General features: G+C 49.1%; 1 protein-coding gene across 1 annotated transcript; it reads left to right on the top strand.

The window, feature by feature from the left end:
- The first annotated feature begins 14,825 nt into the window (after positions 1-14,825).
- On the top strand, positions 14,826-49,422 carry LOC123770537 (uncharacterized). The gene is made up of 3 exons (XM_069336593.1): positions 14,826-16,218; positions 17,655-18,059; positions 44,995-49,422. Exons 1-3 carry the CDS (start codon positions 14,991-14,993, stop codon positions 45,168-45,170), a joined length of 1,809 nt encoding a protein of 602 aa, XP_069192694.1. The 5' UTR covers positions 14,826-14,990; the 3' UTR covers positions 45,171-49,422.
- The last annotated feature ends 22,667 nt before the right edge of the window (positions 49,423-72,089 follow it).

Genomic DNA, 72,089 nt, shown 5'->3' with positions numbered 1-72,089 from the left:
GGTAGGCGGCATCTTGGTGGTGTTCGTGGTGATCGTGGTGGTGATGGTGGTGCGTCGGCCCCGGAGGGAGAACCAGGCGAGGCTCAACCAGGACGACTCCAGCCTCCACATACTCAAGAAGGATGACAGTCACAGCGGGCGTCTTGATGTTGATGAGAAGGATCCTGATGTCATTCCGGAGACGAGAGGTGAGTAGTACCGGGATGCTGCATGGTGACGTGATGTGAGGAGATGATCGATGGGTTGAACTGGTCTATTTCCACTGATGTACATGTCAGAGGGATTCAGTTATTTTAGATCCTTGTGTAGCCTTGGGGGAATTGAATTCGGCTATTTTTGGAAGTCTTGATGTATCCGGCTTGAGAGGAAACGCAATGGTGCTCTGTGGTAGAGCTTATTGTGTGTGTGTGTACTCACCTATATGTACTCACCTATATGTGCTTGCAGGATCGAGCATTGACTCTTGGATCCCGCCTTTCGAGCATCGGTTGTTTACAGCAATGACTCCTGTCCCATTTCCCTATCATACCTGGTTTTAAAATTATGAATAGTATTTGCTTCCACAACCTGTTCCTGAAGTGCATTCCATTTCCCCACTACTCTCACGCTAAAAGAAAACTTCCTTACATCTCTGTGACTCATCTGAGTTTCAAGCTTCCATCCATGTCCTCTCGTTCTGTTACTATTCCGTGTGAACATTTCGTCTATGTCCACTCTGTCAATTCCTCTGAGTATCTTATACGTTCCTATCATGTCCCCCCTCTCCCTTCTTCTTTCTAGTGTCGTAAGGCACAGTTCCCTCAGGCCTCAAGGCGGCCCTTTATATGCCTCTTGGAGGACTTTTATGCACCTCTAGACGGACCCCTCTATGTACCTCTAGGCGGCCATTTTATGTGCCTCTAGACGGCCAGCTTATTTGCCTCTAGACGGCCCTTTTTTGGGCCTCCTTGCGGCCATTTTATGTGCTTTCAGGCGGTAATTTTATGGGCCTCTAGGCGGCCATTTTATGTCCCTCTAGGCTGTCGTTTTATGGGCTTCAAAGCGGCCATTTTGTGTCCTACATGGCGGCCCATTTATGGGCCTACAGGCGGTCAATTTATGTGCCTCTAGGGGGCCCCTTTTTTGGGCTTCTAGGCGGCCATTTTATGTGCTTCCAGGCGGCCCTTTATGTACCTCTAGGCGGCCCCTTATGTACCTCCAGGCGGCCCATTATGTACCTCTAGGTGGCCCTTTGTGTGCCTCTAGGGGGCCCCTTTACGTGCCTATAGGCGGCCCTTTATGTGCCTCCTGGCGGGCCTTTATGTACCTCTAGGCGGCCCCTTTATGTACCTCCAGGCGTCCCTTTATGAACCTCTAGGCGACTCCTTTATGCACCTCTAAGCGGCCCCTTTATGCCCTCTAGGCGGCCATTTTATTTTTCCTCTAGGCGCTCCAATTATGGGCTTCGAAAGGGCCATTTTATGTTCTACAAGGCAGCTCTTTTATGGGCCAAAATGCGGCCATTTTATGTGCCTATAGCTGGTAATTTTTTGGCCTCTAGGCAGCCATTTTATGTGCCTTTAGGCGGCCCTTTATGTGCCTCTAAGCAGCCCTTTATGTGTCTCTTGGCGGCCACTTTATGTACCTCTAGGCGGCCCTTTATGCACCTCTAGGCGGCCCCTTTATGCACCTCTTGGCGGCTTTTTTATGTGCCTCTAGACGGCCCTTTTTTGGGCCTCTTTGCGGACATTTTATGTACCTCTAGGCGGCCCTTTATGTGCCTCTAGGCGGCCCCTTTATGCACCCGTAGGTGGCCCTTTATGTACCTCTAGGTGACCTCATTATGTACCTCTAGGCGGCCTTTTTATGTACCTCTAGGCGACCTATTTATGTGCCTCTAGGCGGCCCATTTATGTACCTCTAGGCGGCCCCTTTAAGTACCTCTAGGCGGCCCTTTTATGCACCTCTTGGCGGCCCTTTATGTGCCTCTAGGCGGCCCTTTATGTGCCTCTAGGCGGCCCTTTATGTGCCTCTAGGCGCCCCTTTATGTGCCTCTAGGCGGCTCTTTATGTGCCTCTAGGCGGCCCTTTATGTGCCTCTAGGCGGCTCTTTATATACCTTTAGGCGGCCCCTTTATTTACCTCTTGTCGGCCCCATTATATGCCTCTAGGCGGCCCCTTTATGTTCCTCTAGACGGCCCCTTTTTGTGGCTCTAGGCGGCCCCTTTATGCAACTCTAGACGGCCCCTTTTTGTGGCTCTAGGCGGCCCCTTTATGTGCCTCTAGGCCGGCTTTTATGTACCTCTAGGCGGCGTTTTATGTGCCTCTAGGCGGCTCCTTTATGTGCCTCTAGGCGGCTCCTTTATGTGCCTCTAGGCGGCTCCTTTATGTGCGTCTAGGCGGCTCCTTTATGTGCCTCTAGGCGGCTCCTTTATGTGCCTCTAGGCGACTCTTTATGTGCCTCTAGGCGGCCCTTTATGTGCCTCTAGGCGGCCCCTTTATGTACCTCTAGGCGGCCCTTTATGTGCCTCTAGTCGGCCCTTTATGTGCCTCTAGGCGACTCTTTATGTGCCTCTAAGCGGCCCTTTATGTGCCTCTAAGCTGCCCCATTATGTACCTCTAGGTGGCCCTTCTTTGGTCCTCTAGGCGGCCATTCTTGGTCCTCTAGCCGGCCATTCTTTGGTCCTCTAGGCGTTCCTTTATGTGCCTCTAGGCGGCCCTTTATGTGCCTCTAGGCGGCCCTTTATGTGCCTCTAGGCGGCCCTTTATGTGCCTCTAGTCGGCTCCTTTATGTGCCTTTAGGCGGCTCCTTTGTGCACCTCTAGGCGGCCCTTTTTTGGGCATCGAGGCGGCCATTTTATGTGCCTCTTGGCGGTCATTTTAGGCACCTCTAGGCGGCCCCTTTATGTACCTCTAGGCGGTCATTTTAGGCACCTCTAGGCGGCCCCTTTATGTACCCCTAAGCGGCCCTTTATGCACCTCGAGGCGACCATTTTATGTGCTCTCAGGCGGCCCTTTTATGGGCCTAAAGGCTACCATTTTATATTTTGGGTCTCTAGGCAGCCATTTTATGTGCCTTAAGGCGCCCCTTTAAGGGCATCTAGGGGGCCCCTTTATGTGCCTCTAGAAGGCCCCTTTATTTGTCTCTAGGTGTCCCTATATGTGCCTCTAGGCGTCACTTTATGTGCCTTTAGGCGGCCCCTTATGTGACTCTATGGGGCCCCTTAATGTTTTTTTTTTTTTTTTTTTTTTTTTTTTTTGAGATATATACAAGAGTTGTTACAATCTTGTACAGCCACTAGTACGCGTAGCGTTTCGGGCAAGTCCTTAATCCTATGGTCCCTGGAATACGATCCCCTGCCGCGAAGAATCGTTTTTTCATCCAAGTACACATTTTACTGTTGCGTTAAACAGAGGCTACAGTTAAGGAATTGCGCCCAGTAAATCCTCCCCGGCCAGGATACGAACCCATGACATAGCGCTCGCGGAACGCCAGGCGAGTGTCTTACCACTACACCACGGAGACTGTAAATGTGCCTCTAGGCGTCCCTTTTATGTGCCTTTAGGCGGCCCCTTTATATGCCTCTAGGCGGCCCCTTTATGGGATTCTAGGGGGCTATTCTAGGAGCCGCTAGGCGGCCATTTTATTTGCGTCTAGGTGGCCATTTTATGTGCTCTAAGGCGGCCGCTTAATAGGCCTCATGGCGGCCATTTAGGGGCTTCTAGACGTCCATTTATGTGAATGTAGGCGGCCGTTCCATGGACCTTAAGGTGGCAATTTTTTGTGGCTCTAGGCGGCCCTTTTTTGGGCCTCTAGGCGGCCTTTTTATGTACCTCCAGGCGACCCATTATGTACCTCTGGGCGACCTTTTTATGTGCCTCTAGGCGGCCCCTTTATGTGCCTCTAGGCGGCCCCTTTATGCACCTCTAGGCGGACCCTTTATGCACCTCTAAGCGGCCCCTTTATGCACCTCTAGGCGGCCCCTTTATGTGCCTCTAGGCGGCCCTTTATGTGCCTCTAAGCGGCCCCTTTATGTGCCTCTAGGCGGCCCTTTATGTGCCTCTAGGCGACCTTTTATGTGCCTCTAGGCGGCCCCATATGTGCCTCTATGCGGCCCTTTATGTGCCTCTAGGCGGCCCCGTTATGTGCCTCTAGGCGGCCCTTTATGTGCCTCTAGGCGGTCCTTTATGCACCTCTAGGCGGCCTCTTTATGCACCTCTAGGCGGCCCCTTTATGCACCTCTAGGCGGCCCTTTATGTGCCTCTAGGCGGCCCCTTTATGTGCCTCTAGTCGGCCCCTTTATGTGCCTCTAGGCGGCCCCTTTATGTGCCTCTAGTCGGCAACTTTATGTGCCTCTAGGCGGCCCCTTTATGCACCTCTAGGCGGCAACTTTATGTGCCTCTAGGCGGCCCCTTTATGTGCCTCTAGGCGCCCTCTTTATGTGCCTCTAGGCGGCCCCTTTATGTGCCTCTACTCGGCCCCTTTATGTGCCTCTAGTCGGCCCTTTATGTGCCTCTAGTCGGCCCTTTATGCACCTCTAGGCGGCCCCTTTATGCACCACTAGGCGGCCACTTTATGTGCCTCTTGGCTGCCCCTTTATGTACCTCTAGGCGGCCCTTTATGTACCTCTAGGCGGCCCCTTTATGCACCTCTAGGCGGCCCTTTTTTGGGCTTCTAGGTGGCCCCTTTATGCAGCTCTAGGCGGCCCCTTTATGTGCCTTTAGGCGGCCCCTTTATGCACCTCTTGGCGGCCCCTTTATGCACCTCTTGGCGGCCACTTTATGTGCCTCTTGGCTGCCCCTTTATGTACCTCTAGGCGGCCCTTTATGTGCCTCTAGGCGGCCCTTTATGTACCTCTAGGCGGCCCCTTTATGCACCTCTAGGCGGCCCTTTTTTGGCTTCTAGGTGGCCCCTTTATGCAGCTCTAGGCGGCCCCTTTATGTGCCTCTAGGCGGCCCCTTTATGCACCTCTAGGCGGCCTCTTTATGCACCTCTAGGCGGCGCTTTATGTACCTCTAGGCGGCCCTTTATGCACCTCTAGGCGGCCCTTTTTTGGGCTTCTAGGTGGCCCCCTTTATGCACCTCTAGGCGGCCCCTTTATGTGCCTCTAGGCGGCCACTTTATGTGCCTCTAGGGGGCCCCTTTATGTACCTCTAGGCGGCCCCTTTATGCACCTCTAGGCGGCCTCTTTATGCACCTCTAGGCGGCCGCTTTATGCACCTCTAGGCGGCCCCTTTATGTACCTCTAGGCGGCCCCTTTATGTACCTCTAGGCGGCCCCTTTATGTGCCTCTAGGCGGCCCCTTTATGCACCTCTAGGCGGCCCTTTTATGTGCCTCTAGGCGGCCCCTTTATGCACCTCTAGGCGGCCCTTTTATGTACCTCTAGGCGGCCCCTTTATGTACCTCTAGGCGGCTCCTTTATGCATTTCTAGGTGGCAATTTTATTTGCCTATAGGCGGCCCTTTTTTGGTCTTCTTGGCGGCCATTTTATGTGCCTCGTGGCGGCCATTTTTTTGTGCCTCGAGGCGGCCATTTTATGGGCCTCCAGGTGGCCATTTTATGTGCCTCAAGGCGGACTTTTTTTGGCCTCATGGCGGCCATTTTATGTGCCTCTAGGAGGCCCTTTTGTGCCTGTAGGCGACCCGTTTATGGGCTTTTATGGGGCCAATTTTAAGAGCCTCTAGGCGGCCATTTTATTTGCCTCTAGGCGGCCGTTTTATTTGCCTCTAGGCGGCCATTTATTTGCCTCTAGGCGACCTATTATGTTCCTCTAGGCGGCCCTTTGTGTGCCTCTAGGCGGCCCTTTATGTGCCTCCTGGCGGCCATTTTATGTGCCTCTAGGCGGCCATTTTATGTGCCTCTAGGCGGCCATTTTATGTGCCTCTAGTCAGCCATTTTATATGATGAGCCTCTACGCGGCCCGCCATCACTGCTCCTATAAGAGACTCTCAGGGGACGGAAGTTTACTTGTAGTAAACTCCATGTAAGTTGTTAACATTATACTGTGAATATTGTCCACAAGAGAGCGGAGGGGGAGAGGGCGATCTACACAGAAGCTCAGCTGGGAACCCTTGCAAGAAAATAAGTAAGTAATTATCAAAAGAAGGCACCAAACCGGGAAGGCTATGTAGCACCATCAAATACGCAAAATAATCAGAGGGCGCTAAATATCACCAAGGATGCCAATACGAGAACAAACACGCATAAGGCGAACGATATCAAAAGTATCCGAGTCACCAAGAATTCTATCGAGGGACAGGTGACCGCGAGGGGCGGTCGGAAAGCAAGACACACGCTCGTCCTGGAAGTCAGGACATTCAAGAAGGACATGCACGACCGTAAGAGGGACAATGCAACTAGGACAATAAGGAGCAGGGCGGCGCTCCATTCAAGTGACCATGGGTTAAGCGAGTATGGCCAATACGCAACCTCGCCAGAGCTGTTTCCCACCGCCGGTTACGGTGGAAGGAGGACGGCCACGAGGAAAACACACATTTAAGAGTACGTAGCTTGTTACCAGTAACAGACAACCAAGAAGCCTGCCAACGGTAAGGACTGAGGAATGGATAACCGGGTAAAAGTCGGAATACGGAATGCCTTTACGAGAGATGGGACAAGAGCGGACAGCTTCCTTAGCGGCAGCATCCGCACGCTCATTTAAAGACACGCCAATATGGCTGGGAACCCAACAAAACTCAACCGACTTAAATTTACTGTGAACGAGAAACAGCCAATGCTGGATCTCGACAACTACCGGATGAACTGGATTAAAGCACCCGAGAGCCATGAGGGCACTACGAGAGTCAACAACAACCACAAAGGAAGACTGACAACGAGAAAGCAGGAGACGAAGAGCATAGAGAATAGCATAAAGTTCCGCTGTAAAGATGCTAGTCTCCGGAGGCAAGCGACACATATAAGTGCGATCAGGAAAAACAACAGAGTAGCCAACACCGTCCGCTGACTTAGACCCATCGGTGAAGACAGAACGGAGCGGGAGTGAGAAGAAAAGTGCTCGAGGAAAAGGCGTTTTAGAACTGTAGGAGGGGTAAAAGCTTTAGTGATACGAGTCAAGGATGTACAAAACCGCGGAAGAGGGACCCTCCACGGGGGCAAAGAAGGAACAACACGAGGAGAAACATCAGAAATACGAACGGAAAGAGAATCCTGTAGGCGAGATAACCAGACAGAAAGAGGGAGGTGGTGAAGAGGAACAGGAACCGCAGGAGGGGTAAAAGTTAAAGCACGACAGAGGCGAGAGGAAGGATGTTGCAAGGACCGCGCAAGATAGCGAAGACAGTAGCGATCACGGCGGTCCTGGAGAGACAGGAAGCCAGTGTCAACATACAAGCTAAGGACGGGAGTCGAACGAAAGGCACCAGAACTGAGGCGCAACCCAGTATGGTGCAAAGCATCAAGACGGCGAAGAGTAGAAGGAGAAGCAGACGAGTAAGCAGGGCAACCATAATCGAGCTTAGACAGGACGAGAGAGGAATGTAAAGCAAGGAGAGTGCGCCTATCTGCCCCCCAAGAAGTATGGGACAAGACCCGAAGGAGGGTAAGGGACTTAGAGCTCTCAACACGGAGGTAAGAGATATGGGGAGACCAAGACAAACGAGTGTCAAGGAATAACCCCAAAAGCTTCGCGGAATCTTTGTATTCAAGGGGATGACCATAAAGTGACAAAGAGGGACGAAGAACAACCCGTTTCCGCGTAAAAGTCATGGCACAAGTCTTAGAAGTAGAGAACTTGAAGCCATGACCTGTGGCCCAAGACGACACGGCATCAATCGCAAGTTGAAGCCGGCGTTGAAGGAGAGGCGAATCATCACCCTGACAACAAAGGGTAAGATCATCGACATAGAGAGCGGAGAAGACACCAGAAGGAAGAGAGGAAAGAAGACCATTGAGGGCAACCAGAAAAAGAGTAGTGCTCAGAAACACTACCCTGGGGCACACCTTCGTATTGCTGAAAAGAGGGAGAGAGAGCGGTACCAAGGCGCACCCGAAAGGAACGACGAGAGAGGAAGCTGCGGAGAAAGAGAGGGAGATGACCACGAAGGCCAAAAGAATGAAGTTGAGATAGGATATGATAACGCCAAGTGGTGTCGTAAGCCTTTTACAGGTCAAAAAGGACGGCAACAACGGAGGTCTTCGCAGCAAAAGCAGTACGAATATAGACCTCCAAGTTCACCAGGACATCTGTCGTGCTGCGGCACTTGCGGAAACCAAATTGAGAAGGGAGAGGAGGTGATGGTGTTCAGGAACCACATCAGACGAACGTTAACCATACGTTCAAAGAGTTTGCAGACACAACTCGTGAGAGCAATAGGGCGAAAGTCCTTAGGGGAAGTACCCAGAGACCCCGGTTTGCGAACAGGGAGGACAACGGCATCGAGCCAGTCCTCAGGGACTGACGACGACTCCCAGATCCGATTATACAGACTCAGTAAATACTGAGACGTGCTCGGAGGGAGATGGCGAAGCATCTCATAATGAATACCATCGGAGCCCGCCGCCGTAGAACCGCAGAGGGCCAGGGCAGAACGAAGTTCAGAGAGAGAGAAGGATCATTATAGGGAAGCTGAAGATGAGTGCAGAAATCTAAAGGACGAGACTCAAGGACAGGTTTACGAAGAAGGAAAGATTGGGGAAGATGAAGACCAGAGCTAACAGAAGAAAAGTGGGAACCCAGTTCGGAAGCGACCTGCAACGGGTCCGCCACAAGAGTATCATGGAGGTGAAGGACCGGTGAAACATCGGGAACGAACTTACCCGCTATCTTGCGGATACGCTTCCAGATCTGGGCCAGAGGGGTTTCGGACGTAATTGACGAGACATAAGATGCCCAACATTCACGTTTAGCCGTACGGATGGCCCTACGGGCCACCGCACTCGCTTTCCGAAAGAAAAGAAAAGAATCGGTCGTCTGCCTACGGCGGTGCTTCTTCCAGGCTGCACGCTTACAGCGGACAGCCCGAGCACAGTCCGCATTCCACCAGGGAACGCACTTCCGTGGACCCCGAGAGGAAGAGCGAGGAATAGAGCGGAGGGCAGCGTCGAAGACAGTGTCATGAAAAAGGAGGAGAGCGCGAGAGAGGGGCAGAAGGGAGAGGTCAGAGAGAGTAGCACTGAGGGAAAATAGGGTCCAGTCCGCCTTAGCAAACTGCCACCTAGGGAAAGAGAGGGAAGGGCGAAAAGAGAAAAAGGAAACAAGGATGGGGAAATGATCACTTCCATGGAGGTCATCAAGAACCTGCCATGTGAAATCTAAGTAAAGAGAAGAAGAGCAGAGAGAAAGATCAAGACAAGAAAGGGTGCGAGTTCGAGAGTCCAAATGAGTGGGCTCACCAGAATTCAGAAGAGACAGGGAAGAAGAGAGGAGAAACGGCTCAAGGAGGCGACCCCGGGTATTCGTCAGAACGTCACCCCAAAGAGAATGACGACAATTGAAGTCACCCAGCAGGAGCACAGGCTCCGGCAAGGAGTCTAGGAGGTGTTTCAAATCAGGAAGAGAGAGCGGGACACTCGGGGGAGATAAATGGAACAAACTGTGTACCATTTCCCCACAAAGATACGAGCAGCAGAACAATGGAGAGGCGAAGGAAAAAGTAAAGGAACAAAGGGAACATCAGCCCGAATCAAGAGAGCAGAAGAATTAGAAGCCCCAGCAATGGCTGGGGGGGGGGAGAGAAAGGAATAGCCACGAAAACGACCAGGACGAGCACCAAGCATCGGCTCCTGGAGACAGACACAAAGGGGCGAAAACCGCGAAACCAGAAGTTGGAGTTCGAGGAAATTGGCGTAATAACCTCGAACGTTCCATTGAAGAATGGACAACGACGAGAAGAGAAAGGACAAAAACAGAGAACAAGGAAGAAACAAAGGCGAAAGACCAACAGAGCACGTTAAAGAATATCAGGGTCGGGATCAGGGTCAGCAAAGTCAGGGTTAGGGGGCATGGGTAAACTGAGCAAAGACGGAGGGAAGGAAACGGGAGAACAGATCAGAGGTGGGCGGGCAGGGTCCGGAGGAGGAGGAGGAGGAGGAGGAGGAGGAGACAACGGAGAGGAGCAGTCAAGGACAGCAGCAGGAAGAGGGGGAGTAGAAAGAGAGGAGCGCACCCCAGCAAGAGCAGCAACCGAAAGGGAAGCAGGGGCCAAAGAAACCTCCATAGCAGGAACAGGGGGCGCAAGCACTGAAACGGGAGGGAAGGAGCAACAGAGCCAGAAGGAGGAGCTGAGGAAGAAAGTGAAGCCTTCTTACCCGCCGGGGAAGAGGAAGGAGAGGAGCCAGGCTTACGCTTCTGACTTAAAGAGACCGGTGTCCCAGCAACTACGTACCGGGCAACGGATTCCAGTGTCTCAACAGGAGAAGCCGAACGAGAGCACACACGACGGCCGTTAGGAGAGCGATGGACATCCGCCCGCACCGACAGGCGGCGGGGAGAGCCGATAGATGGAGGAAGAGGATGGGAAGGAGGATCGGAGGGGGACGAGGAAGAAGACACAGAAGACACGACAGACCGGGTAGAAGGAAGGGGAACCCCAGACAGAGGACCAGGAGGAGGATCCTTCGGGAGAGAACCCAAAGGGACAGAGGAGGGGGCAGTGGGCGCATCAGGGTCCAAGGCCTGGAAACGGTTGTGAGTCTGAGGAAGGCGGGAAGGACGAGGAGAGGAAGAGCGCAACACGCGAGCATAAGAGATATTAGCATAAGGCGGGAGCCGGCGAACCTGGCGCCTCGCCTCAGGAAAAGATAAACGCTCCCGGTGCTTCAAGTTGAGGACGGCTGCCTCAAGCTTGTAATGGACACACGCACGGGAGAAGGTAGGATGGGCCTCACCGCAGTTGAGGCAACGAGCCTGGGGAGAAGCGCACTCCGACTTAGAGTGACCTTCGCCACCACACAAAGGACAGAGAGAGACAGTCCCGGAGCAGCGGAGGGCACCATGCCCAAACCTCCAGCACTTGTTGCAGAGCCGAGGAGAAGGAATGTACTCCTGGACAGAGCACCTGGCACCAGCAAGAATGACAGAGGGTGGAAGGGTCCTACCATCAAAGGTAATCTTCACAACCCGGAGGGGTTGACGGCGACTACCACGAGGGGGACGAGTAAACGTGTCCACCTGGAGAATAGAATGGCCCTGGGCAGCGAGGATATGTCGAATATCGTCGTGGCAGTCGCGCAGGTCCCGAACACCGGTCGCAACATGGGGCGGGAGCAAAATAGTGCCAACACTGGCATTCAACTGAACGTTCTTCGAGACCCGAACGGGGGTCTCGCCAAGGCAGGATAAGGCAGCCAAGCGGGAAGCAGCATCCTGAGAAGGAGCAGCAACGACACGTGTACCGAGACGAGTGGGGTTGAAAGTAATGGAGGCATCCACGGAATCAATGAGATGTCGATGGAGGGAGAAATCGTCAGGAGGCGCAGAATCAAGAGGGAGGAGATCAAAATATTTGGCCCACGAAGCGGGACCAAACAAGGCTTGATAGGTAGCAGAACTGGAAGGAATCGAGCGAGGGCGGCCGTGACGAAGACGGCGGTGAGAACCCCCAGAGAGAGAGGGGTTAAAAGGCGCAGTAGTTACAACTAGAGAAGGAGCCACGCCAGGGGACGAGGTAGTCACCACTGGGGGCTTGGGGCTCGACCCAACCACAGAGGAGGGAGGGGAGCTAGAGGAAGGAGTCAGAGAGGCCAAAGGAGGAGCAAGGTCGGGGCCCAATGCAGCGGAGGCTACAGAGCCCGGTCTTCCAATACGGACCGACTCGGGGGCTTGGTCGCCCACCCCACGAGCCTGAGAAGGTAAACCAGAAGAAGCCGAAGCAGGGGTAATCATCTTGACGAAAGAAAGAATTCACTCACGAATGTGCCCCCACACCCACCATGGAGCCACAATTAGAGGCAGGACACCCAACAAGAAGCTATTGCCGATCTTGTCGGGGCCTCCTAGGGGTGCGTCGCGAGTATACGCCCCACAAACGCCACCTTAAGAAACCGACAGTCCGTCGAGATCGGGTTCAGTGACGAAGTGGGGATTGACAATAAAAGGTTCCCCTCGCTCTCGACGTCGGGTACTGCAGTTCTACGGGTGCATGAGTATGCCTCCTCAAGCACCCGGGCGTCAAAATAGAAGAAGTCCAAGGGAAGAACCAGAACGAGCAAAAGGTCGGTAGGAAACGGCAGGCAGATAGGAGAAGAGGGGGGAGAAAAACGAAACAGAAGGAAAAGAAAAAGATGCCCAGCAGAATTGGAGAGGACGGCAGCAGGAGCACAAGGCTTGCAAGAAAATAAATAAATAATTCAAAGCCTAATTAATATGATATAGCAAAGTTCGTGGTAGAGGGGAGTAGCTTTGGTACTCTTTAAAGTTGTACTCCCTACATATATGCCATTCCCTGTTGGGCACATACCCAGCAGGAATTACTGTTAGAAATTAGGTGAGGCTAGCTCCCTGAGTAGGGTCTTCTAGCTCGCATAGACAGAGAAGCAGACATTATTTCTTATTGATACAGATTTATCATTTCTTGTTCTATTTTGTGTTGATATAGTTAACAACTTATTATTACTACCTTCGATATAACTTTTCATCCTTTTGACAACATCAATAATATCAACTATACTTTCCGAAGATTGTGTAAACATAGCTTCCTTAATCTCTCTTAATAAGGGAGATTTCTAATTCCTGAGATCAACTTTGTCATTCTTCTCTTTATGGGTTCAAGTTAAATTATGTCCAGTATATTGTATGTTGACCAAACTGAACTACATAATCTAAATAGGTCCTTACAAGAGCAAGATAAAGGCAGAGAATAACATTACTAAATGCTACACCGTATATTTCTGTGTGAGAAAATGAGCACCATTACTCTACCTAAACCAGAAGCCAACACCACAATGATCACAGGAGTTAGGTCAAAATATTGACAAGTTTTAAGTTATAAAATATAACAAAATGCAGGAGGCAGACTTTGGAATTTTATTTGTTTTAGTGATCTCAAAAATGTATTTCTGACCCAATGTTTAACACTAACATCTTGTTTTAATAACGTTAAATTGTTCTTCCAGATGACAGAATTCTGAAGAGTATAAAGACAGAAGAAATTAACTAGTTAAAGAACAAATTGAAAATAACAAATAAAGCCGGAACCAAATATTGCATTAACATGTGAACACATTTTGTAAAATTTGGTTTATTTGGAAATCACTTATATTTTTGGTCAATTAAGTGACTGTATTGTGGTTAATGCAGTCGGATCATCACCGATTACATCCGAGTTTGATTCCCTGGCAGTGTGAGATGCTCAGCCTCCTGATACCTCTGTTCACCTAGCAGTAAACATTAACCTGGAAATTAGTCAACTGTTGAGGGATGCATCCTGAGGAAGGTCTGTCGTTGGCTTAGGAAGGCCTACACAAGCCTAACAAGCTGCCCGTCTCCGACAGTGAGAAACAATGTTATGTTTTTAAACATAATATAATAACAAAACCAGCGTGGGACATTTACTGCTTGTGTGAAACTTGACAACAGTTGTGTGAGGTGAGAATCATACGGCCCAATATGGCGGCCTCGAGTCCTGTTATCCAACCGGAAGATGTGAACAGACTGCGGTATGGACTGGCTGTGACTAAGGCAGGACGAGACGCGCTAGCAAGTGTGTTTATGTGGTCGTACCGGGGCACCTTCCCAGTAGTGACTTACCTCACTCAGGACTTGGGGTACACCAATGCTCAGTACAGGCGTGTCTTCGATGCTCAACAGAGGAAGAAAGTCGAAGCTTCCTCTTACGCGGCAACTTTTGACATCACCCTGTTGTATAAACTCCTGCAACGTGTGTGTGGTGTGGCTGGGATGAAGGACACCACTCCAGGGCCTCGGGACCATCACTTGAACACCTCATTTACAGCCTGAAGGAACACCGAAACACGTTGGCCCATGATAATGTGGGAATGTCAGAGCAAGATCTTACGTCAACACTGACGGAGCTCAGTGACTTATTGGCTAAGATGCTGGCTGAGGCCGGCGTCCGGTGTGGGACAAACAGCCAGGATGTGTACCACGTGACCAGAGATGTCACCAAGTATATTGGTGGTCTGCTAGCGAAGGTCAGAGAGCCGCTGGATCCCTCAGATGTGGCGTACTTGCCTCAGCTCCGCCAGGAGATTAAGATGTTCAGAAGCCACATCACAGAAGAGGTTAAGCAGATGAGCAAGCAGGAGCTAACTGACGGGTATAAACTGCTGTACCAGATTGTTCCCGCACCCTGGCTCCTCCTCAACATTAACTACAACCCAAGTCTTGCTTTTACACGACTACGACTCCTTGAAGATCCCGTCATAGGGGCAAGACCCTCCCATGCGGCCAAGGGTCAGGATAGCACAAGATCCTCCCACGCTGCCAAGGGTCAGGATATAGATTATGAACACATCTTGAGTATGAGACGAGAGGACGGAAGAGTCCCTCAGTGTGTCCTCCTGACGGGGGAAGGTGGTATGGGCAAGACAACTTTACTCAAGCTCATCCTCGAGAAGTGGGTAGAGGAACCTGCTGCCATACGTCACCTGGGCACTGTGGACCTCGTTTTCTATGTACAGTGCAGGGACTCACATCTTAATACCTTCGATGATCTCCTCCGCCAGTTGCTGCCTCAAACACTTAGTGATTCTGACGCTGACTTCCAGCTGTTTAAGGAGATAATATTGAGCTTAAATATATTAGTCCTGATTGACGGCTACGACGAGGTCAACGACCATTCAGAAAGGCTGGTGAAGGAGCTGTTGCACCTGCCTGGCAAGGATGTGAGGTTGGTGATAACCACACGGCCGGGGTGGGGACCATCAACTGTCACAGCTCGTCCCACACACCAGACCTCGCTGCAACATCCTCGTCTTGGGCATCACTCCAGAACGTCGTGTGGAGTTCGCCGAGAGAACCATCAAGGTGCTGGTGGAGGAAGAGTGCCAACGGAGTGTCATCACAGGGAGGTTTACCCAGCGGCTGGAGCAGATGAGTCAGTTCCTGGGTGAGTACCTCAACACTCCACTCACCTTGACCTTGTTGGCGCTGCTGTGTGTCGAGGCTCCAGAAGAATTTAACAACCTCACCACAAACACTCAAGTCTACGAGAAGATTCACGACTTCATAACCCGTAAACTGGTGTCCAGACTCACAGACAAACATGTGGCTGACCCCAAAGGAAAATGTGACCAGTTTCTGTTGTTCTTTGAAGAGATTTGTTTAAGAGGGATCCAGAGGCTGGAGTACGACCTTTGGCCGGAGACGGAAGCGGAGATTAGGGAGAAGTGTGACACTCTGGGACTGCCGCAGGAGGAGGTCTTGTCCAACTATTTCACAAGAACCAGGTACCGTAGGGGCCTCAATGTGGTGTGGGTGTTTGGCTATTTTCACGCCAGGTACCAGGAGTATTGTGCCAGCAGGGGGCTGGTCGCTCTCTTGTTGAGGGCTGAGCAAGACCGAGGTGATCCAGCATCACACCGTGTGTCATGGGAAAGGTCTACAATCATTGACCTCTTGGTGGATGTTGTATGTAAGGAAAAACGCTCCTTGGGAGATCACCTGAGAGTGTCAAAGTTTGATATTAGCGTGCTACAAGAGTTTATTGAGCGCCCCAGATGGCACAACATTTTAGTCAGCACTACCGGGGTGTTGTGTGCCCGGGGAGTAGAGCACAGGTTCATTACTCACATAATTGACCTGTGCGTGATGGATTTACGTTTGACTGACGAGCTGTATAAGCATGTAGCAGAGTGCCGCGGGAGTGAGCACGTCATCCAAGCCGTGTGTGAGAAGCTGCGTACAAAACAAGAGTGGCTAATAGAGAGTGTTGTCTCGTGTGTTGTCCTGCCGCTTGTTCTTAAGAAGGTGACACCTAACAACATTTACCTAATCATATACGATTCATCCAAACTAAAGCAGTGTCTGTCTACACTATCAGTGCTGGCAAAAATGAAGGTAACCATATCCTTAGATCTTGGCTATAGTTTATACAGCAAAGAGAGTAGTGTTATAACAAAACAATGTTTGGAGAGGCTGACAGCCCCCGGCAGTAAGTGTACCTTAAAGCGGTTTACTGGTGTCTCGTCTGAGGCAGCCATACCCCTCCTGCCTCTCACCCTCGAGAGCCTCCAACTGTGCCTCACACCACAGCAACTGCCCATCCAACTGTCCGTTCTCATCCGTCACCTGCCTCACCTTCCTTACCTGCAGCGTCTTGGTAAATATTCATATTTTCCACCATAATTTTTAAGGTTATTTATTAATACCAAAATTACGCAAAGAGCTTCATTCATCATGTTTAAAATAGTAATTCAGATTTACATTGTTTACATATATGTTTACAACCTTATGGACGAAAGATTCCTTATATTGTTTACAAACATAATCACCTTAAGGGTGACAAACACCTTATATTGTTTACAAATATAGTCACCTTAAGGGAGACAAACACCTTATATTGTTTACAAATATAGTCACCTTAAGGGTGACAAACACCTTATATTGTTTACAAATATAGTGACCTTAAGAGCGACAAACACCTGATATTGTTTACAAATATAGTCACCTAAAGAGCGACAAACACCTTATATTGTTTACAAATATAGTCACCTTAAGGGTGACAAACACCTTATATTGTTTACAAATATAGTCACCTTAAGGGTGACAAACCTTCTACTTTGATTACAAATATAGACTTATTAAGGGCGACTACTCCATGAATAATAAATTTTCGAAACATTCCGTTGCTGTATATATTCTTGTGCATAAATAATTTCATGAAGTATTTAGCGACGCCAAACTTTTGGTTCAGATGACTTACCACTTTGACTTTGACTCGTGGTACAGATCTCCTTTCACTGTGACCTAATTCCTGTTCAGGATGACCTTTCACTGTGACCTAATTCCTGTTCAGGATGACCTTTCACTGTGACCGAATTCCTGTTCAGGATGACCTTTCACTGTGACCTAATTCCTGTTTAAGATGACCTTTCACTGTGACCTAATTCCAGTCCAAGATGACCTTTCACTGTGACCTAATTCCTGTTTAAGATGACCTTTCACTGTGACCTAATTCCTGTTTAAGATGACCTTTTACTGTGACCTAATTCCTGTTTAAAATGACCTTTCAGTGTGACCTAATTCCTGTCCAAGATGACCTTTCACTGTGACCTTGATCCTTGGTTAATTAGACCTTCCGTAACTTTGATCCTTAATTCAGGTGACCCATCTATCCCTATGACCTTGATACTTGGTCCAGATGACCTTTCACTGTGACCTTGACTTAGTTTATATGACCTTTTAATGAGACCTTGACCATTGATAAAGATGACTATGACTGTGACCTTCACCATTGATACAGATGACCTTGACTGTGACCTTGACCACTGATACAGATAACCTTGGCTGTGACCTTCACAATTGAAATAAATAACCCTTGAATGTGACCTTGAAAATTGATACAGATGACCTTGACCGTGGCTTTTAAAATCTATTAATACATTGTTTAGATGCTATAATTACTCTCCAAAATACGGACTTGTCATCAGGTAATAAACCCAGCAGTAAGGTGAGTGGATGGCTCAGTATGTCTTCTTGTTATATCTTAGAACATACCAGTAACGACAGTGACTGTATCTCAGTGTATGTCTTCAGCCATTACCCTGGACGCCACGGGCTACGTGGACCCGGACACCCTGGACGCCACGGGCTACGTGGACCCGGACACCCTGGACGCCACGGGCTACGTGGACCCGGACACCCTGGACGCCACGGGCTACGTGGACCCGGACACCCTGGACGCCACGGGCTACGTGGTCCCGGACACCTTGGACGCCACGGGCTACGTGGACCCTGACACCCTGGACGCCACGGGCTACGTGGACCCGGACACCCTGGACACTCTGCCGTACCAGGGAAGGACGCTCATCCTGACCATCAGGCGGCGAGTCACTGATGACGACCCCGCCATAGACTGGTGCTGCCACCTGGCGGCTCAGCTGTGTCCTCCCTCAAGAGGAGGGTATACTGCCCTGGACTTCTCTGACATGCGTCCCACCAGTACGTATTGACGACATTTTAACTCGTGAATATCTGTAACTCAGTTGTTTAATTCACAGTGCTTCCAGTGGTTTCAAAAATAGTTTTACATTAAAAGTTATGAATTAGAGAAGTTATAAGGCTTCTTGAGTAACTTTGAGCACCGTTTAGCGACCAAGAATATTCATTAAGCAAGCTTCACTGCTTATAAGATAACACTGATCAATATTTAGCCCAACATTGTCTTGCTTAATACAAGCTAGATTTACTTGATATAAGTTTTCTTTGGCATGAGTGTGTGACATAGACAGGTGTGGGTGGGGAGAGTATTCAGGTGTGGGCTTTAGTGTTCCCTCTCATGTGCAGGTGTGGGTCGGGAGAGTAGCCAGGTGTGGGTTTCCGTGTTCCCTCTCATCTACAGGTATGGGTCGGGAGAGTAGCCAGGTGTGACAACGTTTGTTTTCATGTATTTGCTACGTTATTGTGTGGTTGTAAATAAGTTGCCACAACTTACTGCACAACTTTGGCTAAACAATTTTGAGACCGTGTCGCAACCTTAAATGTTGCATAAAAATCGTTTTCCTGATTGATGGAATATATTTAAAAAATGTAGAAATATTTTAAAAATATATTTTTACATATACTAGAAATAAAACTGAAGCATAATAAAAGGTAGGTTAAAAATATTTTATTCATTACTTTCACTTAATGGAGAATCCATGGTAGTGGTGGTGGAATTGTTGCTGGGTTGTGGTTGGTGGCTGTGGTGGTAGGTTGTGATTGGTGGCAGTGGTGGGTGATGTTTATTGTTGGTGGTAGTGGTTGGTTCTAGTGGTGGTTAATAGTTGTGGTTGGTGGTGGTGGTGGTTGATTGCTGTGGTTGGTAATTGTGGTGGCTGATGGTTGTGATTAGTGGTAGTGGTGGTTAATGTTTATGGTGGTTGAGGTTGTGGTGGTTTAAAGTATTGGTGGTTGATAACTCTGGTGGTTGATATCTGTGATGGTTGATGGTGGTGATAGTTAATGGTTGTGGTGGTTGATGGTAGTGTTTGTTGATGGTTATGGTGGTTGATGGTAGTGTTTGTTGATGGGTATGGTGGTTGATGGTAGTGTTTATTGATGGTTGTGGTGGTTGATGGTAGTGTTTGTTGATGGGTGTGGTGGTTGATGGTAGTGTTTGTTGCTGGTTGTGGTGGTTGATGGAAGTGTTTGTTGATGGTTGTGGTGGTTGATGGTACTGTTTGTTGATGGTTGTGGTGGTTGATGGTAGTGTTTGTTGATGGATGTGGTGGTTGATGGTTGTGGTGGTTGATGGTTGTGGTGGTTGATGGTAGTGTTTGTTGATGGTTGTGGTGGTTGATGGTTGTGGTGGTTGATGGTAGTGTGTGTCTATAGTTGTGGTGGTTGATGGTAGTGTTTGTTGATGGTTGTGGTGGTTGATGGTAGTGTTTGTTGATGGATGTGGTGGTTGATAGTTGTGGTGGTTGATTGTTGTGGTGGTTGATGGTAGTGTTTGTTGATAGTTGTGGTGGTTGATTGTTGTGGTGGTTGATGGTTGCGGTGGATGATGGTAGTGTTTGTTGATAGTTGTGGTGGTTGATTGTTGTGGTGGTTGATGGTTGTGGTGGTTGATAGTTGTGGTGATTGATGGTAGTGTTTGTTGATGGTTGTGGTGGTTGATGGTAGTGTTTGTCTATAGTTGTGGTGGTTGATGGTAGTGTTTGTTGATGGTTGTGGTGGTTGATGGTTGTAGTGGTTGATGGTAGTGTTTGTTGATGATAGTGGTGGTTGATGGTTGTGGTGGCTGATTGTAGTGTTTGTTGATGGTAGTGGTGGTTGATGGTAGTGTTTGTTGATGGTAGTGGTGGTTGATGGTTGTGGTGGTTGATGGTAGTGGTGGTTGATGGTTGTGGTGGTTGATGGTTGTGGTGGTTGATTGTTGTGGTGGTTGATTGTTGTGGTGGTTGATGGTAGTGTTTGTTGATAGTTGTGGTGGTTGATTGTTGTGGTGGTTGATGGTTGCGGTGGATGATGGTAGTGTTTGTTGATAGTTGTGGTGGTTGATTGTTGTGGTGGCTGATGGTTGTGGTGGTTGATAGTTGTGGTGATTGATGGTAGTGTTTGTTGATGGTTGTGGTGGTTGATGGTAGTGTTTGTCTATAGTTGTGGTGGTTGATGGTAGTGTTTGTTGATGGTTGTGGTGGTTGATGGTTGTGGTGGTTGATGGTAGTGTTTGTTGATGATAGTGGTGGTTGATGGTTGTGGTGGCTGATTGTAGTGTTTGTTGATGGTAGTGGTGGTTGATGGCAGTGTTTGTTGATGGTAGTGGTGGTTGATGGTTGTGGTGGTTGATGGTAGTGGTGGTTGATGGTTGTGGTGGTTGATGGTTGTGGTGGTTGATTGTTGTGGTTGTTGATTGTTGTGGTGGTTGATTGTTGTGGTGGTTGATTGTTGTGGTGGTTGATTGTTGTGGTGGTTGATTGTTGTGGTGGTTAATTGTTGTGGTGGTTGATGGTTGTGGTGGTTGATGGTAGTGGTGGTTGATGGTTGTGGTGGTTGATGGTTGTGGTGGTTGATTGTTGTGGTTGTTGATTGTTGTGGTGGTTGATTGTTGTGGTGGTTGATTGTTGTGGTGGTTGATTGTTGTGGTTGTTGATTGTTGTGGTGGTTAATTGTTGTGGTGGTTGATGGTTGTGGTGGTTGATTGTTGTGGTGGTTGATTGTTGTGGTGGTTGATTGTTGTGGTGGTTGATGGTTGTGGTGGTTAATTGTTGTGGTGGTTGATGGTTGTGGTGGTTGATTGTTGTGGTGGTTGATTGTTGTGGTGGTTGATGGTAGTGGTGGTTGATGGTTGTGGTGGTTGATTGTTGTGGTGGTTGATTGTTGTGGTGGTTGATGGTTGTAGTGGTTGATTGTTGTGGTGGTTGATTGTTGTGGTGGTTGATTGTTGTGGTGGTTGATGGTAGTGGTGGTTGATGGTTGTGGTGGTTGATGGTAGTGATGGTTGATGGTTGTGGTGGTTGATGGTTGTGGTGGTTGATGGTTGTGGTGGTTGATTGTTGTGGTGGTTGATGGTTGTGGTGGTTGATTGTTGTGGTGGTTGATTGTTGTGATGGTTGATTGTTGTGGTGGTTGATTGTTGTGGTGGTTGATTGTTGTGGTGGTTGATTGTTGTGGTGGTTGATGGTTGTGGTGGTTGATTGTTGTGGTGGTTGATTGTTGTGGTGGTTGATTGTTGTGGTGGTTGATGGGTGTGGTGGTTGATTGTTGTGGTGGTTGATGGTTGTGGTGGTTGATGGTTGTGGTGGTTGATGGTAGTGTTTGTTGATGGTTGTGGTGGTTGATGGTAGTGTTTGTCTATAGTTGTGGTGGTTGATGGTTGTGGTGGTTGATGGTAGTGGTGATTGATGGTTGCGGTGGTTGATTGTTGTGGTGGTTGATGGTTGTGGTGGTTGATTGTTGTGGTGGTTGATTGTTGTGGTGGTTGATTGTTGTGGTGGTTGATTGTTGTGGTGGTTGATTGTTGTGGTGGTTGATGGTTGTAGTGGTTGATTGTTGTGGTGGTTGATTGTTGTGGTGATTGATTGTTGTGGTGGTTGAATGTTGTGGTGGTTGATTGTTGTGGTGGTTGATTGTTGTGGTGGTTAATGGTTGTGGTGGTTGATTGTTGTGGTGGTTAAAGGTAGTGGGGGTTGATTGTTGTGGTTGTTGATGGTTGTGGTGGATGATGGTAGTGTTTGTTGATAGTTGTGGTGGTTGATTGTTGTGGTGGTTGATGGTTGTGGTGGTTGATTGTTGTGGTGGTTGATGGTTGTGGTGGTTGATTGTTGTGGTGGTTGATTGTTGTGGTGGTTGATTGTTGTGGTGGATGATTGTTGTGGTGGTTGATGGTTATGGTGGTTGATTGTTGTTCTGGATGAATGTTGTGGTGGTTGATTGTTGTGGTGGTTAGAGGTAGTGAGGGTTGATTGTTGTGGTGGTTGATGGTTGTGGTGGATGATGGTAGTGTTTGTTGATAGTTGTGGTGGTTGGTTGTTGTGGTGGTTGATGGTTGTGGTGGTTGATTGTTGTGGTGGTTGATTGTTGTGGTGGGTGATTGTTGTGGTGGTTGATGGTTGTAGTGGTTGATGGTTGTAGTGGTTGATTGTTGTGGTGGTTGATTGTTGTGGTGGTTGATTGTTGTGGTGGTTGATTGTTGTGGTGGTTGATTGTTGTGGTGGTTAATGGTTGTGGTGGTTGATTGTTGTGGTGGTTAAAGGTAGTGGGGGTTGATTGTTGTGGTGGTTGATGGTTGTGGTGGACGATGGTAGTGTTTGTTGATAGTTGTGGTGGTTGGTTGTTGTGGTGGTTGATGGTTGTGGTGGTGGATTGTTGTGGTGGTTGATGGTTGTGGTGGTTGATTGTTGTGGTGGTTGATGGTTGTGGTGGTTGATTGTTGTGGTGGTTGATTGTTGTGGTGGTTGAATGTTGTGGTGGTTGATTGGTGTGGTGGATGATTGTTTTGGTGGTTGATTATTGTGGTGGTTGATGGTTGTGGTGGTTGATTGTTGTGGTGGTTAATGGTTGTGGTGGTTGATTGTTGTGGTGGTTAATGGTAGTGGGGGTTGATTGTTGTGGTGATTGATGGTTTTGGTTGTTAATTATTGTGGTGGTTGATGGTTGTGGTGGTTGATTGTTGTGGTGGTTGATGGGTGTGGTTGGGGGGTTAATTGCAGTGGTGGTTGTTGTGGTTCGTGATGGTAGTGGTTGATTGTTGTACTTTATGTAGTGGCGATTGTTGGTTATAGTTCGCGTGGGTGGTGGTTTATTGTGTTGTTTGGTGGTAGTGGTGGTTGATTGTTGGTGGTAGTGGTGTTTGATTGTTGGTGGTAGTGGTGGTTGATTGTTGAAGTTGTTGTGGTGGTTTATGGTTGTTGGTGGTTGAAAGTTGTGGTTAATGGTAGTGGTTGGTGATAGTAGTGGTTGAGGGCAGTGGTAGATGGTGGTTGTGGTCGTTTGTGGTTGACTGTACTGGTAGTTGTTGAGGTTCGTGATATTGGTGGTTGATTGTTGTATTTTGTGGTAGTGGTGGTTGATTATATTTGACAGTAGTGGTGTTTGATTGTTGTTGGTGGTAGGGGTGGTTGATTGTTGTGGTTGGTGTTGGTTTATGGTTGTTGTTGATAGTAGTGGTGGTTGATTGTTGTGGTTGTTGATGATTGAGGTGGTTGATGATTGATGGTTATGGTTATTGATAGTAGTTGAAATTGAAATTGAAATAAGTTTATTGAGGTAAGTGAGGTAAGGTAAGTGAAATGGGTGTTTTGACTCACATACATGTAGTGTTGCATGGTTTGGCTTCCCTCATACATTATACCTCTCCTCGCCACTTCTGCCTGTGGCTGAATATTTCTGATTTTGCTTCTTATTTGTCTCATTGTGAATTCACATTCGATGTCAACTTGTGGTCTTAATGTGGCACGTTTGGCCAAGTCATCCGCCACCTCGTTGAGCACTATTCCAACATGAGATGGAATCCACTTGAATTTCACATTGTGACCTTTCAGCTGTATCTCAATTATTCTTTTCTTACAATCCTCAACTATGGACATGAAGACTGGATTTCGACTGTTTAAGGACTCAAGTGCTCCTCGGCTATCGACAAATACAAAAACATCTTTGTCGTCATGACGTACTTCCTCCAAACACGCCAGAATGGCCTGCAGTTGAGCACTGATAGTAATGGTGGTTGGTTGTTGTAGTTAGAGGAGGAGGTCGAGGAGGAAGGAGGAGGAGTAAGGAGGAGAAAGAGGAGGAAGGAGAAGGTCGAGGAGGAAGGAGAAGGTCGAGGAGGAAGGAGAAGGTCGAGGAGGAGGGAGAAGGTCGAGGAGGAAGGAGAAGGTCAAGGAGGAAGGAGAAGGTCAAGGAAGAAAGAGGAGAAGGTCGAGGATGAGGGAGAAGGTCGAGGAGGAAGGAGAAGGTCGAGGAGGAAGGAGAAGGTCGAGGAGGAGGGAGAAGGTCGAGGAGGAAGGAGAAGGTCAAGGAGGAAGGAGAAGGTCAAGGAAGAAAGAGGAGAAGGTCGAGGAGGAGGGAGAAGGTCGAGGAGGAGGGAGAAGGTCGAGGAGGAAGGAGAAGGTCAAGGAGGAAGGAGAAGGTCAAGGAAGAAAGAGGAGAAGGTCGAGGAGGAGGGAGAAGGTCGAGGAGGAAGGAGAAGGTCGTGGAGGAAGGAGAAGGTCGAGGGCGAAGAAGAAGGTCGAGGAGGAAGGAGAAGGTCGAGGAGGAAGGAGAAGGTCGAGGAGGAAGGAGAAGGTCAAGGAAGAAAGAGGAGAAGGTCGAGGAGGAAGGAGAAGGTCGAGGAGGAAGGAGAAGGTCGAGGGGGAAGGAGAAGGTCGAGGAGGAAGGAGAAGGTCGAGGAGGAAGGAGAAGGTCAAGGAAGAAAGAGGAGAAGGTCGAGGAGGAAGAATGAGAAGATCGAGGAGGAGAAGGTGTTGGTGGTGGCTGTTGGTTGTTGTTAGTGGATATTGATGGTTGAAGAACATAGAAGGATTAGGAAAAATAAGGAAGGCAGGAACGAGAAGGAAGTTTAAGGTAGGAGTAGGAAGATTACGGAAGGAGGAAGAAAAATATGGAAGGAGGAAAACAAGGAAGGAGGAAGAATAAGGATGGAGGGAGAATTAAGAAGAAGGAAGGAGGAGGAGGAATAAGAAAGGAGCAGTGGTGGAGAGTGGTGTGTGGCAGTGGTGGAGAGTGGTGTGTGACAGTGGTGGAGAGTGGTGTGTGACAGTGGTGGAGAGTGGTGAGTGACAGTGGTGGGGAGTGGTGAGGGGCAGTGGTGGAGAGTGGTGTGTGACAGTGGTGGAGAGTGGTGAGTGACAGTGGTGGGGAGTGGTGAGGGGCAGTGGTGGAGAGTGGTGTGTGGCAGTGGTGGAGAGTGGTGAGTGACAGTGGTGGGGAGTGGTGAGGGGCAGTGGTGGAGAGTGGTGTGTGACAGTGGTGGAGAGTGGTGAGTGACAGTGGTGGGGAGTGGTGAGGGGCAGTGGTGGAGAGTAGTGAGGGGAAGCAGTAAAGAGTGGTGACTACCCTCCTCCTCTGCATCACTACCCTCCTCCTCCTCTGCACCACTACCCTCCTCCTCCTCCTCTGCACCACTACCCTCCTCCACTGCACCACTACCCTCCTCTTCTGCACCACTACCCTCCTCTTCCTCTGCATCACTACCCTCCTCCTCCTCTGCACCACTACCCTCCTCCTCTGCACCACTACCCTCCCCCTCTGCATCACTACCCTCCTCCTCAGCACCACTACCCTCCTCTTCCTCTGCATCACTATCCTCCTCCTCCCCCTCTGCACCACTACCCTCCTCCTCCTCTGCACCACTACCCTCTTCCTCCTCTGCACCACTACCCTCCTCCTCCTCTGCACCACTACCCTCCTCCTCCTCCTCTGCACCACTACCCTCCTCCTCTGCACAACTACCCTCCTCCTCCTCCTCCTCCGCACCACTACCCTCATCCTCTGCATCACTACCCCCCTCCTCCTCTGCACCACTTCCCTCCTCCTCCTCCTCTGCACCACTGCCCTCCTCCTCTGCACCACTTCACTCCTCCTCCTCTGCACCACTACCCTCCTCCTCCTCTGCACCACTACCCTCCTCCTCCGCACCACTACCCCTCTTTCTCCTCTGCATCACTACCCTCCTCATCCTTTGCACCACTACCCTCCTCCTCCTCCTCCTCTGCACCACTACCCTCCTCCTCTGCACCACTACTCTCATCCTCTTCTGCACCACTACCCTCTTCCTCTGCACCACAACCCTCCTCCTCTTCACCACTACCCTCCTCCTCCTCTGCACCACTACCCTCCTCCTCTTCACCACTACCCTCCTCCTCCTCTGCACCACTACCCTCCTCCTAATCTGCACCACTACCCTCCTCCTCCTCTGCACCACTACCCTCCTCCTCTGGACAACTACCCTCCTCCTCCTCCTCTGCACCACAACCCTCCTCCTCTGCACCACTACCCTCTTCCTCCTCTGCACCACTACCCTCCTTATCTGCACCACTACCCTCCTCCTCCTCTGCACCACTACCCTCCTCCTCTGCACCACTACCCTGCTCCTCCTCTTCACCAAGACCCTCCTCCTCTGCACCACTACCCTCCTCCTCCTCTGCACCACTACCCTCCTACTCCTCAGCACCACTACCCTAATCCTCCTCTGAACCACTACCCTAATCCTCCTCTGAACCACTACCCTAATCCTCCTCTGAACCACTACCCTCCTCCTCCTCCTCCTCTGTACCGCCCTCTTCCTCCTCTGCACCACTACCCTCCTCCTCATCCTCCTCTGCACCACTACCCTCCTCCTCCTCCTCTTCTGCGCCACTACCCTCCTCCTCCCCCTCCTCTGCACTACTACCCTCCTCCTCTGCACCACTACCCCTCCACCTCCTCCTCCTCTGCACCACTACCCTCCTCCTCCTCCTCTGCACCACTACCCTCCTCCTCTGCAACCCTACCTTCCTCCTCCTCCTCTTCCGCACCACTACCCTCCTCCTCTGCATCACTACCCCCCTCCTCCTCTGCACCACTTCCCTCCTCCTCCTCCTCCTCTGCACCACTGCCCTCCTCCTCTGCACCACTTCACTCCTCCTCCTCTGCACCACTACCCTCCTCCTCCTCTGCACCACTACCCTCCTCCTCCGCACCACTACCCCTCTTTCTCCTCTGCATCATTACCCTCCTCATCCTTTGCACCACTACCCTTCTCCTCCTCCTCCTCTGCACCACTACCCTCCTCCTCTGCACCACTACTCTAATCCTCTTCTGCACCACTACCCTCTTCCTCTGCACCACAACCCTCCTCCTCTTCACCACTACCCTCCTCCTCCTCTGCACCACTACCCTCCTCCTCTTCACCACTACCCTCCTCCTCCTCTGCACCACTACCCCCCTCCTAATCTGCACCACTACCCTCCTCCTCCTCTGCACCACTACCCTCCTCCTCTGGACAACTACCCTCCTCCTCCTCCTCTGCACCACAACCCTCCTCCTCTGCACCACTACTCTCTTCCTCCTCTGCGCCAATACCCTCCTCCTCCTCCTCTGCACCACTACCCTCCTTATCTGCACCACTACCCTCCTCCTCCTCTGCACCACTACCCTCCTCCTCTGCACCACTACCCTCCTCCACCTCTGCACCACTACCCTCCTCCTCTGCACCACTACCCTCCTCCTCTGCACCACTACCCTCTTCCTCTGCACCACTACCCTCCTCCTCTGCACCACTACCCTCCTCCTCCTCTGCACCACTACCCTCCTCCTCCTCTGCACCACTACCCTCCTCCTCCTCTGCACCACTACCCTCCTCCTCTGCACCACTACCCTCCTCCTCCTCTGCACCACTACCCTCCTCCTCCTCTGCACCACTACCCTCCTCCTCTGCACCACTACCCTCCTCCTCCTCTGCACCACTACCCTCCTCCTCCTCTGCACCAATACCCTCCTCCTCTTCCTCTTCACCAATACCCTCCTCCTCTGCACCAGTACCCTCATCCGCTTCTGCACCACTACCCTCTTCCACTGCACCACAACCCTCCTCCTCTGCACCACTACCCTTCTCCTATGCACCACTACCCTCCTCTTCCTCTGCATCACTACCCTCCTCCTCCTCTGCACCACTACCCTCCTCCTCCTCTGCACCACTACCCTCCTCCTCCGCACCACTATACTCCTTTTCTGCACCACTACTCTCCTCCTCCTCTGCACCACTACCCTCTTCCTCCTCTGCACCACTACCCTCCTCCTCTGCACCACTACACTCCTCCTCCTCTGCACCACTACCCTCCTCCTCCTCTGCATCACTACCCTCCTCCTCCTCCTCCTCCTCTGCACCGCTACCCTCCTCATCTTCTGCACCATTACCCTCCTCTTCCTCTGCAGCACTACCCTCTTCCTCCTCCTCCTCTGCACCACAACTCTCCTCCTCCTCCTCAGCACCACTACCCTCCTCCTCCTCTGCACCACTACCCTCCTCCTCTGCACCACTACCCTGCTCCTCCTGTTCACCAAGACCCTCCTCCTCTGCACCACTACCCTCCTCCTCCTCTGCACCACTACCCTCCTACTCCTCAGCACCACTACCCTAATCCTCCTCTGAACCACTACCCTAATCCTCCTCTGAACCACTACCCTCCTCCTCCTCCTCCTCTGTACCGCCCTCTTCCTCCTCTGCACCACTACCCTCCTCCTCATCCTCCTCTGCACCACTACCCTCCTCCTCCTCCTCTTCTGCGCCACTACCCTCCTCCTCCCCCTCCTCTGCACTACTACCCTCCTCCTCTGCACCACTACCCCTCCACCTCCTCCTCCTCTGCACCACTACCCTCCTCCTCCTCCTCTGCACCACTACCCTCCTCTGCACAACTACCTTCCTCCTCCTCCTCTTCCGCACCACTACCCTCCTCCTCTGCATCACTACCCCCCTCCTCCTCTGCACCACTTCCCTCCTCCTCCTCCTCCTCTGCACCACTGCCCTCCTCTTCTGCACCACTTCACTCCTCCTCTGCACCACTACATCTCCTCCTCCTCTGCACCACTACCCTCCCTCCTCTGCACCACTACCCTGATCCTTTTTCTGCACCACTACCCTCTTCCTCTGCCCCACAACCCTCCTCCTCTTCACCACTACCCTCCTCCTCCTCTGCAGCACTACCCCCCTCCTCTTCACCACTACCCTCCTCCTCCTCTGCACCACTACCCTCCTCCTCCTCTGCACCACTACCCTCCTCCTCCTCTGCACCACTACCCTCCTCCTAATCTGCACCACTACCCTCCTCCTCTGCACCACTACCCTCCTCCTCCTCATCTGCACCACAACCCTTCTCCTCTGCACCACTACCCTCCTCCTCCTCTGCGCCAATACCCTCCCCCTCCTCTGCACCACTACCCTCCTCCTCTGCACCACTACCCTCCTCCTCCTCTGCACCACTACCCTCCTCCACCTCTGCACCACTACCCTCCTCCTCTGCTCCACTACCCTCCTCCTCTGCACCAATACCCTCCTCCTCTACACCACTACCCTCCCCCTCTTCTGCACCACTACCCTCTTCCACTGCACCACAACCCTCCTCCTCTGCACCCCTACCCTTCTCCTCCTATGCACCACTACCCTCCTCTTCCTCTGCATCACTACCCTCCTCCTCTGCACCACTACCCTCCTCCTCCTCTGCACCACTACCCTCCTCCTCCGCACCTACTATACTCCTCCTCTGCACCACTACCCTCCTCCTCCTCTGCACCACTACCCTCTTCCTCCTCTGCACCACTACCCTCCTCCTCTGCACCACTACCCTCCTCCTCCTCTGCACCACTACCCTCCTCCTCCTCTGCATCACTACCCTCCTCCTCCTCCTCTGCACCGCTACCCTCCTCATTTTCTGCACCATTACCCTCCTCCTCCTCTGCAGCACTACCCTCTTTCTCCTCCTCCTCTGCACCACAACTCTCCTCCTCCTCCTCAGCACCACTACCCTCCTCCTCCTCTGCACCACTACCCTCCTCCTCCTCTGCGCCACTACCCTCCTCCTCTGCACCACTACCCTCCTCCTCCACTGCACCACTTCCCTCCTCCTCTGCACCACTACCCTCCTCCTCCTCTCCACCAAGACCCTCCTCCTTTGCACCACTACCCTCCTCCTCCTCTGCATCACTACCCTCCTCCTCCTCAGCACAACTACCCTCCTCCCCCTCTGCACCACTACCCTCCTCCTCCTCCTCCTCCTCTGCACTACTACCCTCATCCTCCATTGCACCACTATCCTCCTCTTCCTCTGCACCACTACCCTCCTTCTTCTCTGCACCACTACCCTTCTCTTCCTCTGCACCATTACCCTCCTCCTCCTCTGCACCACTACCCACCTCCTCCTCTGCACCACTACCCTCCTCCTCTGTACCACTACCCTCATCCTCCCCTGCACCACTACCCTCCTCCTCTGCATCACTATCCTCCTCTTCCTCTGCACCACTACCCTCCTCCTCTGCATCACTATCCTCCTCTTCCTCTGCACTACGACCCTCCTCCTCTGCACCATTACCCTCCTCCTCCTCTGCACCACTACCCTCCTCCTCTGCACCACTACCCTCATCCTCCTCTGCACCACTACCCTCTTCCTCTGCACCACTACCCTCCTCCTCTGCACCACTACCCTCCTCCTCCTCTGCACCATTACCCTCCTCCTCCTCTGCAGCACTACCCTCTTCCTCCTCCTACTCTGCACCACTACCCTCCTCCTCCTCAGCACCACTACCCTCCTCCTCCGCACCACTACCCTCCTCCTCCTCTGCACCACTACCCTCCTCCTCTGCACCACTACCCACCTCCTCTGCACCACTACCCTCCTACTCCTCAGCACCACTACCCTCATCCTCCTTTGAACCACTACCCTCCTCCTCCTCCTCTGTACCACTACTCTCTTCCTCCTATGCACCACTACCCTCCTCCTCATCCTTCTCTGCACCACTACCCTCCTCCTCTGGACCACTACCCTCCTCCTCCTCCTCTGCACCACAACCCTTCTCCTCTGCACCACTACCCTCCTCCTCCTCTGCGCCAATACCCTCCCCCTCCTCCTCTGCACCACTACCCTCCTCCTCTGCACCACTACCCTCCTCCTCCTCTGCACCACTACCCTCCTCCACCTCTGCACCACTACCCTCCTCCTCTGCACCACTACCCTCCTCCTCTGCACTAATACCCTCCTCCTCTGCACCACTACCCTCACCCTCTTCTGCACCACTACCCTCTTCCACTGCACCACAACCCTCCTCCTCTGCACCACTACCCTTCTCCTCCTATGCACCACTACCCTCCTCTTCCTCTGCATCACTACCCTCCTCCTCCTCTGCACCACTACCCTCCTCCTCCTCTGCACCACTACCCTCCTCCTCCGTACCACTATACTCCTCCTCTGCACCACTACCCTCCTCCTCCTCTGCACCACTGCCCTCTTCCTCCTCTGCACCACTACCCTCCTCCTCTGCACCACTACCCTCCTCCTCCTCTGCACCACTACCCTCCTCCTCCTCTGCATCACTACCCTCCTCCTCCTCCTCCTCTGCACCGCTACCCTCCTCATTTTCTGCACCATTACCCTCCTCCTCCTCTGCAGCACTACCCTCTTCCTCCTCCTCCTCTGCACCACAACTCTCCTCCTCCTCCTCAGCACCACTACCCTCCTCCTCTGCACCACTACCCTCCTCCTCCTCTGCGCCACTACCCTCCTCCTCTGCACCACTACCCTCCTCCTCCACTGCACCACTACCCTCCTCCTCTGCACCACTACCCTCCTCCTCCCCTCCACCAAGACCCTCCTCCTTTGCACCACTACCCTCCTCCTCCTCTGCATCACTACCCTCCTCCTCCTCAGCACCACTACCCTCCTACTCCTCAGCACCACTACCCTCATCCTCCTTTGAACCACTACCCTCCTCCTCCTCCTCTGTACCACTACTCTCTTCCTCCTATGCACCACTACCCTCCTCCTCATCCTTCTCTGCACCACTACCCTCCTCCTCTGGACCACTACCCTCCTCCTCCTCCTCTGCACCACAACCCTTCTCCTCTGCACCACTACCCTCCTCCTCCTCTGCGCCAATACCCTCCCCCTCCTCCTCTGCACCACTACCCTCCTCCTCTGCACCACTACCCTCCTCCTCCTCTGCACCACTACCCTCCTCCACCTCTGCACCACTACCCTCCTCCTCTGCACCACTACCCTCCTCCTCTGCACTAATACCCTCCTCCTCTGCACCACTACCCTCACCCTCTTCTGCACCACTACCCTCTTCCACTGCACCACAACCCTCCTCCTCTGCACCACTACCCTTCTCCTCCTATGCACCACTACCCTCCTCTTCCTCTGCATCACTACCCTCCTCCTCCTCTGCACCACTACCCTCCTCCTCCTCTGCACCACTACCCTCCTCCTCCGTACCACTATACTCCTCCTCTGCACCACTACCCTCCTCCTCCTCTGCACCACTGCCCTCTTCCTCCTCTGCACCACTACCCTCCTCCTCTGCACCACTACCCTCCTCCTCCTCTGCACCACTACCCTCCTCCTCCTCTGCATCACTACCCTCCTCCTCCTCCTCCTCTGCACCGCTACCCTCCTCATTTTCTGCACCATTACCCTCCTCCTCCTCTGCAGCACTACCCTCTTCCTCCTCCTCCTCTGCACCACAACTCTCCTCCTCCTCCTCAGCACCACTACCCTCCTCCTCTGCACCACTACCCTCCTCCTCCTCTGCGCCACTACCCTCCTCCTCTGCACCACTACCCTCCTCCTCCACTGCACCACTACCCTCCTCCTCTGCACCACTACCCTCCTCCTCCCCTCCACCAAGACCCTCCTCCTTTGCACCACTACCCTCCTCCTCCTCTGCATCACTACCCTCCTCCTCCTCAGCACCACTACCCTCCTCCCCCTCTGCACCACTACCCTCCTCCTCCTCCTCCTCCTCTGCACTACTACCCTCATCCTCCATTGCACCACTATCCTCCTCTTCCTCTGCACCACTACCCTCCTTCTTCTCTGCACCACTACCCTTCTCTTCCTCTGCACCACTACCCTCTTCCTCCTCTGCACCACTACCCACCTCCTCCTCTGCACCACTACCCTCCTCCTCTGTACCACTACCCTCATCCTCCCCTGCACCACTACCCTCCTCCTCTGCATCACTGTCCTCCTCTTCCTCTGCACCACTACCCTCCTCCTCTGCATCACTATCCTCCTCTTCCTCTGCACTACGACCCTCCTCCTCTGCACCATTACCTTCCTCCTCCTCTGCACCACTACCCTCCTCCTCTGCACCACTACCCTCATCCTCCTCTGCACCACTACCCTCTTCCTCTGCACCACTACCCTCCTCCTCTGCACCACTACCCTCCTCCTCCTCTGCACCATTACCCTCCTCCTCCTCTGCAGCACTACCCTCTTCCTCCTCCTACTCTGCACCACTACCCTCCTCCTCCTCAGCACCACTACCCTCCTCCTCCGCACCACTACCCTCCTCCTCCTCTGCACCACTACCCTCCTCCTCTGCACCACTACCCACCTCCTCTGCACCACTACCCTCCTACTCCTCAGCACCACTACCCTCATCCTCCTTTGAACCACTACCCTCCTCCTCCTCCTCTGTACCACTACTCTCTTCCTCCTATGCACCACTACCCTCCTCCTCATCCTTCTCTGCACCACTACCCTCCTCCTCCTCCTCTGCGCCACTACCCTCCTCCTCCTCCTCCTCTGCACTACTACCCTCCTCCTCTGCACCACTACCCCTTGTTATGATCTCAGCCTACAGGAGAAACGAGTCTCCCTTCTTGAGAGTTATTCAGCAAGCCTGACCTAACTAGAAGGTCTAGCAAGTATTGAGGTGATAACGCATATGCAAAATAGTTGGTTGGATATGTGTAACAGTTTGAGATTATGGGCAATGCAGAAGAAAATAGATAAATGACTGGCTAGGAGATGTGGACATTTTGCTGGAGGCGTGAGGCTCGCTTCCGGAGGACCTTGACCTCACTTGAGTGCCAGACATCGCAGGGGGAAGCCGCGCTCCGTTTGAGCTCCCGCCAGAAGGGAACCCCTAGTGATATATCTCTAAGAGAAGAGAAGTGTGCAGACGTACCAGCTGTGGAATCGAGCTGGGAACGTGGTGGTCTCAAGTCCGGGTCGACGAGCAGATATTAAATCGCCCAGAAGCATTATTGTGGGCCGTGGGAGCGCCCTGACCAAGCATCGTCAGAGGAAGAAGCGCCCTCGACCAGACGTTCTGTGGTAAGCACGATATACGCCAGTTCATAGTGATTGCATTGTAGTTGGTCGTGTGCCCAGCGACAGTAGCGATGTTTATTTATAGGTTAGACATGTTTTAATAAGGCAGAAAGCCTGAAATAAGAGAGTGGAGAGGGAGGAACACGGAGCGACGTCCGTCCTCTCTGAGCGCTGGCGGACGACTGAGGGAGCCTGGCTCCGGATGGAGGAAGACCCTCCCAGCGAGTGAGGACGCCGCCAGGCGAGGTGGAGTATGGACCCGCCCAAAACGGGGGAGTCCACTCTCACTGTATGTAGAGGACAGATAGAGGTTTGAGGCAAGCATATTGTGTGGTTATTTTTGTTTATGTGTTAAAGGGGAACATTTTATTGGAACGTCGATGGGTTGCAGGTTTGTCTTTGGGGAAGAAGTTGCTGAGAACTTCGAAGCCAGCAGATGATGTAGCTGATGAGACTCCAAGGTAGTGGAGCAGAGGACCTCGAGCTGTGAGGAGAAGCAGCAGTGAAGAGGAGTGTCACGCGCTTCTGTAGAGGTGGTGTAGCAGCCAAGAGAGCTGTGGAAGAACCTAACAGAAGGGTGAAGCACCGTAGTTGCACAAGGAAACTTCATGATAGCAGCCTGGAGGAGCTGCAGAGGATCCTGGTAGTGAAGCCTGGAAGAACCTAAGGATATTAGGGTTGTGAACTTCCAGAGGTGGAAGGGGAAGTTCTGGTGGATTACTAGTAGGGAGTTGATAGTGTTTGGTTGTCATTAGCGTGCAAGACGCAGTGAGAGGTGAGTGACTGTTGGCATTCTTATGTCAAGGAGTTTTTATACTGAAGTATCAATGAACATTTATACTGGTATATGTTATTGCATTCAAATGCTGATTTTCTATATATACATTATCTTGCTGATAGTGCAACAGTGTATGTAGGCTTGACCAACTTGAGGAGGTTAATGGTATCAGGTGGCGAACCAGGAGATAGGATACCCCTTTGATAAGCTGATAATAGAGTTCTGATGGTGTTGGAGTGCAACCTGATTGTGATATTACAGAGTATAGGATTCATTATTATTATATGTGTGTATGTATCGTGTATGTGCTTTGTCAAGTAAATGTGTCACAATTTGCTGGTGTTTGCCCTTGTCCTAGTGAGGCTTCCCAGGAGGTAGTAAAGAAGGAGAGAGAAAGAACCAAGAACCACTGCTGTGGACAGGGTAGGAGGTAATACTAGTAAGTCATAGGGGATTGAGGAGATCATATCTTATCTAAGGAGAGAGTGGGGAGTCACAGCGGCTCGAGTGGGTGTGTGCACGTGACAACGAGGCTAAGTGTTGGAGCCGCATCCCCTAAACGTGTGACGTTGAGCCCCTCTCCAAGAGCCAGAAGCGCCTAGTGTGATCTCCTAGTGAAGTGTAAGCACTCTACCGAGTTGTGGGTTGGGTTGTCCGTAGAGAAGGATCAACGACGACAACACCAACCAACCCACGAGTCTATAATAAATTGGGGGCCTGTATCCGGGAGAGTGAACTGACACACCCACACCCTGTCCAAGAGTGGATTTGTACACCCCTGCTGAGATAAACTGTGTGACCGCAGGTGTATACTCTCTCTTGGGAAGACTCACAGGACAGGATGACAGCAGTCCTGAATTTTAGAGGTTCGGAGAAAGACCTTGCGAGAGCCCAGAAGTACATTGATACAGGAGATGATGAAATCTTGCAAAATTGTACCCAGGAACAACTTTGGTTGATCGGTAAAATGTATGGTGTTAGGTTGAAGTCAAACAGGGCGTCTAGTAAACGAAAGGAAATCAAGGCAATAACGCAGATAGACAGAGTAAGCATGTTCTGCAAAACTCATGACGAGAAGATTCTAGACATGTGCACTAGGAGGCAGATAAGGATGTTGGAAGACCATTTCGGCCTAAAGGGTGGGCAAGATAAGATAGAGGATGGACGCGAGGCGCTACGGACTTGGTTAAGGGAACAAAAAGCAGAAGAGAAGGAAGCGAAACGCCAATGTGAACAAGAGGAAACACAGTGCCAGCAAGGAGGAGCTGAAGCCCTGCCTCAGAATGAAGAACCCGATAGGTTGGAAGAAATTTCAGAGGAAACGGATGATGCGCCAAGTGACGAAGGAATTAATGTAAACTCAAGTAGCAGCAGGGAAAGCAGCCTTGAGAGGCGCGAGATGGAACCAAAGTTGGAACCAGGAGACAATGAGGTACAGCTGCAACGTGAAGAGAGGCAGGCTCGGCTTGAGCAAGAGAAAGCCAAAGCCGAGCAGGAGCGAGCTAAAGCTGAGCAAGAGAAAGCTAAAGCCGAACAGGAAAAAGCTAAAGCCGAACAGGAAAAAGCTAAAGCTGAACAGGAAAAGCTTAAAGTCGGACAAGAGAGAGCCAAGGCCGAACAAGAAACGGCCAAGGCTGAACTGACTATGATAAAGATGGAGGCCGCTAAAGCAGAACAAGAGAGAATTAAGACAGCACGAAGAGAGAACAGAGTGAGAAGCGAGGCGAGATGCAGCAATGGCAGATCCAATGGAGTCTGGGGAGGAAGAAATTACGAGAGGCCCAGAAGAGTCTGGGGTGAGAAAAATTTTGATAAATGGGCAGATAAAAGTAAGTACCCTAAAACTCAGAAGAGTAGGTCGCGCACTTCATCTGAAAGTGAGGATGGAGGAGCCAAACGAGAAACTATTCGTGATCCAGGGAATCAAGAGTCCAGTAAAGCTCCACAGAGTATGAGTAGTACATCTGGCCCGAGGAACTCCAATACGAGTGGGCAGAGTCAGAGCTACTCGGGGGCGTATAGGAGAGATTTCTCCCAGATGAGATGTTACAATTGTAACGGATTGGGTCACGAGATGCGAGATTGTAGACAGGGCAAGAGAGTTGTGACCCTGGCCATGTGTGACCCCGGAAGTAAATATACTAATGTGTTCCGAGACAAACCACAGAGAGCGAATTTAGTGAACGAGAGGTATAGGCCGTTCATGAGTAAAGGTTGGATCAGTGTAGGAGGCCAACCTGAGGTAGAAGTTGGTATCTTAAGAGATACCGGAGCTAATCAGAGCTTGATTGCGAGAAGCCTGATTGGGAATGATCGACGGTTAGCTGGCAGTGGTAAGATGAGAGTATATGGGTTGTTGTCTGAAAGTGACATGCCCATTTGTACTGTCCAGCTAAGGTCGGAATATGTGTCGGCAGAGGTGATGTTGGGAGTGTGCCCCGACATACCTATTCCAGGAGTCCAAGTGATCCTGGGAAATGACTTGTGTGGGACAAAGGTGTTGCCAAGAGTCATAGCGGAGACTGTGCCAGAGGAGAGCCCAGAAGGCCACGGCACGTGTGGGACACCTGAGAGTGTGAACCTGACTGACATCCGAGGAGATGAGTCAGGAGACCGCCAAGCCATTGAAAACCCTGTCTCGGTAGTGACGAAGGCAGAGGTAGCCGACGAGGAAGACACTGGAGAAGGTGAGACAGTGTCGATTCAGCCAGTGGAAGAGATCGATGTAGATATAGCACGGCTGTTTGATGAAGGTCCAGCCCAGAAAAATGAAGTCTCGGTGAGGTCAAAAGTGAAGAAGGCCCAGCCGAAGAAGACTCATGTGAAGAGAGCGGACCTGAGTAGAGCCCAGACTGCTGAAATTAAGAGTCGGAAGGTGAATGCAACTGTGCTGAGTAGGAATGAGGAAAGATGTGGACATGCTGAGGACGGGAATAGAGCGTCACGTTGTCCACGAGCACAGAGGCATAGGGATAGTGCAGTTAAGTTGTTTGAGATGTCAAGAGTTGACATGTTCCACAGGAAACGTGAAGAAAAGATAGTGAAGAAGGGTAATAGCCGAGAAAGTGAAAGGAGAAGAGACAGCATGTGTGGAGAGATGCTTATGAGCACTTTGGGAGAGGCAAAGCGACATGTATGGTCGAGTGCTGTTGGATGTAGTGCAGTGCTCGAAGAAACTTTTAGGGGACGAAGAAGAGTTGAAGGAGAAGAAATGGAGTGGTATAGAGGTGAGAAGTGTGGGAAGAGGATGATGATGCAAGCATGGAGGAATAGAAGAAAGCCGAGGACTCGATGGAGGTCAAACAAGGTGATGTCTTGGATAAATGAGGAGACGAAAGGGAGGATCATCAGTGAAGACGAGGGAGTGAAGTATGATGACAGGAGGCGAAAGTATAATGGCAGTAGATGGAAGTATGAAGACGACAGAGGAGATACAGACAGTAGATGTCTGACTCTGGACGGGAAGAGAAGAAGACGAGGAAACGGAGGGTGGAGACAGTAAGTAGAGTGGACCGATGGAGTGCAGGCGTCCAGGGAGGACAGCCTAGCCAAGAGGTGCCAGAGAAGTCAAATCGTTTATGAGAAGATCGTGTTTCTGGAGAGTTGTGAGCCAGATGTTGCAAGGTGCAACGAATTAATTGTAGACTCCTAAGAGAGTATATTGGTTGAAGAACGAGACAGTGTGGTGGCGGATGTATTATCCCGAGCTTTGCCACTGGAATAACTCTCAAAAATAAGGGGAGGGGAGTGTTATGATCTCAGCCTACAGGAGAAACGAGTCTCCCTTCTTGAGAGTTATTCAGCAAGCCTGACCTAACTAGAAGGTCTAGCAAGTATTGAGGTGATAACGCATATGCAAAATAGTTGGTTGGATATGTGTAACAGTTTGAGATTATGGGCAATGCAGAAGAAAATAGATAAATGACTGGCTAGGAGATGTGGACATTTTGCTGGAGGCGTGAGGCTCGCTTCCGGAGGACCTTGACCTCACTTGAGTGCCAGACATCGCAGGGGGAAGCCGCGCTCCGTTTGAGCTCCCGCCAGAAGGGAACCCCTAGTGATATATCTCTAAGAGAAGAGAAGTGTGCAGACGTACCAGCTGTGGAATCGAGCTGGGAACGTGGTGGTCTCAAGTCCGGGTCGACGAGCAGATATTAAATCGCCCAGAAGCATTATTGTGGGCCGTGGGAGCGCCCTGACCAAGCATCGTCAGAGGAAGAAGCGCCCTCGACCAGACGTTCTGTGGTAAGCACGATATACGCCAGTTCATAGTGATTGCATTGTAGTTGGTCGTGTGCCCAGCGACAGTAGCGATGTTTATTTATAGGTTAGACATGTTTTAATAAGGCAGAAAGCCTGAAATAAGAGAGTGGAGAGGGAGGAACACGGAGCGACGTCCGTCCTCTCTGAGCGCTGGCGGACGACTGAGGGAGCCTGGCTCCGGATGGAGGAAGACCCTCCCAGCGAGTGAGGACGCCGCCAGGCGAGGTGGAGTATGGACCCGCCCAAAACGGGGGAGTCCACTCTCACTGTATGTAGAGGACAGATAGAGGTTTGAGGCAAGCATATTGTGTGGTTATTTTTGTTTATGTGTTAAAGGGGAACATTTTATTGGAACGTCGATGGGTTGCAGGTTTGTCTTTGGGGAAGAAGTTGCTGAGAACTTCGAAGCCAGCAGATGATGTAGCTGATGAGACTCCAAGGTAGTGGAGCAGAGGACCTCGAGCTGTGAGGAGAAGCAGCAGTGAAGAGGAGTGTCACGCGCTTCTGTAGAGGTGGTGTAGCAGCCAAGAGAGCTGTGGAAGAACCTAACAGAAGGGTGAAGCACCGTAGTTGCACAAGGAAACTTCATGATAGCAGCCTGGAGGAGCTGCAGAGGATCCTGGTAGTGAAGCCTGGAAGAACCTAAGGATATTAGGGTTGTGAACTTCCAGAGGTGGAAGGGGAAGTTCTGGTGGATTACTAGTAGGGAGTTGATAGTGTTTGGTTGTCATTAGCGTGCAAGACGCAGTGAGAGGTGAGTGACTGTTGGCATTCTTATGTCAAGGAGTTTTTATACTGAAGTATCAATGAACATTTATACTGGTATATGTTATTGCATTCAAATGCTGATTTTCTATATATACATTATCTTGCTGATAGTGCAACAGTGTATGTAGGCTTGACCAACTTGAGGAGGTTAATGGTATCAGGTGGCGAACCAGGAGATAGGATACCCCTTTGATAAGCTGATAATAGAGTTCTGATGGTGTTGGAGTGCAACCTGATTGTGATATTACAGAGTATAGGATTCATTATTATTATATGTGTGTATGTATCGTGTATGTGCTTTGTCAAGTAAATGTGTCACAATTTGCTGGTGTTTGCCCTTGTCCTAGTGAGGCTTCCCAGGAGGTAGTAAAGAAGGAGAGAGAAAGAACCAAGAACCACTGCTGTGGACAGGGTAGGAGGTAATACTAGTAAGTCATAGGGGATTGAGGAGATCATATCTTATCTAAGGAGAGAGTGGGGAGTCACAGCGGCTCGAGTGGGTGTGTGCACGTGACAACGAGGCTAAGTGTTGGAGCCGCATCCCCTAAACGTGTGACGTTGAGCCCCTCTCCAAGAGCCAGAAGCGCCTAGTGTGATCTCCTAGTGAAGTGTAAGCACTCTACCGAGTTGTGGGTTGGGTTGTCCGTAGAGAAGGATCAACGACGACAACACCAACCAACCCACGAGTCTATAATACCCTCCACCTCCTCCTCCTATGCACCACTACCCTCCTCCTCCTCCTCTGCACCACTACCCTCCTCCTCTGCACAACTCCCCTCCTCCTCCTCCTCCTCTGCACTACGACCCTCCTCCTCCGCACCTCTACCCTCCTCCTCCTCTGCACCACTACCCTCCTCCTCCTCTGCACCACTACCCTCCTCCTCCTCTGCACCACTACCCTCCTCCTCTGCACCACTACCCTACTACTCCTCAGCACCACTACCCTCATCCTCCTCTGAACCACTACCCTCCTCCTCCTCCTCTGTACCACTACCCTCTTCTTCCTATGCACCACTACCCTCCTCCTCATCCTTCTCTGCACCACTACCCTCCTCCTCCTCCTCTGCGCCACTACCCTCCTCTTCCTCCTCCTCTGCACTACTACCCTCCTCCTCTGCACCACTACCCTCCTCCTCTGCACCACTACCCTACTACTCCTCAGCACCACTACCCTCATCCTCCTCTGAACCAATACCCTCCTCCTCCTCCTCTGTACCACTACCCTCTTCCTCCTATGCACCACTACCCTCCTCCTCATCCTTCTCTGCACCACTACCCTCCTCCTCCTCCTCTGCGCCACTACCCTCCTCTTCCTCCTCCTCTGCACTACTACCCTCCTCCTCTGCACCACTACCCCTCCACCTCCTCCTCCTCCCGCACCACTACCCTCCTCCTCCTCCTCTGCACCACTACCCTCCTCCTCTGCACAACTACCCTCCTCCTCCTCCTCCTCCTCCGCACCACTACCCTCCTCCTCTGCATCACTACCCCCCTCCTCCTCTGCCCCTTCTTCCCTCTTCCTCCTCCTCCTCTGCACCACTGCCCTCCTCCTCTGCACCACTACATTCCTCCTCTGCACCACTACCCTCCTCCTCGTCTGCACCATTACCCTCCTCCTCCTCCGCACCACTACCCTCCTCGTCCTCTGCACCACTACCCTCCTCCTCTGCACCACTACCCTCCTCCTCTGCACCACTATCCTCCTCCTCCTCTGCACCACTACCCTCCTCCTCCTCTGCGCCACTACCCTCCTCCTCTGCACCACTACCCTCTTCCTCCTCTGCACCACTACCCTCCTCCTCCTCTGCACCACTACCCACCTCCTCCACTGCACCACTACCCTCCTCCTCTGCACCACTACCCTCCTCCTCCACTGCACCACTACCCTCCTCCTCTGCACCACTACCCTCCTCCTCCTCTTCACCAAGACCCTCCTCCTCTCCACCACTACCCTCCTCCTCCTCTGCACCACTACCCTCCTACTCCTCAGCACCACTACCCTAATCCTCCTCTGAACCACTACCCTAATCCTCCTCTGAACCACTACCCTCCTCCTCCTCCTCCTCTGTACCACCCTCTTCCTCCTCTGCACCACTACCCTCTTCCTCATCCTCCTCTGCACCACTACCCTCCTCCTCCTCCTCTTCTGCGCCACTACCCTCCTCTTCCTCCTCCTCTGCACTACTACCCTCCTCCTCTGCACCACTACCCCTCCACCTCCTCCTCCTCTGCACCACTACCCTCCTCCTCCTCCTCTGCACCACTACCCTCCACCTCCTCCTCTGCACCACTACCCTCCTCCTCTGCACAACTACCTTCCTCCTCCTCCTCTTCCGCACCACTACCCTCCTCCTCCTCTGCATCACTACCCCCCTCCTCCTCTGCACCACTTCCCTCCTCCTCCTCCTCCTCTGCACCACTGCCCTCCTCTTCTACACCACTTCACTCCTCCTCTGCACCACTACCCTCCTCCTCCTCTGCACCACTACCCTCCTCCTCCTCTGCACCACTACCCTCCTCCTCCGCACCACTACCCCTCTTTCTCCTCTGCATCACTACCCTCCTCATCCTTTGCACCACTACCCTCCTCCTCCTCCTCCTCTGCACCACTACCCTCCTCCTCTGCACCACTACCTTCCTCCTCCTTTGCACCACTACCCTCCTCCACCTCTGCACCACTACCCTCCTCCTCTGCACCACTACCCTCCTCCTCTGCACCAATACCCTCCTCCTCTGCACCACTACCCTCACCCTCTTCTGCACCACTACCCTCTTCCACTGCACCACAACCCTCCTCCTCTGCACCACTACCCTTCTCCTCGTATGCACCACTACCCTCCTCTTCCTCTGCATCACTACCCTCCTCCTTCTCTGCACCACTACCCTCCTCCTCCTCTGCACCACTACCCTCCTCCTCCGCACCACTATACTCCTCCTCTGCACCACTACCCTCCTCCTCCTTTGCACCACTACCCTCTTCCTCCTCTGCACCACTACCCTCCTCCTCTGCACCACTACCCTCCTCCTCCTCTGCACCACTACCCTCCTCCTCCTCTGCATCACTACCCTCCTCCTCCTCCTCTGCACCGCTTTCCTCTTCATCTTCTGCACCATTACCCTCCTCCTCCTCTGCAGCACTATCCTCTTCCTCCTCCTCCTCTGCACCACAACTCTCCTCCTCCTCCTCAGCACCACTACCCTCCTCCTCCTCTGCACCACTACCCTCCTCCTCCTCTGCGCCACTACCCTCCTCCTCTGCACCACTACCCTCCTCCTCCTCTGCACCACTACCCTCCTCCTCCACGGCACCACTACCCTCCTCCTCTGCACCACTACCCTCCTCCTCCTCTCCACCAAGACCCTCCTCCTTTGCACCACTACCCTCCTCCTCCTCTGCATCACTACCCTCCTCCTCATCAGCACCACTACCCTCCTCCCCCTCTGCACCACTACCCTCCTCCTTCTCCTCCTCCTCTGCACTACTACCCTCATCCTCCATTGCACCACTATCCTCCTCTTCCTCTGCACCACTACCCTCCTTCTTTTCTGCACCACTACCCTTCTCTTCCTCTGCACCACTACCCTCTTCCTCCTCTGCACCACTACCCACCTCCTCCTCTGCACCACTACCCTCCTCCTCTGTACCACTACCCTCATCCTCCCCTGCACCACTACCCTCTTCCTCTTGCCACTACCCTCCTCCTCCTCTGCACCTCTACCCTCCTCTTCCTCTGCACCACTACCCTCCTCCTCTGCATCACTATCCTCCTCTTCCTCTGCACTACGACCCTCCTCCTCTGCACCATTACCCTCCTCCTCCTCTGCACCACTACCCTCCTCCTCTGCACCACTACCCTCATCCTCCTCTGCACCACTACTCTCTTCCTCTGCACCACTACCCTCCTACTCCTCCTTTGCAACACTCCCCTCCTCGTAATCTGCACCACTACCCTCGCCCTCCTCTGAACCACTACCCTCCCCCTCCTCTGCACCACTCCCCTCCTCCTCTGGACCACTACCCTCCTCCTCCTCCTCTGCACCACAACCCTCCTCCTCTGCACCACTACCCTCCTCCTCCTCTGCGCCACTACCCTCCCCCTCCTCCTCTGCACCACTACCCTCCTCCTCTGCACCACTACCCTTCTCCACCTCTAAACCACTACCCTCCTCCTCTGCACCACTACCCTCCTCCTCTGCACCACTACCCTCCTCCTCCTCTGCACCACTACCCTCCTCCTCCTCTGCACCACTACCCTCCTCCTCCTCTGCACCACTACCCTCCTCCTCCTCCTCTGCACCACTACCCTCCAACCCCTCTGCACCACTACCCTCCTCCTCCTCTGCACCACAACCCTCCTCCGCCGCACAACTTCTCTCCTCCTCCTCTGCACCACAACCCTCCTCCTCCTCTGCACCACTACCCTCCTCCTCATATGCACCACTACCCTCCTCCTCCTCCGCACCACTACCCACCTCCTACTCTGCACCACTTCCCTCCCCCTCCTCTGCACCACTACCCTCCTCCTCCTCCTCCTCTGCACCTCTACCCTCAACCTCCTCTACACCACTACCCTCTTCCTCTGCGCCACTACATTGCTCCTCGAACCTCTGCACCACTACCCTCCTCCTCCTCCCCAAAACTTCCCTCCTCCTCCTCTTCACTACTACCCTCCTCCTCTTCACTACTACCCTCCTCCTCCTCCTCCTCTGCACCACTGCCCTCCTCCTCTGCACCACTACTCTCCTCCTCTGCACCACTACCCTCCTCTTCCTCTGCACCACTACCCTCCTCTGCACCACTACCCTCCTCCTCCTCTGCACCACTACCCTCCTCTGCACCACTAGCCTCCTCCTCCTCTGCACCACTGCCCTCATCCTCCTCCGCACCACTACTCTCCTCCTCCTCTGCACCACTACCTTCCTCCTCCTCTGCACCACTACCCTCCTCTTCCTCTGCACCACTACCCTCCTCTGCACCACTACCCTCCTCCTCCTCTGCACCACTACCCTCCTCTGCACCACTAGCCTCCTCCTCCTCTGCACCACTGCCCTCATCCTCCTCCGCACCACTACTCTCCTCCTCCTCTGCACCACTACCCTCCTCCTCCTCTGCACCACTACCCTCCTCCTCCTCTGTACCACTACCCTCCTCCTCCTCCTCCTTAACAGATTGGTGTGAGGAGTAACCAGGTGTGGGCTTCAGTGTTCCCTCTCATCTGCAGGTGTGGGTGTGGAGAGTTGCCAGGTGTGAGCTTCAATGTTCCCTCTCTTCTACAGGTGTGGGTGTGGAGAGTTGCCAGGTGTGAGCTTCAATGTTCCCTCTCATCTACAGGTGTGGGTGGGGAGAGACTCCTGCGAGGACTTCACCGGAGGGGCGTCACTGGCCGTAACCTTGCGATTAGGATCGATGACAGTGAGGAGAACAAGAAGTGCCTCCAAGAGCTCGGTGCGTCGCTTAACAATTTTAATAATGTTCATATATGGCAGATTGATGAGACCAGCTTCTAGAGACCAATAATGTACAAGGACACATCTACGAGGAGCTTGTTGTTGAGACCAGCCTCACGAGACCAATAATGTACAAGGACACATCTACGAGGAGCTGGTTGTTGAGACCAGCCTCACGAGACCAACAATGTACAAGGACACATCTACGAGGAGCTGGTTGTTGAGACCAGCCTCACGAGACCAATAATGTACAAGGACACATCTACGAGGAGCTGGTTGTTGAGACCAGCCTCACGAGACCAATAATGTACAAGGACACATCTACGAGGAGCTGGTTGTTGAGACCAGCCTCACGAGACCAATAATGTACAAGGTCACATCTACGAGGAGCTGGTTGTTGAGACCAGCCTCACGAGACCAATAATGTACAAGGACACATCTACGAGGAGCTGGTTGTTGAGACCAGCCTCACGAGACCAATAATGTACAAGGACACATCTACGAGGAGCTGGTTGTTGAGACCAGCCTCACGAGACCAATAATGTACAGGGACACATCTACGAGGAGCTGGTTGTTGAGACCTGCCTCACGAGACCAATAATGTACAAGGACACATCTACGAGGAGCTGGTTGTTGAGACCAGCCTCACGAGACCAATAATGTACAAGGACACATCTACGAGGAGCTGGTTGTTGAGACCTGCCTCACGAGACCAATAATGTACAAGGACACATCTACGAGGAGCTGGTTGTTGAGACCTGCCTCACGAGACCAATAATGTACAAGGACACATCTACGAGGAGCTGGTTGTTGAGACCAGCCTCACGAGACCAATAATGTACAAGGACACATCTACGAGGAGCTGGTTGTTGAGACCAGCCTCACGAGACCAATAATGTACAAGGACACATCTACGAGGAGCTGGTTGTTGCTGAGAGTTTTGGTATGCTGGTGGTATGAATGAGTTTTGGTATGCTGGTGGTATGAATGGGTTTTGGTATGCTGGTGGTATGAATGAGTTTTGGTATGCTGGAGGTATGAATGAGTTTTGGTATGCTGGAGGTATGAATGAGTTTTGGTATGCTGATGGTATGAATGTGGAAAAATCTGGCTCCAGAATACTAATAATAATGATAATTAAATTTCGAAGGACCACTCCCTTAATGGGAGAAATAAATTAAATATTTAAATTGAATAAATTAGAGAAGCAGTGCCTATGGATCTCCAATAATGAATAATATAGGATGCTCTGAGATGCTGGATAATATAATGTGATTGATCATAAGAATATTAGGGCAATGGACTGTAGAATGATAATTAAAATTATAGAGCCAAATCCCTCTACACACTTTGGGGGCTATTCTCTAATGCTAGTAGGTAATTCACTACAAATTACTACAATATGAATATAAGTTATTAATTATAGTATATATGTGAAATATGTGTTAGTTAATGAAAAGTTGAAATATTAATGCATATCAATAATTAAATCAAGTATATAATTAATATGCAAATAAATAGAAATTCACTGACACTCAATAATGAAAAGACACTATCTATATATTAAGACTGGTAAATTCTGAGCTGTATCAGAGGAACGTAGACTGCGTCCAGCCTCTACAACACGTTGGGACCAGCAATGAGATAGTAATCCTTGGGACACGTGATCATGGAGACAGTCATACGCCTCCTCAGTTGAATTACACAACGCTGAAATAAGTAACTTCTATAATTTCCACTTCACTAGTATTCACTCATTTAAACGCAAGATATGAAATAATTGGAGGGGTATACACATCACTTACATGGGTGTTTTATATCGCCTACAGCATCACGACATGGCACCTGCTTTAGTGAATATACCTGAGCTCAACAATAAAACGATGAGGTAAAATGCCCGCCGAAATTGGTGCCCGTGAATTGGGTAAGCTGCGCCCTTATTCTGAAGCCCCGAGATGCTTGCAGAATTGGAAGATTTGGTCGGGCTGCTTCGGAACACTTTGCTGCCAGTTGATCGAAAATGGCGAGAGTCCCTTTCCTCCATCTCGGGTTGACGCATGCGCAAAAGCTCCCAGTTGGGGCCCTGAGCATAAATAATATTATTTATTTAATTCTTAATGTGGAAGGAAGTGAGTATGACGAATATTTACATCATAAATAAATGTGTTATGCATAATATATTTTCTCGTAATGCAAGTAAGGTAATATGAACCGCGCAAAATAAACGAGAAATATTTAAATGGTAAGTAATTTGTATTATAATATTATTCACTGAAACACCTATCTAGCTGAATAAATGAATTGCAGTACACTTTAGTATACTAATTAATGTAAACTTATTAATAAACGATCATCGTTAATAAAGGAAAGTAAATAACTGGACTCTATTGAGTCTACAGATATGTAGAAAATTATTCCCTATGGCGGTCTTTGGAGCACGACGCCATAAATACTAGGAAAGATATGACAGAATTGGGTCGCAATAGGATATGAAATGATATTAGTACACTACTGGTTAGTATAGTGTTAGTAAATTGTAATTGTTAGTACAAAGATGATTTATCGAAGTACTAAAATGAAATAAAAGTGTTGGATATTTCCAACAATGAATGAGTTTTAGTATGCTGGTGGTATGAATGAGTTTTAGTATGCTGGTGGTATGAATGAGTTTTAGTATGCTTGTGGTATGAGTGAGTTTTAGTATACTGGTGGTATGAATTAGTATTAGAATGTTAGTAGGATGAATGAGTTTTGGTATGCTGATGGTATGATTGAGTTTTTGTATGCATTGTATGAATGTATTTTAGTATGCTGGAGGTATAAATAAGCATTTGTATGCAGATTTTATTAATACGTTTAGAAATGCATATTGTATGAATAACTGATTTTGATATACTGATTTTATGAATAAGTTTTGGCATGTAATTTATATATTAGCATTTTCTACACTTTATATCGATATGATTTTCTTTACTATTGTTTATTGGATCAATATTAATAGTTTCAGCTGTTTATTTTTTAAGAGATCTTAGTTATTTTGACATTTTAGGAATTTTAGGCATTGAGACTTTCTGTCTCACTTTTATTCTGTCTTAACGTTATTATCCTCAAGATCAAGCAGGAGCATATATACACCTGTGTTATTGTAGGTTGCTTAATGTACAACTTAATACAGTAAGTTACCTACTGTATCTTACTATAATGCATTAAGCAGTTTATTGTATATGTACTTTAATATTATCAGTATCCGATTGTAAACTTGTTCTACTACAGTAGCTAGCCTTTTTAGGAACTTTCTTTATTACAGTAAGTAGCGTACTGTACAAGTACTTTAATATAGTATGCAGTATACTGTTCAAGTAGTTTAATACAGTAAGTGTCCTTCTGCTCACTTAAATGTACAATTTCTTTAGAAAAGAAACTACCAAGAATCTGCCTTTAAAGGAGAAATTGAGTATAACCTTGGATTGTCAATGAGAAGTCTGAGAGCAATAGTACACCAAGAACTTCAACAACATCTTGTAGATCTGAAGCAAAGTGAAATCGACACCAGTAATTCCATCTATCATCATACTATCATGCAAGAGGAGCCACACATCTATGGATCATCCAATAAAATCAGCATACTTCTAGATGTTATTACTGCTCGGTTTAGACTCGATTATAAGTATCTCTAGGAATTCTCATTATCTGCTGATGTAGACAAAATTATTCGCACACCCTCCGTCACTATGTGATGGAGTGCGAAAAGATACGTGAATTCAGAGACAATTCTATAAAAATGTTCAAAGATGAGTAAATGTTTCATTCAAAATGATCTGCTGCCAGAGATTTTTGCCAAATATCCCCAGTTTGCAAACTGTAGGTAGTAACTAAGAGTTATTGTAACCTATCCACCGCTGCCCACTGAATGGGGGGGGGGCGGTGTGCAGGACAAACATATCAATTGTGACACTAGCTCTCCACATATGTCAGTTCTTTAATTTAGAAACTGTACTTGTGGTCGATCTCGAACCCATTGTTGATGTGACGACTTATACTGAATTTTGTAACTAGCTCATCAAGATTGTAACTTGCTTAGCTAAATGAATTGTGGGGTTCAGTCCCTGAGCCCATTATGTGCCTCTGTAACCCATTCCACTGCCACCCACAAGATGGGTATGGGGTGCATAATAATTGAACTAAACTGTACACCTCCTTTGATACTGTAAGTAGTACTGTACTACGCTTTTTATAGTTCAGTACTGCAAGTATTAAAGTAAATACATGCATTATCTGAAATAAAGTAACATATAAGTTTAAACAATATAAACACTTTTATTTTCACTCATTCTCTGAGGCCTATTGTTTGGAGGTATTAACTTGCTAGTGGTATATGATATGACTTTTTCAACAGAAACAGAGTAAGACAAATCCGAGTGGTAAACGTTGCCAATGGTCCTCAGGACTCTGGCCTGAGACCTGTCTTGTTTACCGTATATATAAACCATGTAGATACAACACTCAAGTGCAACATTACCATAGTTGTCAATGGTCCTCAGGACTCTGGCCTGAGACCTGTCTTGTTTACCGTATATATAAACCACGTAGATAAAAAATAATTTAATTTTTCCTATTAATTAAGAAAACTTAAAATCGTTATAAGAAGACTTAGGATTTTATAATTTAACAAAACATTTGCATATGCTGGTCAATACTGTCTATGCTAAGTTTAATATTATTTTGACTTTCCTTTAAGTGACAGGAGACCAAAGTCTCATTTTGATAATTTTCTCATTGATGATGACTTAACTGCTTACATCTTAGGGTATAAGACTCAGTGATTGTGACAACCTATCCTGACATTTTCCTATCATAGTCACTTTCACTATACCTCACTGTACTGTGAGGTATAGTGTTGTTGTTGACAGTGTTGGCAACTGTTGCTGCTGACAGTGAGAACAGTAACCAACCTTAAAACATTTAAACTGGGAGAAAGTCACTATTGCTGACCTGGAGAAACTTTGAGTGTCTGTTTAACAGAAAACTTTATAATATTCATATATCAATTATTGCAACTGTCAACACAAATCTTCAGTGTAATATCTATCAAAACAGTTTCAATTACTCTTTTTTTCATCTGTTATGTCAGTGCTGGTTAAGGAAGGGGAGAGAGAATCCTTCTAAAAAACTAATAGAAGTTATGCCTGGTTGGAATTGTCACGTTAAAGGATTCCAAATTACATCTATTATTGGGATACTCTGTGGCAAGATGCTGGGTGCCCCAGAGATGGTTGGGATACTCTGTGGCAAGTTGCTGGGTGTCCCTGAGATGGCTGGGATACTCTGTGGCAAGATGCTGGGTGTCCCAGAGATGGCTGGGATACTCTGTGGCAAGATGCTGGGTGCCCCAGAGATGGCTGGGATACTCTGTGGCAAGTTGCTGGGTACCCCAGAGATGGCTGGGATACCCTGTGGCAAGATGCTGGGTGTCCCAGAGATGGCTGGGATACCCTGTGGCAAGATGCTGGGTGTCCCAGAGATGGCTGGGATACCCTGTGGCAAGATACTGGGTGTCCCAGAGATGGCTGGGATACCCTGTGGCAAGATGCTGGGTGTCCCAGAGATGGCTGCCTGTCCCAGACCAGACCAAGAACTAATGCTCTAACCATCATATTATCAACAGGATTTAAGACAAAACAAATGTTTTACAATCAAAGGATTTCTGATTGCCTTAAAAGACAAAACGGTTTATGAATTTCGTGATGAAATCATAAAATTATGAGAGAGAAAGGAACGTCGTTGAAGATTCATCTGGGCCTGTATTACATGTAATACTTTCAGAGATAAGTATTCTACACTATACAGCAGCGCTGTATACAGGACACTAGACTGAACCTGACCTTACAGCAAAATGATGTCCAAATAAACCCATCCTCATCCTTCCCCCCTCCACCTCTTCCTCATTCTCTCCCTGCCTGTACCACAACACTCCACACACACACACTCACACAATGTACAATGCTCAATCTACTAATCATAGAATTAAGATGTGAATAAGGCTGTCTTTCTAAACTGTTTCTACCTCTTGTTTTTCGCCATTCCAAACGATATTTCCCGAGCGGTAGCCAAAACTGGGTTCTTGAAATTCTTGCGAAGGTTTGATCGGGCAACTAACAGCCTTGTAGCAGGCTTAGGCTATTGATAGGTTCAATTACCAACTGTTCAAGTATCTCTAGTTGCCTAACAACCAGAAGTTAGCGGCCTCGGCCGTACTAACACCCACCAGCCACTTAGTCTACCAAGACACAACACAAACATCCACCTTAGTATAGATTAGACTAGGCTTCCTGGCTCCACAAGGTCATGGCGGCCAAAGTCAGCTTCACTGACGAATCTGGTCAGATTCGTTCTCCAGCCCAACTACTTGAAGTAATTCATGAGATCACCCAGATTACCTACAAAAAATGTGTTCAAAATAACAACTGGAGCCATCTTGTTGGTACACAATGCAGACCTTCCAGAACTCCTTTCGACCGACAGTCTGAACAAACTATTGGAGAAGGGGATCACAGTCTACCCCCCTACCCGGCCGAATTCCAAGCCAAACGCACTATCTTTGTACATAGGATCCATGACATCATCATGGATCACTCAGTTGACGAGATATCTGCAGAAATCTGGAGAAAAAACAGGGATATTAAATTAATTCAGGCCCACTGGTTTACAACTCAGTCCCACAACAACCAAGTACTGAAGCTAACTTTGGCTTCACCGGAGCAAGCAGCACAAGTTTGCTACCTTGGCTTTTCTGCATTTGGAATCAAGTCTGGCCCTGACCAAATCACACTACAGAGGTTTCACAAGCTCAAAGAATGCTTCCAGTATGACCACTATTCTAGTGCATACAACATTGAAATCCCCAAGTGCAGCATGTGGGCAGGGGTACACAACTACAGGGAATGCACAAGCCCAACACCCAAGTGTGCACAATGCAATGGTGCACACATTGCTATCTCTTATTTGTGTCCTCATAGACAGGATGCAATCAAGCAAGCAAGGGAAACGGTAACAACAACCCGTCAACAAGCAGCAATCACCATTCCTGCCCCTCCACCACCAGTAAACGCCTGGGGTAACCCCAACCAACAACAGGCCCAATTCCCAGGGTTGCAGGCCCAGTCGATCGCCCAAGGGAAACACCAAAGCAACCAACACCTCAATAACTCCACAGTTATACCAGGGCAAACCCAGAACCATCCACAACAGGCCTCAACATCTAACCTTCTCGCAACAAACCCCGATCCTAATCCCAGCTTAGGAGCTAAACTCCTAAAATTTGCCCAAATCACATTCCCAAACAACCCAGTGAAGCTCCTGGATTTCTGGAACTCACTCAGGATGGACAATGGCCTGTCCCCTGTCCACATGCCCGAGGACTCGCTGGCCTACCTTTCTCCTAACAACACAACAGCCGCCGGCCAGGCCTAAGCACAACCCAACAACTCCAACCCAAATACTCTCCACCCACAGGCCTCATCCAACGCTCAAGAGACACCAAACTCCCAGAATCACCCCGGCCCATCCACCCCGACAAACTAGCAAACACCCAGGTCCACCATTCCTACAGTTGTCCCAGACAGGATTATACTCAAAGCCCTCACAAGCACCCTTGCCATAAGAAACCCTAGACGCAATCAGCGCCTCACACACCGCAGTTCCACTCACCATTGTTCTAAGAGGCTCAGGGCCAACTCTAGCAGCCGAAGCTCATCCCCTGAGGACAGGATAAGGGCAAGCAACCCCCCTAATACTCCATCTGTGACTGACTCTAGCAATACAGACGTGGACATCGAGAACAGTAGCGTCAACAAAGACCCCTCAATTGCACAGCAACGTGAGGAAAATCTCATCCAACCCCCTGCCGGAACCAGGAACAAGATCCCTGGTCCAAAAGACCTATCCTCCACCTACACACACATTAGAAGCCAAACCGAAGTTAACAACACTGGCACTCGAGCCAAACAAGCACATACGACTCACAACCAATAATGAGGATCACCATTCTTCAAGTGAATATCAGACACTACTTCAACAACAGATACCTCCTCACCCTGGAGGTAGCCAGACTTAACCCAGATATTATCTTACTTAATGAAACAGCGGGTAGACAGGACCAGCACATCTCTCTCTGGGGATATTCTACTATGGAGGTTAACAGGGGAAAGCACAGCTGGGTGGCAATCCTAATAAAGAGAAGGCTTTCCTACCGCCCAATCCTCATAGAAGATGACCACTTCCTTGCAATAGAATTCACCACCTCACACGGCCCCCCCTAATCGTCTGCATCGCATACCTACCCCCCAGGACTCGCTTACCTCCCCTCTATCCCACTCAACAGGCTGCTCGACAGGACACTCCCAACTAAAATTGCCGGAGACCTGAATGCCCACCACCACCAGGCCCTATTTAACGCTCCTACCAGAGCAGACCTAAAGGGCAGACAGCTCTTCAGTTTAATGCAAAACAGAGACCTCTCCTTCGAAGGCCCCCACTTCAAGACATTCTTTACTGGCACCGTGAGGGGGCTCCCCTGACATAGTACTGACCAACAGAGACTGTGACCTGTTCCACAGCAGAGTGACCCCCAGGCAAGAACGTGGGGTCGGATCACATACATGTGGTCACCACCCTCTAAGCTACCCCCCTTCCAGTTTGTGACACCTCCCAGGTGACTATGACACCTTCCTCACTGACGACCCCATCATCGAGTTTGACAACCTACCCACCCAAACAATAGACCAAGCAGTAAATACCATCCACAACCACATCCAGCTTGCAACTGAGGCCATCTGTGAAAGATCCACCACCAATATAAACCGACCCAAGAAATCAGAGGTAAAATGAAGGAGTACCAACGAGCCTGTCAAAGCCACTACCAAACTGGCCAGCCACCAGTGTTGTCCCTACAAACACTCAGAAGGGAAACCATAGACCTAATGCTAACCCATAAGAGCCACATATGGGGAACCCTTGTGAGATAGGCCAACCAGTACAAAAAGGAGCCAGGAGCCTTCTGGCATAAGATCAGACAGCTCGGCTAACCCCAGCCTCACCTGCCTCATACACACATTCCTGGATGAAGATGTCGAGGAACAACAGGGAAAAATAGAAGACCCACAAGAACAGGCTGACCTCATCGGTGCAGTATGGAAAAGACACTCACGGCTTCAAACAGCAGAGCTTTCAACAACATTCACTTCATCCGTGTCAACCAATGGACAACAGAAAATGCCGCCTCCCTTCTCAGCACCCTCTTGATAGTCCTGACAACCCTCTTTTATTTTTTTATTTTTGCCACATATTTCTTATTTGATAGTTGTGATGTGCAATGTTATGCCGCATATGCATGGTATTTACATTTTTCGAAATTAAAGAGCATTTGTCAATCGTCCGATACTTGTGGAGTTCATGTAGATCGCTGTGTAAGGCCTCAATATTATGTTCACTCCATACTTTACCATAAATCTTAGCGTCATCTTCAATTTTGATGATATGGTTTGTGATATTCTATTCTATGTCATTGATGTATATGACAAAAAGGGTTAGCCCCAAAATGGAACCTTGCGGTACTCCACTCACCACATTTCTCCACTCAGAGATATTTCCATTTAGGACGACACTTTGCTTTCTTCGTTTTAATCATTGTTTGATCCATTCTAGTATTCTACAATATATTCCATGTGCTTGTACTTTTCATGTCAGTCTTTCATGTGGTACATTATCAAAAGCTTTAGCAAAGTTTATGTATACTACATGTACTGGAAGTCCTTGTCTGAATTGCTGGTTACCATTTCCAAAACCTAGAGCAGTTTGTTAGGCATGATTTATTTTTAAGAAGGCTATTGTTGTTACCCAAAGTGAAGGAGTGAATAAATTCGAAAATCTCTCTCAGAGTATGGGGCAAGGGAAGTGTGTACTCACCTAGTTGTGTTTGTGGGGGTTGAGCTCTGGCTCTTTGGTCCCGCCTCTCAACCGTCAATCAACAGGTGTACAGATTCCTGAGCCTATTGGGCTCTATCATATCTACACTTGAAACTGTGTATGGAGTCAGCCTCCACCACATCACTTCCTAATGCATTCCATTTGTCAACCACTCTGACACTAAAAAGTTCTTTCTAATATCTCTGCGGCTCATTTGGGCACTCAGTTTCCACCTGTGTCCCCTTGTGCGTGTGCCCCTTGTGTTAAATAGCCTGTCTTTATCTACTGTTGTAGCGTGGGTTGGTGGTGTTGTCGTCGTTGATCCTTCTTTCTGGACAACCCAACCCACAACTCGGTAGAGTGCTTATACTTTACCAGGAGATCACCCTGGGCGCTTTTGGCTCTTGGAGAGGGGCTCAACGTCACACGTTTAGGGGATGCGGCTCCAATACTTAGCCTCACTGTCACGTGCACACACCCACTCGAGCCGCTGTGCCTCCCCACTCTCTCCTTATGCGATATAATATCCTCAATCCCCTTTGACTTATTAGTTTTCCGTCCTACCCTGTCCACAGCAGTGGTTCTTGGTTCTTTCTCTCTCTCTCTCTCTCTCCTTCTTTACTACTTCCTGGGAAGCCTCACTAGGACAAGGGCAAACACCAGCAAATTTGAATACATTTACTGGACAAAGCACATACACAATACCTACACACATATAATAATAATGAATCATAAACTCCATACTATTTCAGTCAGGTTGCACTCCAACACTATCAGAACTTTATCATCTGCTTATCAAGTGGTATCCTATCTCCGGATTCACCACCTAATACTACCAACCTCCTCAAGTAGATCAAGTCTTATAATACAATGTTGCACTGTCAGCAAGAGAATATATATTTATAAACATGTGCAAGGAAAATTGGTGTATGAATGCAATAACACATATATATCAGTATAAATGTTCCTTGATATATAACAATGATCAATCGATCACCCTATCAGTCCTAGAACACTTACATCTGTAGGTAATCCAGCCTACGACTGTAACTCTAAACTTCAGTATAAACATTCCTCTGTACAAGAATGGCAAACAATCACTCACCTTTCACTGCATCTTGCACGCTAATGACAACCAAACACTCTATCACCTCCCTACACGTAATCATTTAGAACTTCCCTTCCACATCTGGAAGTTCACTACCCTGATCTCTTCAGGTTCTTCCAGGTTTAACCACCAGGATCCTCTGCAGCTCCTCCATGCTGCTACACCATGAAGTTTCCCTTGGGCAACTATGGTGCTTCGCCACTTCTACTAGGGTCCTCCACAGCTCTCCTGGCTGCTACACCATTAAGTTTCCTCGAGCAACTATGGTGTTTCACCACCTCTACAGAAGCACGTGACACTCCTCTTCACTGCTTCTCCTCACAGCTCGAGGTCCTTTCCTCCACTACCTTGGAGTCTCATCAACTACTCCCTCTGTGCTGGCTTCGAAGTTCTCAGCAACTTCTTCCCCAAAGACAAACCATCAACCCATCGACACTCCAATAAAAATGTTTCCCCTTAAACACATAAACAAAAATAACCACACAATATGTTTGCCTCCAACATCTATCTGCTCTCTACATACTGTGAGAGTGGACTTCCCCGTTTTGAGCTGGTCCATGCTCCGCCTCGCCCGGCGGTCCTCACTCTGGGAGGAATCCTCCGCTGTCAGGAGCTGGGCTCCCTCAGTCACCTGCCAGTGCTCAGAGGAGACGGACGTCGCTCCGTCCTCCAGGATGTTCCTCCCTCTCCACTCTCTTATTTTAGGCCTTCTGCCTTATCAAAACATGTCTAACTTATCAATAAACATTGCTACTGTCGCTGGGCACACGACCAACTACAAGTAATCACTATGAACTGGCTTAAATCGTGCTTACCACAGATTGTCTGGTCGAAGGCGCTCCTCCCTCTGACGGAGTCTGGTCAGGGCACTCCCACGGCCCACGATAACGTCTCTGGGCGGCTTAAATTAATAAACACTCTTCGTCGTCCAGGACTTGAGATCACAACGCTCCCAGCTCGATTCCACAGCTGGAACGTCTGCACACTTCTCCTCTCTTGGAGATATATCGCTAGGGGATCCTTTCTGACGGGAGCTCAAACGGAGCACGGCTTTCCCCTGCGATGTCTGGCACTCAAGTGAGCTCAAAGCCCTCCAGAAGCGAGCATCACGCCTCCAGCAAATTATCAACATCTCCTAACCAGTCATTTATCTATTTTCTTATTCACTGCCCATAATCTCAAATTGTTCATCATATCCAACCAACTATTTTACATCTGTATCTTCACCTCTATATTTCCTGGACCTTCTAGTCAGGTCAGGCTTGATAGAATAATTCTCAAAGGGGAGACTCGTTTTTCGGCTACCTGGGATCATAACACTACCACATATCTACCCTATCACATATCTACCTTATGTGTATGAATGGGTGTGTGTGTGTGGAAGCAAGCTAGTGGAGACATCTGGGACGCCAGAATGTCGGTACCGTCTAAGAATCATCCGCCAGTTATGGCTGCCATAAGGAAGGCGGTACTTCAAGGACACAAGGTGGCCGGAAGCGCACAAGGGCTGGTTGTGTGAAGGGCCAGAGGACATATGTGACAGATGTGGATTTGGGAGTTGACATTTGGCTGGAGCAATTGACGGAAGGTAGTTCTGTCCTGCACGTCAGACTGGGCGGTGATCCAATGGAAGCCGAGGGTACATCAACAGAGTATGTGAGGACATCAGTTTGTGGACATGTCTCAGTCTGGTTGCCTCCGCACCTCAGTGTAGCAGTGTAGACCTCTTTGTGGTTTACGTGAGAATGCATCTTAAGTAGCATATTATGATACTACTGATGTAAGCATCATACTGATGAGATGTTAGGGGGGTGGGTGCTAGAACATAAGCGTGACCTCCTTCCTGTGACACTATCAATGACAGCTAGACACCAGCCCCTCGGACTGCATAATGAACTAACTCGAACATAAGCGTGACCACAGAGGAATCAACAAGAAACAAGAACTAACAGATCTATAATCACAATTTCAACAAATGACACAGTAGGTTCTGAAATACGTCTCCAGTAACCTCCTAACTGTTCTACGCCTCAGTGCAGTCTACTTCTGCAACAGCGGTTGCAATGCAATCAAATCAGTAGTCTTTCAATGACAACAATAACTAATGGGTTCACTGGCAACTCCAGCACCCTTCCTCAAATTAATCCTTACGTTAACACTCCGTCCCACGGACGATCAACAATCAATAACAATTGAATTACGTTAATAACACAATAACATTTACGTTAATAACAAGGTAACATTTACGTTAAATTAACAACTCTTACAATTGTCACTAGTAACGCGGAAATTACACAACACTCTACCCGTCGAGCATTCAGTGAGAAAATCCCATTAATCCCTGTACTACCAGACAGCTGATTAATCTCTTTACTAGTTACATTAATTTACGTCAATCGGTTACTAATCACTCAGCGATGGTAAACTCTGATTTACAATGTCCAAAGTGCTAAGAGAACGGTAATCACTCGTGATTACCTTTAGAGTAATTAATTACTATCCTCAAGATCAATAATTAAACAATTAAAATACGCAACCTTTCACACTGGCTCAGCAATTTACATTAAGGTATGAATTCCGTCTGAGCCTTCCATACTCAGACCAATTCAGGCGACTAATAACAGTAATTAGCCCCACGTTTACGTTATTCTAAAATGACGCTACTCCTCCCACGAGTCAATCAAGTGCCGGTACTTCCGGGCAGATAACGACGTTACGTTAATGGAACAATGTACCCTTCGTGTGAGTCGATCAAACAAGGATCGAGGTTAATTACTTTGACTTCCTGAAACACGTCAATTACCCGGCCCACTGACCGTTAATTACGACAGACAATACTCTAATTCTTATCTGGCTGATGGCTAGGCTCCTCGAGACTACCGTAGCTGCTTGCAGGAAAGTAAATTAACCCAAACGCATTCTACGTTACTCAAATTGTCAAAGAACAAATTCTCTTAAAGCAATGGGCGTTCCCTTGGTTACGTTATATTAATTGCCTCGCAATCACCTCACTGAATACTGGACTTCGATGTCCTACCAGATAACCAGGAGAATATATTTGTACCCAAGTACTCGTCTACAGCCGAGTTCCCCCACGACAATGACAAATCACACTAACAAATCACAGTGATTTACGTTACAATCCGGTTGCAATGACAATACTGCAGAACCTAGCAAAATAACCTACAGGACATAAACCCTCTAGAACACTGCCCCACAATGGCTTTACTGGACTGCAATCACATACGGTGATTGCTCAACACTAGCAACAATCACCATCAAATAACAACCCCCTTTGCAATAACACACACGGCAAGTACTCTAATTTCCAAATATTAGGATACTGCACACACTTACTTACTTACTGCTGCAAATGACCCCTAGAACATAGGTCAATATATATCAATCACCTCACAGTAAATAACACAATAACACTGGGCACCGTGACACTACGATTATATATATATATATAATTACCGCTGACACATGTAGCCTACAACTATCAAACGTTATTGGGAACACTAAGGAGAATCTCACACTCCTTAAATCACATGGTTGAGTGATTTATCGATCATGTATGTCGATAAACACTCGAGAGTTACGTTACTCAACAAAGCGAGGGCGGTCTCTCTAGACGGCCTCGTCACTCACCAAAACTCACCAAAATTACGTTAATTAATACTGCAACCACAATATATATTTATATAAATTACACTTGTCACGGCCCTGGGAACAATACAAGAAATTAAAGCCACACTGTGCTACACTCCACAATAATCATTGCCAGGAATCACTGGCGTTACACATACCTGAGCGCTCAGTGTTGGAATTCCACACCTGCAAGACCACACATGGAAATGATATCACTCCATCCCACGGACGATCAAAAATGATTACCACAATGAAATAAAAGAATTATTACATGGACATCCTCTCAGTCCTTGGCTAATCTATGTATCCTGTATTCCCGTGTGTACCCACACACACACACACACTGTACGTCTGTGTACACCAGACTTAAGTCCCTCTGGACTGACAAGATGACAACACAGGTGATTAATCTCCTCGCCCACAATTCACTCCACCTGAACAGGTGCTGCGTGACAATGTGACGGAACACTTGACCTCGAATTCAAGCTTTAGAGACTACTAATCACCAGAAATACACACATAGGTACTTACTAATTCACACTGCCGGCTTTACACCTTCCCATACATCAGGCACCCCGCTATAGGTGGCTGGCTCGTCCCAAGTGGCGTAAGCGGCAGTAGTATTTATTCGAAAAAATTGGCGCACACTCGAACCCCTCCCACTCACCACTGCTGAGTTCGCACCCTCGACTCCCCGGTGAAGTGAAGCGTTCATACCCAGGTGACGCGCACAACGATAGCGTCTCACAAAAAACATGGGAAATTTGCCTTAACACTGACACGAATTTCCCCGTTCCCATCGACTGCTACAGAGCACTAGCAAGTCTAATCAACACTGGTATGGGATGTACGAGTCTGTTGCTGCTCGTATGCACATTCCCCACAATCCCAGATCACTGTACCTCTACCCCCTGCATACAATAATGTCTTAAACCCCTACAAGCGACGACTTCGGCCGGATTCTGTGACGACCATTGTCGTAGGTGAAGCAGGAAGCATCAGCAGTTGAGTAGTCCAGCCACCACGACGCCCTATACTTCAATTTGGCCGAATTGAGTACAGAGAGCGTCTTGACAAGGTGGCGGCTGAGTTCAGAATGATGCTACACAACGGCTATCCCCGCGTCCTTCTCGAAGTAACCAATGAGAGGAAGGCATACAGCGGCCTACCCCTCTCATCCAATCAGCGACGGTGTAGCATAGCCCCTAGGGCAACTCCAAGATGGCCAACCAACATGGCGGCTCAAGATGTTTAACAAGATGGCGGCTGGTCTCCATGACAACCACTCAAGTGGCCAGCCAGCGCGAGAGCCCACATGTCACCCACGCCGGCGGCCTAGCCGTTCGCGCGCAAAGTTGTCTGGCTCCATGCCATACAATGAGATGATGCTATCAGCTCTAGCACTGTCCACAGACATGCCACCCCGGCCACGGTAACATTTATGGACTGCTGATGACTGGGGCTCTCACATGAGCCCAAACACTAGATGTTTCGATTGCTGGTTACCAAAGTTAAGTACGCCCACTTAACAAGTGCACTTAACAAGTGTACTGGCTCCCACAGGCATTCTTAAGAGCACTATTGTAAGTGAGCTGGTGAACCATCTCCTCACATAACCCCCCACCAAAAGATAAAATTTCCCGGAGAAAAAATTCATCTAAAAATCACCAGCCACTTACACTTGGCTCTTAATTAAGTGCACGGCGGCTGGGTGGTGGTGATTCATCCGTTTTCTGTTGACGTCGGTGGCTGGCGGGACAAGATGTGACGTCACTGGCTCGTCCAGGGTGGTACTTCCTGACCGTAGTGCGGTCGTGCTCAGGTTCTGGGTCCAGGTTTAGCCGGCTCAACGCCTCGCAGCTTCCCTTCCTCAGTCCCTTCACACTCTCGCCCCACAGGTCTGTGTCATACTGGACACAATAGGTAGCACACTGGGATGGACTTACCAATGAAGTACAGACTCAACACCTTCCCTACTCTACCGACACAATCCCGACAGTTAGCAGACTGTCTTGACTTCCCAGTGACAGGGTCTTTCTTCCTGTCCGTCTGTCAGTCTCAGACCGGGTTGCTCTGCCGACTGAGTTGACTGGGCTGAGGCCTCTTCAGCAGCTGTCAAACCTCGCCCCTCACTGAGTACTTGGTCACTGACCTGCTCGTTCTTCAATCTCTCAGCGACCGTTCGTTTGTCTGAACGATCTTCCAACAGCCTGAAAGATTGGTCCAGAATATCCACTTCACTTGTGGGAACCACAGCTACCTTAGCCTCACCACTGGTAACATCAAGCCGAAGTTTACTCTCCTGAGTGGTGTTAACCCTCGCGGGCCTGGCTGGTCGACAGGTTGTGGCGGGATCACCTGATCCGGGCCACACCCGTCTCACTGGGCTCACCTCCGTTTTCTGTGAAATGAAAGAAGGAAAATTGCTCTTTTTTTCCTTTTACCTCATGCACCTGATCTTTCGCCTGATAAGAGGCGACCATGACTTCCTCAGCTGGCGGCCGTGTGACATCGCCATCAGCTGGTGAGACCCATCTGAGTCCCTCTGAATCAGTTCTCGTTTTCTGTGCAATAGGAAGAGAAGGATGGCTCCGGTTTCCTTTCACCTGCTGCCTCTCTTCTTCTGTCTGGGCGGCGGTGATCTCTGCTCGACCGGCCGGCTGACGCTTGGTGTCAACGCCAGCGGGTTTAATCTTCCTCTCACCTGTTCCTGTTTCCTCTGGGTCATTTCCACAGGGCAGACCCACCTGGTTCTCTATACCAGGAGTATTACCTATCAAAAGTCCATACACTGCCTTTCTACTTAGTGCAGCTTTGATCTTACCTTTGATATATGGGGTGTCTACCAACACGGACACTTCTTCCATGTCCTTACCAGTGCCATCTGGGTACTGGACACGGAGGGTTCGACCTGTTCTACTCTCAGGCTCAACCAAACTGTTCCTGACCATGTTAACTGTAGCACCCCGGTCTCGAAAGACACTCGTCCATTGCCCATTGTGAGATTTTTCTCTACGCCTACCTCCCTTAAGAGGTGGACTACAAGTTTAAAGTCTGCTCACGGCAGTTAAGCATGAGTCCAGTAGAAAAAGGAAAAGCGGGAGCAAACCGCCAGGCCTCCACCACCAAGGGTGAAAACCTGTCCACAATAGGCCGCTGGCTCCTCCTAGTTAAACAGAACGTTAAAACTAATAAAGGGTAACCGACGGGTTCTCACAATCAAATATTTATATTTGAAGTGGCGCTATGAATTGGAATTCGAATTCCCAAGAACAGCCGCCTTATCAAGATCACATCAACATTTAATAATATGCAGAAATATGGTGGAACAATATGGTTGAAGGGTTAACATCAAAGACTGTTTTCTACAACATAACAATTTATTAATAACAAGAGACTAACTACTACATTACCGAGTTTACGTTACGTTAATGTCAATCCAGTGGCACGATAACAAACAGCTAAATAGCAACCCTTGCTGTGAGGCTGCATACTGAACTAACCTGAACACAGGTGTGCCCACTGATGACGCAATATTGCAAATCAAAGAAAAATATCACAGACTAAGTTACACCACAGCGAATGGTTACGTTATTGTACATCAAGTGGCATTTGCAACACAGCTATTCAACAGCCCCTCGAGAAGTGACAGCAGGCTCCATCTTGCTGACACTTCGGGCTGACAACATGAACTAACTGAACAAATGAAGGATCCACTGAAACAAAGACACAAGCAGGCAATCAATAGTGTCACGGTTTCCCTGACAGCCACTATAATCACAAACTCAGGGGTCCTCCCGCTCCCCAGGAGAGACCCACGTAACTAGGCGGAAGTCTAACAGTGACTCCCCCCTATCACAACCCCGTGTGAACACTCTTTGCAACTCCCACTAAGAAGTTGCCCTGTTGTAACCCGATACACCGACAGGCAAGGCGGGAATTCTGGGACACAGCTCCACAGATCCCTAGTATGACTCTACTCTCGTCACCAGACGACAACCAAAAGAAATTGCCTGAAGTGATTAATTACGTTAATTGACTGATCGCAGCAGTCAGCAACAAAGTACTACGGTAATCACAAACAATTGTCTCCCACTAGACAACAACATGATGATACTCTACGTTAATCTTTAACACTTGTCTCTCTCTTGTTAACAATAACTCAACATATTACAACACACTTGACTCCTTGCAAGTATTCAGTGAGTAATTCTCAATTAAGGTCAAACGGACCACTAATTACATCCCCATTGAGTTACGTTAACTAAGCCTACCCTAACTTGGTAGCTTCTCCACAGTCTGTGTCAAAAAATTACTAGTGAGTGTTAATTACCCTAATTAGGGCACTAATTACTGCTGAGCCATTAATTACCTGTCACCAGGACCGATAATTAATCATCCATAAATACGTCTCACTCCGCACTGCCTAAGCAGGTCTCATCAAACACTGTGAATTCACGGGAAAGGAGTTAATTACCCTAATTAACAAGATGTGCCAATAATCCACTGTCCTCAGACAGGATATGATTAATACAACGATTTATGCTAGCTCCATGACCTCGCTTTACCGAGTCACCGGAGCTCTCCAATGCTAATTACTCCACTAATTAACATGAGCCACTAATTGCCCCAGAAAGGTAATTAGTCTCGAGCATATTACGTTAACACAAATACTGACAGAACCTCTCCCACTACGTGAATTCATGATGAGAAGGCTAATTACATAATTAGCTAGAGTGGTCAATTAACTGTCACATGGACAATTAATTGCTCCCGAGACGTATCTCATTATAGCTCAACACTGTTCTCACTTAACAGCCCTCACTCACTCCCCAATACTAAGTGTGCACCCCTTATCCAGTTAATTACCCCTTAATTAACTCACTGAATCCTTAAGTCCTCAACATAACTTAAAGAACAAAGTAACCCCAGCGTTACATAGGTCACACTATAATGGCATGCAACATGATGTCCGCACTACCCACATATAGTTGCAGCTACTGCAACTCGCTAATTATTGTGCCCACACAATAAAAACACACGGTTGTGCAACACACACAAGTATACTAATATTACTGCCCCTCCTCTTTTACTTCTTGCACCTGATTACAAAGGAATACTGTGAACACACACATACTTCAGCCAGGCAATTAACCCATCAATTGACTGCTCTTATTAAGTACTGAAAATTCCCCTGAATAATCCTAGAGGTCCCTTACCCTCAACACAGTTCCTGGGGCAATAATATTGTATACTGATAACAACACTGCACAAACCTGCAACATAATGATACCGTCAGCATACCCCACATGCTAATGACATCATTAGGCAATCAGTCAGCAATCACCTCTACTGACTACCACACAACACAGTACATAGACATGCAAATGAACACATAGAAATGGCCTTCACATACTCTCTGAAAATTATATCACCAAGTAATATGTACTAATTACACAGACTTCAGGGGTCCTCACTGACACTCCTGACTACCTCTAATGATTATAATTTTACCGTACTCTATGGCATTAATCCAGCCTGAACGATTATATAGAATCGACAGGCTGGATCACTTATATGGTAAATCTCTACACTGACTGGTTTACATACTCTAGTCAGTCTACTAACATACTACCATACAGCGTGGTCCCATGTATAATCTCTATCTCCAGGTACCGCCCCTACCCGACACCTGGATCCCACTGACAGCTGCCCCCCAGCTGTTTTTTTTTCTAGCCTGGCGAGGCTCTGAGATAACTCTTACCGGGAACATCCACCGGTACTCATCACACTGTAATAGTACTCATTTCTACTCCTTTCTACTGCCTTATTTTTCCTCATTACCAAAGTTACTACCACACTTAGCTTTTAGCTGACACACTTAGCTGGCTTGCTCCTCATGCGTCGACAAGATGTGGCCCTAGGCTGTCCCGGGAAAGTGGCCAAGGCATGTGGCCACAGCGCCCCTCCTGAGCTGAGAGAGGGGGGTTTGGTGGCCTGGGGTGGTCGGCGTGCGGGTGGCCTGAGTGGCGCGTGACGTCATAACACCCACCGGCCGGGCTGGCGGGCAGGGTGGTGTTTGGCCTCCACCCGCGGGCGGTGGCGCACATGGGTGCCGCCCACAGGAGTACCCACGCGGCTGAGGAATCTCAACCCCATCACTCTAGAACCATGCCTTTGTTCTACACTGGGGTGACGATGGTTGGTGGCGTCCCCAGGCGGCGTCCCCATACTGACGCAGCCTGGCGGAATGCAAAGTCCAACATGGGCCTGCAATATCACATACGCGTACACTGCCCAACATCAATTGTCCATTGCCACTAGACAGGATACTCAGACCCGAGGGATGAGGGATCAATCTGATACTCCATGAGGCTTTTGCCAGCCTGCCTCATGCGTTCACACAGTCAACTGTCTCTTAGCTTTTTACTGTTTCTTCCGTAAATCCCTGGCCCCAATTCACTTAATTGGGCCTTGACACAACCCCTGATGGCAGGAGTGCCACCAATCGAGTAATTTTGACGACAGAAGCGATTAACAGGGGGTGGAGGCGGCAAGCGTGCCGCCCCCACCCAAACACCTCTTCCTTCCCTGGCCGCCCAATTCAAACTGAAGATTTCGCGGGCTAAGGGACACCAGATACCCATACCTCCTCCCTACAATGCCTAGACCAATCAGCTTGGAGCCGGCACAGCTTCCTCATGCCGCTCCCAATCAGAATTGTTCGCGCCAAAACTAGGCTTGGACCCCACGTGCGGGACCCAATCACATGCCTCCGTCACCCTCGGCGTCTTGTGACGTCAAAAGGAGGAGGAGGCCTAAGGAGTGGCGTGATGTCTCCCATGTGGGGGGGGGGGGGGGGGGAAGAGGCAGCGCACACCCCACTCTCCCCCCCACCTCTAACGGTTTTAGTCAAGTATCCTCTCACACTCACTCTCAACTCACATCCTATTTCACAGAAACAGGAAAATCTCTGTAATTCTCTCTACAGAGCAATCACAGACTTCTAACTACTCTCAAGTGATAGTTCTTGACATAAGCTTTCATTCAACACCCAACAAGCATATGTTATTTTGAAAGCTTCAATTTCTAGAGTGTCTAGCCCAATCTAGAAACTAGGAAAACTAGCTGAGGGATCTAGATCCCTCACACCCATTAACTCTTCCTCTAGTTAACTCGAGTGTGTCTTAGGGCATCACCTCCCACGGTACTCATGCCTGTAACTTGCACCTTGGTCATCTTCTTAGTCTTAAGCCTAGTGTTGCTCGGGCACTTAGCTGCTCGGTGACCTGCCATGTTGCATGTGAAGCACCTGGGTCCCTTAACCTTGGGTTTCTGTTGGTGTCCCTTAGACTTACTTTCTTTAGGTTTGGCTCCCTTACATGGAGCTTGAGTAAACCTTTCAACCTTTGTCACACATCGATCTAGGTATGCATCCCTAGGATCGATCTTCTCCTCTCTTGGCAATAGAGGAGGTATCTCTACTTCCAGCGCCGGTACCTCTGAGCTTGGCGCAGCAGGAGGGGCTTGACTCCCCGTCCTTGCCTCGGATTGCAGTCTTGCAATTTCCAATCTAGTCAATCTCTCGTGGTGGGCATTCCCATGTCGGCCACAAATTTGGCCTTATCCACTCCTTGCAGTTCTATAGCATCAGCTTGAGCTGCTAGGTACTCTAAAGTAATTTCCTCCTGGGGTTGTTCAGTCCCCCTCCTGAGAGGTTGTTCTGGTATCTGATTGTCTACTTCTAACGAAACGTTTCTGTGGCCCAAGTAATCAGTCCTTAGCCTAGGCTGGGGTCGCGACTCCCCTTCCTTTTCCTGGGGTGGACTCAATCCCACACCCCCTGACATACCGACTATACCACGGTCGGCTAGGGGAACTCCCTTGTCCCCTAGATCACTTCTGTTTGCTCTTTCTAGACATAGACGCCGTACATAGGCATTATGGTCCTCAACATACCGCCGACATTCCTCATCTGTGCGAATGTTTCTATCCTTTGGCGGCACGCCATACTTAGTCACATACAGATATATGTACTTATCCCTATAATCCTCATCCATTCTGTGTGTGTGGTGTGTGTGTACCTAATCCTGCTAACCGACAACAAACACACCCACAGCAATATTGTTCTGCAATGCTCTGCACACCTTTCATAGGTTTCTCACCTTGATGAATCTTACTTTTCTAATTATGAATCAAAAGTCTACGGCCCCACGTTGGGCGCCACGATGTGAGAGTTTTGAGTTACTTGTGAGAAGTTTTGGAATAAATTATAATTGGTATAAGGAATTTTAGCTCGGAAAATTTCTAAGAACTTTCTTTATTCTTTAACCTTTATTCCTGTCGTGATATTCAACTAGGTCGCCTGAGGAAGGACTTGCTTAGCTAACACACCAGTGTAGTAAACAGCTCATTCCTCACTTTGGGACCATGTATGAACAATTGACTAGGCGCGAGCAAACGCCGAGACCCCAATGAAAATTGAAATCCCCCCACTTAGGCCGCCGACCTTCGCCAATCGCCGGAGCGAATCTAACGACTAGGTCACGGGCTCTCACAACAATAATTTATTGTTGTGTGGTGCCGTATATTTGATCCAAAGCTCAGAAAATTAGTCTCAATTTTATTAGTCGAGTGTGAAGAACATTTGCATAACAATAATAATGTGTGGGGGTGTAACGAAAAGACAGTGTTAACCATAACAACTTAGTTTATTCAATAAAGTACTAACTACTACAACAAAACAAAAGAAATGTCAATGACGTTACTCGAAATCCTTCCTGTGACACTATCAATGACAGCTAGACACCAGCCCCTCGGACTGCATAATGAACTAACTCGAACATAAGCGTGACCACAGAGGAATCAACAAGAAACAAGAACTAACAGATCTATAATCACAATTACAGCAAATGACACAATAGGTTCTGAAATACGTCTCCAGTAACCTCCTAACTGTTCCACGCCTCAGTGCAGTCGACTCCTGCAACAGCGGTTGCAATGCAATCAAATCAGTAGTCTTTCAATGACAACAATAACTAATGGGTTCACTGGCAACTCCAGCACCCTTCCTCAAATTAATCCTTACGTTAACACTCCATCCCACGGACGATAAACAATCAATAACAATTGATTTACGTTAATAACACAATAACATTTACGTTAATAACAAGGTAACATTTACGTTAAATTAACAACTCTTACAACTGTCACTAGTAATGGGAAATTACACAACACTCTACCCGTCGAGCATTCAGTGAGAAAATCCCATTAATCCCTGTACTACCAGACAGCTGATTAAACTCTTTACTAGTTACGTTAATTTACGTTAATCGGTTACTAATCACTCAGCGATGGTAAACTCTGATTTACAATATCCAAAGTGCTAAGAGAACGGTAATCACTCGTGATTACCTTTAGAGTAATTAATTACTATCCTCAAGATCAATAATTAAACAATTAAAATACGCAACCTTTCACACTGGCTCAGCAATTTACATTAAGGTATGAATTCCGTCTGAGCCTTCCATACTCAGACCAATTCAGGCGACTAATAACAGTAATTAGCCCCACGTTTGTTATTCTAAAATGACGCTACTCCTCCCATGAGTCAATCAAATGCCGGTACTTCCGGGCAGATAACGACGTTACGTTAATGGAACAATGTAGCCTTCGTGTGAGTCGATCAAACAAGGATCGAGGTTAATTACTTTGACTTCCTGAAACACGTCAATTACCTGGCCCACTGACCGTTAATTACGACAGACAATACTCTAATTCTTATCTGGCTGATGGCTAGGCTCCTCGAGACTACCGTAGCTGCTTGCAGGAAAGTAAATTAACCCAAACGCATTCTACGTTACTCAAATTGTCAAAGAACAAATTCTCTTAAAGCAATGGGCGTTCCCTTGGTTACGTTATATTAATTGCCTCGCAATCACCTCACTGAATACTGGACTTCGATGTCCTACCAGATAACCAGGAGAATATATTTGTACCCAAGTACTCGTCTACAGCCGAGTTCCCCCACGACAATGACAAATCACACTAACAAATCACAGTGATTTTCGTTACAATCCGGTTGCAATGACAATACTGCAGAACCTAGTAAAATAACCTACAGGACATGAACCCTCTGGAACACTGCCCCACAATGGCTTTACTGGACTGCAATCACATACGGTGATTGCTCAACACTAGCAACAATCACCATCAAATAACAACCCCCTTTGCAATAACACACACGGCAAGTACTCTAATTTCCAAATATTAGGATACTGCACACACTTACTTACTTACTGCTGCAAATGACCCCTAGAACATAGGTCAATATATATCAATCACCTCACAGTAAATAACACAATAACACTGGGCACCGTGACACTACGATTATATATATATATATATATATATATATATATATATATATATATATATATATATATATATATATATATATATATATATATATATATATATATATATATATATATATATATATATATATATATATATATATATATATATATATATATATATATATATATATATATATATATATATATATATATATATATAATTACTGCTGACACATGTAGCCTACAACTATCAAACGTTATTGGGAACACTAAGGAGAATCTCACACTCCTTAAATCACATGGTTGAGTGATTTATTGATCACGCATGTCGATAAACACTCGAGAGTTACGTTACTCGACAGAGCGAAGCGGTCTCTCTACACGGCCTCGTCACTCACCAAAACTCACCAAAATTACGTTAATTAATACTGCAACCACAATATATATTTATATAAATCACACTTGTCACGGCCCTGGGAACAATACAAGAAATTAAAGCTACACTGTGCTACACTCCACAATAATCATTGCCAGGAATCACTGGCGTTACACATACCTGAGCGCTCAGTGTTGGAATTCCACACCTGCAAGACCACACATGGAAATGATATCACTCCGTCCCACGGACGATCAAAAATGATTACCACAATGAAATAAAAGAATTATTACATGGACATCCTCTCAGTCCTTGGCTAATCTATGTATCCTGTGTTTCCGTGTGTACCCACACACACACACACACACTGTACGTCTGTGTACACCAGACTTAAGTCCCTCTGGACTGACAAGATGACAACACAGGTGATTAGTCTCCTCGCCCACAATTCACTCCACCTGAACAGGTGCTGCGTGACAATGTGACAGAACACTTGACCTCGAATTCAAGCTTTAGAGACTACTAATCACCAGAAATACACACATAGGTACTTACTCATTCACACTGCCGACTTTACAGCTTCCCATACATCAGGCACCCCGCTATAGGTGGCTGGCTCGTCCCAAGTGGCGTAAGCGGTAGTAGTATTTATTCAAAAAAATTGGCGCACACTCGAACCCCTCCCACTCAACACGGCTGAGTTCGCACCCTCGACTCCCTGGTGAAGTGAAGCGTTCATACCCAGGTGACGTGCACAACGATAGCGTCTCACAAAAAACATGGGAAATTTGCCTTAACACTGACACGAATTTCCCCGTTCCCATCGACTGCTACAGAGCACTAGCAAGTCTAATCAACACTGGTAAGAGTCTGTTGCTGCTCGTATGCACATTCCCCACAATCCCAGATCACTGTACCTCTACCCCCTGCATACAATAATGTCTTAAACCCCTCCAAGCGACGACTTCAGCCGGATTCTGTGACGACCGTTGTCGTAGGTGAAGCAGGAAGCATCAGTAGTTGAGTAGTCCAGCCACCACGACGCCCTATACTTCAATTTGGCCGAATTGAGTACAGGAACGTCTTGACAAGGTGGCGGCTGAGTTCAGAATGATGCTACACAACGGCTATCCCCGCGTCCTTCTCGAAATAATCAATGAGAGGAAGGCATACAGCGGCCTACCCCTCTCATCCAATCAGCGACGGTGTAGCATAGCCCCTAGGGCAACTCCAAGATGGCCGACCAACATGGCGGCTCAAGATGTTTAACAAGATGGCGGCTGTCTCCATGACAACCACTCAAGTGGCCAGCCAGCGCGGGAGCCCACATGTCACCCACGCCGGCGGCCTAGCCGTTCGCGCGCAAAGTTGTCTGGCTCCATGCCATACAATGAGATGATGCTATCAGCTCTAGCACTGTCCACAGACATGCCACCCCGGCCAGGGTAACATTTATGGACTGCTTGTTACGAACCCGGATCCAGCGTCCGAGCCTGGAGCAGTGACAACCACGCCATCTGTGA

Source organism: Procambarus clarkii, chromosome 36 (assembly GCF_040958095.1).
Source record: "Procambarus clarkii isolate CNS0578487 chromosome 36, FALCON_Pclarkii_2.0, whole genome shotgun sequence".
Lineage (NCBI taxonomy): Eukaryota > Metazoa > Arthropoda > Malacostraca > Decapoda > Cambaridae > Procambarus > Procambarus clarkii.
The sequence above is the reverse complement of the archived record's forward strand: the minus strand, read 5'-3'. Positions and strand labels throughout refer to the sequence as shown.

Coding starts and splice junctions, on each gene's coding strand:
- LOC123770537 (XM_069336593.1), top strand. CDS start 14,991: ATGAGTCAGTTCCTGGGTGAGTACCTCAACACTCCACTCACCTTGACC. Junction 16,219..17,654: donor TCCTTACCTGCAGCGTCTTG/GTAAATATTCAT, acceptor GTATGTCTTCAG/CCATTACCCTGGACGCCACG. Junction 18,060..44,994: donor CTCTGACATGCGTCCCACCA/GTACGTATTGAC, acceptor TCTCATCTACAG/GTGTGGGTGGGGAGAGACTC.